General features: G+C 35.1%; 3 protein-coding genes across 4 annotated transcripts; 1 reads left to right on the plus strand and 2 right to left on the minus strand.

Annotated features, from left to right (window-relative positions):
* Positions 1-17288: 17288 nt before the first annotated feature.
* On the minus strand, positions 17289-20425 carry LOC136234747 (uncharacterized). The gene is made up of 5 exons (XM_066024220.1): positions 20190-20425; positions 19974-20103; positions 19683-19883; positions 19425-19592; positions 17289-17942 (listed from the first exon to the last, which is right to left on the minus strand). The coding sequence occupies exons 1-5, from the start codon at positions 20321-20323 to the stop codon at positions 17505-17507; spliced, it is 1071 nt and encodes a 356-aa protein (XP_065880292.1). The 5' UTR covers positions 20324-20425; the 3' UTR covers positions 17289-17504.
* A 122-nt stretch (positions 20426-20547) lies between these two features.
* On the plus strand, positions 20548-29369 carry LOC136234746 (small RNA degrading nuclease 5). Its single transcript, XM_066024219.1, has 14 exons — positions 20548-20730; positions 20939-20995; positions 21078-21143; positions 22104-22237; positions 22328-22440; positions 23283-23411; positions 23512-23582; positions 24775-24834; positions 27166-27221; positions 27853-27913; positions 28020-28287; positions 28375-28556; positions 28626-28921; positions 29041-29369. The coding sequence occupies exons 1-14, from the start codon at positions 20629-20631 to the stop codon at positions 29162-29164; spliced, it is 1719 nt and encodes a 572-aa protein (XP_065880291.1). The 5' UTR covers positions 20548-20628; the 3' UTR covers positions 29165-29369.
* A 784-nt stretch (positions 29370-30153) lies between these two features.
* LOC136235531 (scarecrow-like protein 1) lies at positions 30154-33126 on the minus strand. 2 transcript variants are annotated; one of them, XM_066025245.1, is made up of 2 exons: positions 32912-33126; positions 30154-32177 (listed from the first exon to the last, which is right to left on the minus strand). In XM_066025245.1, the coding sequence occupies exon 2, from the start codon at positions 32120-32122 to the stop codon at positions 30389-30391; it is 1734 nt and encodes a 577-aa protein (XP_065881317.1). In that variant the 5' UTR covers positions 32123-32177; positions 32912-33126; the 3' UTR covers positions 30154-30388. The 2 variants fall into 2 exon arrangements, with proteins under 2 accessions (XP_065881317.1, XP_065881318.1); XM_066025246.1 differs by having other exon boundaries at positions 32917-33125.
* Positions 33127-72089: the final 38963 nt, after the last annotated feature.

Below are 72089 nucleotides of genomic sequence, written 5' to 3' on the forward strand. Positions count from 1 at the left end.
ACTTATTTATTTCATCTAAAATTAAACAGTAAATCACGCTAAAAGATAGGGACGAAACGCCCCTATCATGACGACATATATATATAGTGTGGCCATCTTTTCCACAAAAGTCACAAAAAACTGCCCTTTGGGGGTATTTCCATTTTTGGTCAGCACGATGGTGCTGAGCATACCAACACACTTTTATAGTATGTCCTTTCTTTCTACAACAGTCACACTGACTGTTCTGCTGAGTGTACCGTCTTTGCTGACTAGTACCCGAATACTCAGTCTTTGAATAGAACCTTTTCTTAGCCGATGAACTCAGCTGGTTCTGTAAGAATGTGATGTCCTTTCTCAATTTCTTAGAATCTGATTGGACTTCAGAGACAACCCCATGCATGATTTTCAAGTTTTCATCTTGCCTGGTATTGTCCTGGAGAAGATGTCGGAGGTCACTGAGTTTGACCTATTCAATCTCATCACACCGCCTACTGAGTGCTCGTATTTTCTTGTTACACTTTTTGATTAGTGTATAGATATCACTCAGGGCATTAATCATTTCATTTCTAAGCTGTTGGAAATTAGGCTAAGGTATAGCAGCGAAAATACAAATTTTTTAACCTATTTCCATTTAACCACAAGATCCGTTAACCGTTATTTCATATAAAGAAAGATAAGAAGAAATACCTTTTAGAAGTTCTATCTACCGTTGCAAACGAAGTGCCCACAACTTCAAAAGAGATAGAAACTGTTTACCAATCTGCCCTTATCCGAAACAGACCTTCCAGACCTCCGAACGACAATCCCTTCGATGGAAACGTGGAAGAATATGTCTAGAAGGTCTTGTCCAAAAATCGCGACGATCCGACGGTTCAATCTCCGAGAATCCGCGAAATCGTGAACTGACCTGATGTAGGAGTAGTAAAACGAATTTCTTCCTTTTGTTTGTTTTTCTTCTTCGAGTTCCCAAACACGAAATAAAACACGGGAAGATTAATTTAGTATCAACCTTTGAATAGAAACCAAAATAGATTGCCTCTAACTAATCAACACAAGATCAAGGATAAAAGAAATAGATGAAAATCAATTGATCAAACGAAGCCGTAGAGAAATCTCGTCCTCGAACTAGGGGTGTCGAATTTTCTCTCTCTTGGACTAGGTGAATTTCGAAAATCACAAGTAGGGCATGGCTTGCTTGGATTTCGAAAATATCAAGGGAAGGGGTATTTATAATCTCTTGTATCTAATCCCTAGTTAGATAGAATTAGGTTACTGAATAGGAATTCCATTCGGAATAGAATTCCTAATTATTATCTCACTATATATCTAATATATTAAGGATAATAATAATAACCTTATTGGATAATAATAGGAGTATATTAATCTAATTAAAACTCCTAACTTAATTATCTCTTAATTAATTTAATTCATATTCCTAATCTAATTAGGATTAACAAAATCAAATTAATTATTCATGTATATCACTACATGAATTTCGACCCCCTTATGTCCATGGGCCTTATTGGGCTCAATTAGGCTTCTATCAATTAATTAACATCTATCTCTCTTTTAGGTTCCAAGTCTTATGTGTGATCCATTAGGTTCTTATTGCTTCTAGCCGTATGCAACGTTATTAAATTAATTTTCAAAGAATTATATTTAATCTTTGCATAACGGAATGATGTACAGAGTATGTGATTAGCAAGTCCGTAATCATTCCCCCAGAGCTATAAGAAGACAGGTTGATTCTGTCGTTAACCTTTCCGTATTAGTTACAGTATAATTCGATCCTTTATCAACTACATCCTTGAACTGAATCTTATGACTATGGGTGATGTCAAGTCACATATAGCGAGACGTTCGTTTTACTTGTACAGGCCGAGTCAACTCAAAAAGATAGGTTAAATGAAATCTGTATTTCTTACTCTTAAGCTATCACCTTGCAAGGATTTAGAGTCGAGTCTTCCACAAGCGATCCATGGATGTATCTCCCATTTATCGGGAGTGATAAATGCTCAATACAATATATAACGACTCCGCAATTACTTCCTGTGATACCCAACGTCTACTATTCACACCCCATAGTCATCTCTGTTAAGGATCGTGTTACACCAGAGTCAAAGCATCACATTCCGTAATCCAGAATACCAATTAATATTCCTTTGAGTCTGAGGATTAGTTATACCTATTAATACCAATGAGATGAACAGGTGACAAGGATGAATCTACCCATCCTGTTATCTCAAATCGGATCCCCAATCCTAATGAACAACGTTTCATCGGATCTATGTAACTGTCCAGATATCTGTATATATGAAGCTTGTGAGATCAGCTTTCTGTCGGACAGAAGACATTGTTACATACAAGTCTCAACAGTGATATGTCAATCCCAAACATATCACTTGACTTGGGGTGGTTTTAAGTTTATCAGTTTACTATAAAGTTTTGTCTCACTTCATGCTTGTATGAACACTTTATAATCACTTTAAATAAACTTACGGATTTCCTTTTATTAGACTTTATTTAGTGCTTAAAAGGGATTGCCTTTATATAGTTATAAAACATATATCTCATTAAACAAATGATATAAAGAACAATTCATTTACATTAAGTTTGTATCCTAGAACAATTGTCTATAGGACACTAAACCCCAACATACTCCCACTTGGACTAAAGCCAATTGTTTCTAAAACTTATCCTAGTAGAAATTAAATGACGATAATGTATTCTCTGGGTTAAAGGCTTTCTCAACGGATCTGCAACGTTGTCCTCTGTAGGTACTCTTTCTATTCTCACATCTCCTCTAGCCACAATCTCTCTAATGATGTGGTATCGCTTAAGGTAATGCTTGGATGCATTATGAGACCGTGGTTCCTTTGCTTGCGCAATAGCTCCATTGTTATCATAGTACAGTGTAATGGGATTGACAATGTCAGGCACCACACCTAGTTCTATATTGAACTTTCTAATCCAAACCGCTTCATTTGCTGCTTCCGCAGCTGCGATATACTCTGACTCGATCGTAGAGAAAGCTACGCTTCCCTGCTTGGAACTCTTCCAACTGACCGCGCCCCCATTCAAGATAAACAGGTATCCTGATTGGGATTTATAATCATTCTCATCTATGAGAGGACTTGCATCTGAAAATCCTTCTATTTTCAGATCACCTTCTCCGTACACTAGGAACATATCTTTAGTTCTTCTCAAGTACTTAAGAATGTTCTTGACGGCAATCCATTGCTCGTCTCCCGGATTCCCTTGGTAACGACTCGTTACAGATAACGGGAACGCTACGTCAGGTCTAGTGCATAGCATAGCATACATAATCGAACCGATTGCGCTGGCGTACGGGACTACAGCCATTCGTCGTTTATCATCATCGGTTTTAGGACATGGATGATTGTTTAACTTTACTCCATGCAACATGGGTAAGTTACCTCGTTTCGATTCAAGCATGCTAAACCGATTTAGCACCTTTTCAATGTATGTAGCCTGTGAAAGACCAAGCAGTCTTCTCGATCTATCTCTATAGATCTTTATACCAAGTATATAAGCTGCTTCACCAAGGTCTTTCATTGAGAAGTTACCAGATAACCATACTTTCACTGACTGTAAGAGAGCAACTTCATTTCCCATTAATAATATATCGTCCACATATAGTATGAGAAATGCTATAGAGCTCCCACTTGCTTTCTTGTAAATGCAAGCTTCTTCGCAATTTTGTTCAAAACCAAATTGCTTTATGGTTTCGTCAAAACGCTTATTCCAGCTTCTAGATGCTTGCTTGAGTCCATAAATGGATCTCTGAAGTTTGCAAACTTTATTTGCATCCTTCGATATGAAACCTTCAGGCTGCATCATATATACATCCTCAAGCAGGTTTCCATTTAGGAAAGTTGTTTTCACATCCATTTGCCAAATCTCATAATCGTAGTGAGCGGCAATTGCAAGCATGATTCTGATTGATTTGGACATAGCCACAGGAGAGAAAGTTTCGTCATAATCAATTCCTTGCTTCTGACGATATCCTTTCGCTACTAACCTAGCTTTGTAGGTGCTAACCTTTCCATCCATGTCTGTCTTCTTTTTGAAGATCCACCTGCACCCAATGGGTATTATCCCTTCGGGTGGATCAACCAAAGTCCACACTTGGTTAGTATACATGGAATCCATTTCAGAATCCATGGCCTCAAGCCATGCTTTAGAATCTGGACTAGTAAGAGCCGCTTCGTAGTTTTCGGGTTCGTCGTCTAACACGTGAACCTCATTATCATCTCCCACTAGAAAACCATATCTAACTGGGAGTTCACGAACTCTTGGTGATCTACGAATAGGTGGCACTGGAGTCTCATCTAATGGGACTCCTTCGGGTACCTCAACCGCCTCTGTTGTTTCAATCGGTGTTTCTTCTTCTTGAACTTCATTAAGTTCAATCATGCTTCCCTTTTGTGTTTCTTCGAGAAACTCTTTCTCTAAGAAGGTTGTGTGCTTGGATACGATTACTTTGTAATCATCTGGATGATAGAAGTAATATCCCATAGTTTCCTTAGGGTATCCAATGAAGAAACATTTATCAGATTTCGAATCTAGTTTGTCGGACGCAATGCGTTTGACAAAGGCTGAACAACCCCATACTCTCATAAATGAAAACACGGGTTTCCTACCAACGAACAATTCATATGGTGTGGAACTAGCGGATTTAGTTGGTACTTGATTTAGGGTGAAGAGGGCAGTTTCTAAGGCATAGCCCCAGAACGTCTTTGGAAGTAAGGCCATGCTCATCATGGATCATACCATATCTAATAGGGTAAGGTTTCTCCTCTCGGACACACCATTGTGTTGTGGTGTATAGGGAGGTGTCCATTGTGATCATATCCGACATTCAGTTAGATAATTCAGAAAATCATCTGAAAGATATTCGCCACCTCGACCAGATCGAAGCGTCTTTATTTTCTTTCCTAATTGATTTTCTACTTCATTCTTGAAGCATTTGAATTTCTCAAAAGCTTCTGACTTGTGCTTCATCAAGTAGATGTAACCATATCGGGTATGGTCATCTATGAAGCTTATGAAGAATCTGAATCCTCCTCTTGCTTGGACTGACATAGGACCACATACATCTGAATGAATGAGTCATAGAGTGTCTGATACACGCTCACCTTTATTGCTAAAGGGTGTCTTTGTCATTTTACCTTTTAAACATGATTCGCATGTTTCCAATGATTCGGGATCGATTGGATCTATAAGCCCATCTGAATGTAGCTTTAGCATGTGTCTCTTGTTTATATGGCCTAAACGACAATGCCACAAGTAAGTTGAATTATCTAGCTTATATCTTTTGGTATCAATTGCAAAAGCAGGAATTTTGTTATCTAACACATAAATCCCATTTTGTGAAATTCCTGAAAAATAAAAGATCGAATCTTTATAAAAATTGCAACTCTTGTCTTTTATTGAAATATGAAAACCGTCGTCAACAAGACGGCTAATAGAAATAATGTTGCGAGACATTTGAGGAACGTATAAACAATTCCTTAATTCTATTACAAGCCTAGAGGGCAAATTTAAAACATAATCTCCAATTGCGAGGGCGGCAACTCTTGCTCCATTTCCTACTCGCAAGTTTATGCTTTCTTTCTTTAGTTCCCTAGTCTGATTTAGCTCCTGCATATTTGTACAAATATGAGATCCACATCCGGTATCTAATACCCAAGATTCAGACAGTGAAACTGTATTTATTTCAATATAAAACATACCAGATGTTGAAGTACCGTCATTTTCCTTCTTGTGGAAGGTCAGGTACTCCACGCAGTTTCTCTTCCAATGCCCCAAGTCACCACAATAGTAGCACTTTCCTTTGGGCCTCTTTAATTCCTTTCCCTTCGTTTCGGTGAGCTCAGCCCCCTTGCCTTTATCAAGATGGTTTGGATTGGGAGAGATCCCTTTCCTTTTCTCGATCCTTCAATAGCAAGGGCCAGTATCTCCTCGTTTTCTTTTATAATGGGCTCGACTGACTCGAGCATATGTGCAAGCTCTACAAGAGAGGTTTGCAAGCCACTCATTTGTTAGTTCATGATGAACTGTGAGTAACTCTCGGGGAGGGACTGAAGAAGTAAGTTTTCACTTAGTTCATGGTCCATCGCATCTCCAATACTAGAAAACTTGGTGATAAGGCTGATCATCTTTGCACAATGTGCCATTACAGATGTGCCCACCTGCATCTTGCTTTTATATAACTCATTGGTTATTTCGAAGCGCTCGCACCGAGTTTCATTCACAAATAACTCTTTTAGGTGCTTGACCATGGAATAGGAATCCATATCTGAATGTAGTTGCCTTTTTTACTTCCGGTGTCAAAGATGCAAATATGATGTCTCCCGTTTGATCGTCATCAGATTTATGTTTCAAGTAAGCATAAAATTCTTGGTAGGGAGCATCATCCGTTGGGTAAGGGGGTATCGGTGTATCAAGTACATACCCTTTCCTCTCGAACTTCAAAACAATTTTGAGGTTGCGATACCAGTCGGTGAAGTTTGAACCATTCAATTTGTTATCGGTAATGTTTCGCAGATCGGTGTTAGTCATGATTATAAGAGTGGGTTTAATTTAAACCTGAGAGTGAGAAAGAGTAAACGTATGTCATTCATTTGCTTAAAGTATATCAATCTAAAATTATAGGCCTTTTAGTTTATTTTAGATTGCTCCCACTATTTTGCCAAATTAATAGCCCTCCATATTAATTCGAAGAATTTCACAAATCCTTTAGTGAGCTAGGATCCTAACTCCTGAGATTTCGCCTTGAGTTTACTCAACAAGCTAGTCTCATTCATTAGGTAGATTCATGTAATCAATCACATCTTTAATGTGATACCTAGGTTATTGGGTTACTAACCACATTAGTAACTAATATGCTATTCATATTAATCCCAACCGTCTTGCCCATTAGTTTATGACAACATGAGTTTACTCATCCAATTATCATAATCTAATTTAAGTATTACCCCATATTCATGAAAAATGATTTTCGATAATTTAGGTGTTACCGAAAGGACCCCGAGCTTGAGTTTACTCAACAACCCAAAGGCCCTCAACACTGCCGGCTGAATTATAATATTAGGGAGGGGCAACCGATTTTAATAACTTGTTTATTTACTTAACTTTTTAATGAGGGATTTTATTTTAGGTCTCATAATCTAACTTAGTCTTGATTTGCTTTAGCATACATCAGACACATACATTCACATACATTGGCGTTATGGACATATCATCTAAATTATTCCGTCGAGCCAGAGACGGAATAAAAGGGCAAACCTAAGGAAATACTAACTATTACATATTTCTCTTTAGGTCCTCCGTCTTCTCCATGACGCCTTGAAATTACATATTAATTTCTATACTACTAAAGAAAACTTCAATTGAATTGAAGGGAATCAGATGAGAGGAGAAATTACAATAGATAGTGGAAAGGCAGGACTCGCAGGCCCTATTTCAAAAATACCAAAAGACTAAAGATGGTCCAAATATGTCCATAACTCCAAACATGTATAGACTCAATTAAATAAATTTAATTGGTTGATTACATAACTATCTTATGTAATATTTATGTTAATCACATTAACATATAAAATTAACTTTCATCCAATTTTACTTCTAATAGTTTCGTATCTTTTATATTAATCTTTAGATTAATATAACTATACAAAACTTTAATTATGCACGTCCCAATTATTTTGATTTTAATTCATTTAACATTTTGATTTACAAATTGGTAAAACAAACTTTTAAACAAATTTTCATTCGATAATCAAAACAGAAAACTATCAATTTCTGAAACATATATATTTAAATATAAAAACGATTATATATATATATATATCAGTTCTAAAACGGTTTTAAAACGATTTTCAGAAAATAGGAAAAACTACTATGGATTTCCGTTTTATCTTTAGAATTAATAAAACTGATTTTATCAATCTAACTATGAAACTAATAGATTTCGTTATAATGATTATCAACCAAAATAATTAGGAACATACGCATAATCTATTTTAATTAACAATTAATTAAAACTTATTTATCCTTAGAATTAATTAATCAAAATAATTTGTTAATTAATCCTAACTATAAATATTTATTCAATCCTATTGAAAAACTTCTAAATTTTCATATATGAAATAACGGATTTAACGATGACTCTGATACCACTGTTGGAAATTAGGCTAAGGTATAGCAGCGAAAATATAAAAATTTTAACCTATTTCCATTTAACCACAAGATCCGTTAACCGTTATTTCATATAAAGAAGGATAAGAATAAATACCTTTTAGAAGTTCTATCTACCATTGCAAACGAAGTGCCCACAACTTCAAAAGAGATAGAAACTGTCTACCAATCTGCCCCTATCCGAAACAGATCTTCCAGACCTCCGAACGACAATCCCTTCGGTAGAAACATGGAAGAATATGTCTAGAAGCTCTTGTCCAAAAATCGCGACGATCCGACGGTTCAATCTCCGGGAATCCGCGAAATCGTGAACTGACCTGATGTAGGAGTAGTAAAACGAATTTCTCCCTTTTGTTTGTTTTTCTTCTTCGAGTTCCCAAACACGAAATAAAACACGGGAAGATTAATCTAGTATCAACCGTTGAATAGCAACCAAAATAGATTGCCTCTAACTAATCAACACAAGATCAAGGATAAAAGAAATAGATGAAAATCAATTGATCAAACGAAGCCGTAGAGAAATCTCGTCCTCGAACTAGGGGTGTCGAATTTTCTCTCTCTTGGACTAGGTGAATTTCGAAAATGGGTATGGCTTGCTTGGATTTCGAAAATCTCAAGGGAAGGGGTATTTATAATCTCTTGTACCTAATCCCTAGTTAGATAGAATTAGGTTACTGAATAGGAATTCCATTCGGAATAGAATTCCTAATTATTATCTCATTATATATCTAATATATTAAGGATAATAATAATAACCTTATTGGATAATAATAGGAGTATATTAATCTAATTAAAACTCCTAACTTAATTATCTCTTAATTAATTTAATTCATATTCCTAATCTAATTAGGATTAACAAAATCAAATTAATTATTCATGTATATCACTACATGAATTTCGACCCCCTTATGTCCATGGGCCTTATTGGGCTCAATTGGGCTTCTATCAATTAATTAACATCTATCTCTCTTTTATGTTCCAAGTCTTATGTGTGATCCATTAGGTTCTTATTGCTTCTAGCCGTATGTAACGTTATTAAATTAATTTTCAAAGAATTATATTTAATCTTTGCATAACGGAATGATGTACAGAGTATGTGATTAGCAAGTCCGTAATCATTCCCCCAGAGCTATAAGAAGACAGGTTGATTCTGTCGTTAACCTTTCCGTATTAGTTACAGTATAATTCGATCCTTTATCAACTACATCCTTGAACTGAATCTTATGACTATGGGTGATGTCAAGTCACATATAGCGAGACGTACGTTTTACTTGTACAGGCCGAGTCAACTCAAAAAGATAAGTTAAGTGAAATCTGTATTTCTTACTCTTAAGCTATCACCTTGCAAGGATTTAGAGTCGAGTCTTCCACAAGCGATCCATGGATGTATCTCCCATTTATCAGGAGTGATAAATGCTCAATCCAATATATAACGACTCCGCAATTACTTCCTGTGATACCCAACGTCTACTGTTCACACCCCAGAGTCATCTCTATCAAGGATCGTGTTACACCAGAGTTAAAGCATCACATTCCGTAATCCAGAATACCAATTAATATTCCTTTGAGTCTGAGGATTAGTTATACCTATTAATACCAATGAGATGAACAAGTGACAATGATGAATCTACCCATCCTGTTATCTCAAATCGGATCCCCAATCCTAATGAACAACGTTTCATCGGATCTATGTAACTGTCCAGATATCTGTATATATGAAGCTTGTGAGATCAGCTTTCTGTCGGACAGAAGACATTGTTACATACAAGTCTCAACAGTGGTATGTCAATCCCAAACATATCACTTGACTTGGGGTGGTTTTAAGTTTATCAGTTTACTATAAAGTTTTGTCTCACTTCATGCTTGTATGAACACTTTATAATCACTTTAAATAAACTTACGGATTTCCTTTTATTAGACTTTATTTAGTGCTTAAAAGGGATGGCCTTTATATAGTTATAAAACATATATCTCATTAAACAAATGATATAAAGAACAATTCATTTACATTAAGTTTGTATCCTAGAACAATTGTCTATAGGACACTAAACCCCAACATAAGCAAGGGCAGAGATGTTACCTCAGTTAGGTGTTCCTCATGGCCAGATCCATTAGAGAGGTCAGCTTGCTCAGATAGACATTGGTCAGCAGATTCGTCAGCCATGAAACAGATGTTTGCTGACTCGGTGGCATCAGCTTCTGACGAGGTTGACTCATCACTATCACTCCATGTGGCCACCATTGCTTTTCTGCTTCCCTTCTTGTCTTTCTTCAAGGTAGGACAACTTGATTTGATGTGCCCAGCTTGATGGCATTCAAAGCAAGTGACAGGCTTTGAGCTGTCCTTCTTGTGTCTGATGTCGCTAGACTCAGCTTTGTATTTATCGTTTCTTTTGAATGGCCTTTTGCTGTACTTGTCATTTTTCTTAAACAGCTTCTTCATCTTCCTGGTGAACATGGCCATCTCCTCATCATCTGATGAGTCAGCTTCGGTTGAGTCGGCTTTCATGACAAGAGATTTTTGCTTCTTGTCCTCAGTTTTTTCTTTAGCCTCAAAGTTTTTTATGGAGATTTCATAGGTCAGGAGAGATCCGATGAGCTCATCATATTTGTACGTGGTCAGGTCCTGAGCTTCTTCAACAGCTGTTTTCTTTGCCTGCCAGCTTTTGGGAAGACTTCTCAAGATTTTCTTCACATGTTCTTCTCCTGTGAAGTTCTTGCCGAGTCTCTTAAGCTCATTTATGATGTTAGTGAATCTTGCATTCATCTCAGAGATGTCTTCATTATCATTCATCTCGAACAACTTGTATAACCGCATATGCTGATTCACTTTGGACTCCTTGACCTTGCTAGTTCCTTCATAGGTCACCTCCAGCTTCTTCCAGATTTCTTGTGCTGACTCACAACCTGAAATCTTATTGTACTCTGCAGCATCTAATGCACAGTGAAGCATATTGATAGTCGAAGCATTGTTTTGTAATTTCTTAAGGTCATCTTCTGACCACTTAGCATCACTTTTGACAGTTTTTACACCATCAATGGTTTCACATCACTTTTGACAGTTTTTACACCATCAATGGTTTCATAGGGAACAAACAGGCATTGGACTATAACTAGCCATGCACTCATATTTGTTGCCTGAATGAAGTTTTTCATTATGTTCTTCCAAAATGTATAATTAGATCCAAAGAACAGAGGAGGCCGACTAATAGATAATCCTTCAGGGAGTATCTGGGTTGTCTGATTTCCTGGAAGGAAACGAGTGATGTTCTCAGCCATTACAGGGATCAGCTCAAGATAGTTTTATCTTGAATAGTGAGCTACTGTGCTCTGATACCACTTGTTGGTCCCGTGTAACGTAATAGGATTAGTTCCAAGGGGAGGGGGGTTAGGAACTAATATAAAATTTTCGCTTAATAATGCTCACTTAATTGGATGTTTGATCATTTAACTCAGTTTTAGGTCAGCAAGGCTGAGTGTGATGTGAGACAGCTTTAATCAGATGCTGACTAGAGCTGTTTCAGTTGTGAGTTGGGAAATAACACTTAGGTCAGTTTCCAACTCAGCACTCAGATTACTCAGCTTCAACTTGTATAGATTATTTCCTAAGTAATTTTAAGCAAGCAACACATACATATACATCAAGAGAAAGGGTTAGAGTTTACTCAGTAGACTTATCCTGGTTCGGCCTCTCTGCCTACGTCCAGTCCCCGGAATCCCTCCGAGCTTTTTCAATCCTCTACTGAGCTCTTTAAAGGTAGAGCACAAACCATTTAAAATAGCAACTGAGTATGCAAGAGTACCGTCCTCTATTCGTCCACTCAATCCTATCTACCACTGAACACTATAACCGAGTATTCAGATTTTCTCTACCACTGAGTACTATAACCGAGTACTCAGCTTCACTCTTCTAACCTTTTACAAATGATACAAGAATTTTTTCTTACTAAATGAAGAACACTTTAGATGAATAAATTCACTCTAGACTTTTACACAATGATTGGAATTTGGTGTAAGAGCTTGCTTTTTCAGACAGCTTCTATTTTGTATTTTCACTCAATGAAGATTTTGCTTTTTCTGTCTGTATCTTGTTGTATGTGTCTATTATGATCCAAGTGATGATTTGGCCTATTTATAGCAATCTTTGTGGCTTCAATCATTTGAAATCCGACATAGCCATTGTGGGAAGAACGGTCTTCTTCGTCATCACGTGGTCAGCTTCCAGAGCTGCAGGCCAATCATGTCTTCTGTTTTCACCAGACGCCAGGTTTGCCAGTTTCGTCTTCTTACGCCAGGTTTGTCTTATTGCCAAAAGTCAGATGGTCCATGCGTCTCGAAAAGGTCCTTAATACAGATTTCCAAGACTTCTGATTTGTGTCAGACCTTGTCTGCCAAGTTGACAGATCATCGACGCTGACTTGATTATTACTCAGCTTGACTCAGCAGCTTCGACTTCAAGCTTTTCTGAAGAAGACATTTGTTTCGTAAAGCTGAGTTGCATTCCACTCAGCTTCTGCTGTGTGACTTCTTATGCTGACTTTGTTCTGTCTTTCTTTTATAGACTTTCGGTTCCTGTTCTCATTAGTTAATTTACTCAACATTGAACAAACACATTAGTACAATTAACTCAAAGCACTTAAATTTAATTGTTTTAATCATGGGAATAATTTTGTCAAATCAAGATTAAACCCAAATTTCTGAGCCTTAGAGCTAGTTTCGGCCTTACAAGGGAATCCCGCACTAGGAACCATAGAAGGATAAGTAGGGTTAATTGCCTTAGGCACAAGTGACTCAAATTAGGTTAACAATTGATTGATTAAATAGGTTGAATTCGATATTATCGTATCACCACGCTCCCCCTCAAGTCAATTGCACGATTTAAGGATCATTTATGAGTAGAATAACTTAATTAGGAGTAGATTAATTATTCTTAAAAAAAAAGGAGTAGATTAATTTAGACAAACTCAATCTCAAACCCCCCATAGCCTAGATAACATTAGAAGCTTAGTAGCTTGATACTTGCAGGTGTAAATCCTGTGGATTCGATACCTGTACTTGTCTCGATTATTACTTGATAACGATGGGGTACACTTATCCTTTAGTGAGTCTCATTGAGCGTTAGCTCCGAGGCGCATTAATGGTGCTCCCCTAAAAGGTCTCACATCCCCTATTGGTGAATTCCCCATTATCATAGCTTTCACCCCACTAGTGCTTCCCATTTGCTTTTTGTCTACCGGCTTCGACACTTCTCTTCCCATATATAAACTATCTCCCTCGGAACAACGATAGTTATCCCGACTCCTCACATTCAATTGAGCTTCCGCCTTAAGTGTCAAATTCCGTATGTCTTATACTCGAATCACCATTTGTGTCCTAATCCTATCTTGGATGTTGTACCGTAATCCTTCAACATACCTCGAAGTATTTTGACTTTCAGTTTCCAACAAGTTTGCGCTGGTCGAAAGTCGTAAGAATTCCGAAGTGTACTCGTGGATGCTCCTAGTGCCTTGATAATGTCCCCGATATAAGCTGTAATTATATTGTTCATAATCCAGTTGTAAAAACCGCTCATGAAGCATCGCCTTCATCAGAACCCAAGAACAAATCAACTCCATTCCCACTATTCTTCTTTCCTCTCTTAATTGGTCCTACCATACCAAAGCACCCCCTTTCAAACAGTAAGCTACTAACCGAACCTTCCATTCATCCGAAATACCGATATATTCGAAGAACCTCTCCACTTTCGATAGCCAATCTAAGAACTCTTTGATATCCAATTAACCCTCAAATGAAGGCAAATCAATTTTTAACTTGAAAGCATCATCCCTATCAAAATTTCTGGCATAACCTCCCCTAACATGATCATCATCAATATATGGATTTCTCCTAACAATATCCTCATGTCTATCATCAACAAAACCCACATGTCCAATATTTCTAGCATTTATAACATTTTAAACACCATCACGAAGGATTAGGTTAAAAATATTCCCCCAAGGGAAGGACCAAAAAGGAGAAATGACAAGATGAGATCCGCCTCCTTAGTATATATGGCGTACAACTGGAAATATGGTGGCGCACCGTGGGTCATCCCAAGATCCGCCAAGAAGAAGGATACGAGATCCGCCCCACGTAACGACCCGCCAGGATAAGGAACTAAGCTGATATACGGCGAGCTCACCATCATTAAATAATCATTAATGATACCTTAAAGACTTTAAAAGCTCAAAGGTTAGAGTCAGAGTTAAAATACATTAAAAAGGTATTACCTTTCAATAAAAGCATCAAAAGTGGGCTATTACGGTTATCACTCGAACCTATATAAATACCCCCGTAGTACGATGTCAAAAGGTACACACTTTCCAAAAAACCTACTTGTGATAACAGTTTGTACTTTCAAGGGCATTACTGATTTTAGCATCGGAGTGCCTCTGGCCGAACACAACGACACCTCTCAGGGACGCTATACGGTGTTGATAAATCTACGTAATATCAATACCCTTCGTTATCCCTATCTTCATTATGTATGATAACAAAGTTTGGCCTTCTTACATAATGAGTCCTTGGGCCCCCTTGATATGAGTTTTGTGGTTCCAAGTTGCTTCTTCGTGGAGGTGAACATGGTGACGTTGGTTGTCTTTGTGGTCGAGGCATCAAAATCTCTTCATTCCTCCGTTGATGACATTTGGCGGGTTGTGGGATCATCCTTCCTAATTTTCACATCAAAATCTCTTCATCTGCTCTTCCATTTCTCTACATTATTCTATTAGCGCTCGAGTTTTCTCCCTTAGTAACTCTCTTATATCGTCTTATAAATCCTCTATCTTATTGTCTACAACTTCCATTACTTCTTGTGGTAACGTCAGTTAAACCATTGCTAAACGAATGACTTTGATACCAACTGATATGGATACATGATGATAATTATGGTTTTGATCTAAAACCAACAAAGAACAATCTAAACTAGTAGGAAATATTCCCAAAGGTTGAATAACCTTCTTCTAAAGAGGAAAATTGTATTTGATTTATGAAAACTTCTTCATCCTTACAAAAAGAGAGGCCTAAATACCTTCATAAACTAGGTAAGAAAAGACTAAAAACCCTTTCTATAAACTTCTAGTTTAGTGTAAGATTTGCTTCAATCACATCGATGAATGTGAAATATAAACTAGAGGATAAAGTATTAAATTTTTTATATATCCTTAAAAATTAACAAATATCTATAAGACATTGGAAAAATAATGAATTATTCATAACAAACTTTGTTCCTCTTGGTAGGACTAGTTTGGCTCTACCGAAACTTTCAACTATGTTACCAAATATTATAGTAATGACTATTTCTCCCATATCCAAATGAGAAATATTATGGTCCATTTGTAGTCTCTATAATTCGAAGCTACACAAAACAGATTCTCTTTGGATTATTTACACACAAATAATACTGTGCACATGTACTTGAATGATGTAGCAGTTTTAAATGTTTACTAGGTATTATTCAAAACTCCGAAGGTTATGCATTTCACTGGCAGGGACATTAAAGGGAAATATACTAGTTGATCCTAAAGGTGAAATCAAGCTAGCTGCCAAACATGTTAGCAAGATATTATCTTACACCTTAAAATACAGATAGAATTAGGTTCTTCAATCCTTTCTTTCAAAGGAAGTCCTTACTGTATGGCATCAGAGTTATTGATTAAAATCAGAAATCAGAAAATGGTAGTTTGGCAGTATCTGACTTGCCTAGGTTATATTGAACACAAGCAGCTACAGTCTTACTGTTGACCCATGGAGTTCACGGTGTACAGTTGTGAAGATGGCAACATCAAAACCACCATGGAAGCAGATTGAAAGGCTATAATGGTTAATGATTACAAATTCATACTTTCATTAAGGAAGGAGAGAATTTGGTTTTATATCTCACATCATTCATTCTATTTTGAAGCAGGTAGCTGCAATATTTAAGATAGCACATAGTAAGGAATATCCTGGTTTAATACCTCCGCCATCCTGAACTTTGTCTCATTTTGTGTCTCATTTTGTTGCTTACCCCCCTCTATTTAGTATAGCCTCATCAACTTAAAAATTGTCATACATTTAGGCTCATTTGTGCCTAAATGACATTAAGTATACCTCCTAAGATACATTCTACATCCATTCCAATACATATTCTGCATCCTGATGTGGATCCTTCCTCCATTACTTTGAAATGGACATAAAACCCTAAAAGGCACGAATAAGTTGAGGGAGCTAATGAATATCATGCAGACATATAAAGAGGAACGGAGTATTACATTTATTGAATTGATGGGCTGATAGGATGACCACTAAGTAGAGAGGGCTAGTGACAAAATGGAACAATTTCATGAGGCGGCAGAGGCATTAAGCTAATATCCTGAAATTCCTAATTACCTATCAGAAGAAGCAGAAAATTTTGTAAAACTTTGCCTGCAAAGAAATCCATCAGCTCGCCCCACAACAGCGCAACTGCTGCATCATCCTTCCGTCCAAAATAAAGATATAAGAGAAGTTGCAATTCTTAACAAGAATCTTGAAACCAAAATAGCGAAAGAACGTGTTAGTCCAGTGGATTATTGAGATATCAAGAGTAAGACCAGCATGTGAAACTTGCCCATGATCCTTGAGGCAAGGACTTCACCTGCTCATTCCATGTTGTTGTGCTGCACTGCATATGGTGCTATGGCGGAGACATTACAGAACTAGCATTCAAAAGACACCGTGAGTCTTCAATATTAATTCCAGCTTCCCCCCCTACTCAAGGTTCAACATTATTTTTGAGCAACTATTTGCAATAATTGTGTACCTGAAAGTGAAGGTTATGTTTTATTTGTACAAAGTGGCATCAGTACAGTACCCTGCATTTTCTTGACAATTTGAGTTACTGTTGAAACATAAATTTCTATATAACGACCTAAGGAAAAGCATATTTGCAACAATTCAGAATAAAAATCCTCCAGAAATGTTAAGAAGGAAGCTGGAGTAACTGCAGTCTGGCTTCAACTGTTCATTTAAGTACTCTACTCAGAGAGAGAAAGGATATGAGTAGGAAATTTGAAGCCCATTGCTTGACATAATGTGGCATGATAATTTTTGAATTGATAGAAAGACTCTGACCAACACTCACTGAAGTAATAAACCCCAATACATATTCTGCAAACTCAATTATAACGTAAAGTCTGCTAAAATAACTTGTCGAAGCTATCTGAAGTATAGCTACATTACAAACCTGGCCCAAAAATCTACAAAATAAGCCAATGCAGCACAAAATGATCCAATTGCGCTCAAAATGAGTAATCTTTCAAATCTGCACTCGAGTCGTCCAGGTCCATATCAGCTAAGCACTCTTCTGCTGTGAGGGGTGGAAGTTGCCTTGTCTTGCGTTTTAAATTATGTTTGTGCCATTCACTCTTAAAGTGGTCCCTGTACTGCTTGGCATCTCCAACAAATGCATTGCAAGTGTTGCATTTCTGTTGCTTTGCCTCTCCCTCATTACTTCTTTCCACAGAGATGGTCTGCTTTTGCATTTTCTCACTCAGTTGGACCACAGAATCATTAGACTCTTTGGGTAGGCTTGGTGTGTCCTCTTCATATTCATCATAGTCATTTACATGAGTTTCGCCCTCAAAATGCACAGACATTGAAAGAATTTCTAGCCTGCCCTGCAGATTCCTCACCATGACATCACACTCCCGAAAGAATCCTGGATCTAATTCACAAATCTGCAAAAAATCCACCAAATGTGAGCTAGACTTTCAGAAGGTAAATGCATGATAAAAGTTCAGCTGTAAGTGCCACCATGAGACTATGATTGAGAAAGGTGAGAGAGAGAGAGAGAGCAAGTGTTAGTCAAAATGTGGAAATTGAATTAAACGAATCAGGAAGATAAAAGAAAACATAAACAAATATCACAATGATAGCAAAACGTTTCAAGTTTGAACATTAATAGAGCATAACAATCACATAGCTGATTATGTGTAGAGTCCAACTACCATAGAAAACAATACTTTGGCACACTCCATTATACTTTTATCATATTTCATCCCTTAAATATAGTCCATGCCAGCATATGAGGTGCTCAGCCACAAGTTCCTTAATCTGGGCATGACTAATAGTAAGGTAAGTAGGAGTATACAATTCATATACAAAGAGAAGAATTGTAAGCAACTAATACTTGAGCTAAAGTTTTTGATTTACTTGTGCATTAGTCCTTCAAAATATCAATGGTATTTTTTTACATTTCTTCTCAGTTCTGTCATGCCTCATGCCATACCCAGAATTAGTTGAGCAGATATGATATCAAATTAAAGCACGAATGCACATGCTGCTGTTTATAAATTGACAGAATTCTATGTAAACTATAGATATTCAATCTATGAATGCATAGGATCACATCTCAACCACCATATAATACAAAGGATAATATTTTCAGCCAACTTTGGTATGCTTAAGTCCAATAGTTAACTAGTACTCTACAACAAAACCCTATTAGTCTGCTAGAAACCATTTAAAGCTCATCAATCCACATAAGTCTAGCAGTCCACTAGGAATGCAGTTACAAAACCAAGCTAATGTCGTTAGTTCTAACTTAAGCAATAAGTTCCCATTTCTATTCTACTAGTATGATACCGTCATAGGCCTGGGATGGGATCTGGTTATGAAACGGGTAACATTATGTGTTTATTTGATGTGATTGCTAAGTTAAGGGCTCTACAGAAAGAACCCTGAATATCTTGAGAATTATTTTGATGAAAACACTTGCCACACTTGTAATCAATACAGAATATACATGCATGGATAGTTACAGTTACAGGAGAGCAACTGTCAAACAGATCTGTCCCTTGAAAGGCTGATTTACATCAACACACCAAACTAAACCGTACAAACGAAACAACACAAACCAATGAACAATTGACATAGGAAACCAATCACATAACAACAAACACATTAAAGCAAAACACATAAATATCACATCAGTTCATAACAGATACATGAATACTTAAAAGGAGGAGGGTAAATTAGAAGAAGTTGCATAGAGTAGTCCTTGTTCGTTAGGAGAACCATGAAATCTTTCTTTGTCATGTGAACAGGCAAGTTGAAGTAAACTACATCAGGGGATAAATATAAACAAGATAGAATATATAAAATGCATAATGTGAAAAATAAAACTTTTATAGAGAATAACAAGGCAGACTTTAACTTACAAAAGATATCTGACTGCCAGATTCATCCTTGGAAACAATAGTTGCACTCCAGTTATTTAATTTCTCCAAAAGAGCTGCGAAATTCGATTCTGCAATAAAAAGTCGCAGTCTCATTGGAGACCTTTTTACTGGGAAATGCTTTTGAAGCTCACGAATAACTTCTAGAGCCTGCAAAGTTACACTAGAGTTCAAAAAGGAGATTCATCTGGCATAATAACTTACATAAATCAGTTAATCAGTTAATATGAGGATTTAAACCTGCTTCTTCGAACTGCTATGTGGATCAACAGCAAAGTGAATTTCATGCATAAGACGCTCAATCATACTAATAGTATAAGGGCGTTGAGTTTCTGAATTGATGGTTTTCTGCATAACAATGGTTGCTATATCTCGAAACTGACTGGATAACTGAGACTCTCGCTCCTTCCCTGCAACTTGAAGCTCCCCTTTATCCAATATCTACCCACCAGAACAATGAAAAGAAAAAAGTTCAATCACAACACACACACACACATATATATATATAAATTGAGGACAAAAATGAATTACCTCAAGGCATATTGTAGTCTGATCATCAGTGCCAAAGGCTTTGATTAAATCCTTAGACTTGGCTAGAATTCCTTTGGAAACATTTGAATAAACAATTTGCGACTGCAACACTTCATCCAAATCTTTCTCTCTGTTCCAGAACAAAACTGGTAAGAATAAATGCACTTCTGAAGATTTTCTGAGTCTATCATTAAATATAATAGGTTATACACTTACACGCCTGAGCGCCATGAGAGGACCTTATTCTTGTAGCAAGCAATCTCAAAGCGCATACCGTGTTTCTTTAACCGAACCACCGCCACGTTCGTTAATCTCTTTTGCCCTACTGGTTGCTGTAGCACTTTAGACATCTCTTAATTCGCCGTCTACCTTCTCTTTTTTGCCTGGTAAATTCAGCACCCGGGCGTCACCTTAACGGGAAAGACTGCTTTTTCTGGAACCGTCGTCTGGAGTCATAGCTTTATTTATGCTTCCCCTAATTTTAAATAATCTAGGGCTGAACCATGTACTAATAGGCCCAGCCCATTTCCAAGCCCAGCCTAATTTAGTGACATAAATTTCGAGGGTTTCTTTTCTGCAACTGCAAGTCTACAAGGCTTCGTCTTGTACCATTTATTTCTCCTCTCTGGGCTGAAACAGAGGAAGAGAAAGGAGAATGCCGTCTCCAGAACTTGAAACTGAAGCTCTAGCTTCAAAGGAGGAGAAATCTAATGGTGATAGCAGCATCCGCAATTACTATGATATCTATGGACCACAAGTACTTTTTTCTCTCTTAAAATATGCATTTTCCAATTATCGTTATTTTTGATTGGAGTAAAGGAAGCTGAATTAAAACATGGATTCTGGATGGTTGGCTTTTTATGTTAAACCCTGAAAGGAGCTGAAAACCCTACACGATGTTTCATTTTTTAATTCAATGGTTGCTTTTCTTTTTTCGAACTTTTGTCCTATATATTTCCTTGCAGGCAAAAGCTGAAGTTGTTTTTAAGACGCCAGAAGCTAACATAACGTTAAATTTAGAAGTAAGTTTCACCTTTATGTCTATTTCTTATTAATAGAAAACTACAAAAGCAATATGAAAGTAATTTTTTTTATTTGAAACAGGACGTGCAAGGGCTTGTAACCTGGGTTCTTGCTGAAGGTTTGATGCCATCATGGGTTTTTATTAAGGTATAGAGCACTTTCCTTTTGTATCTTATTTTTAGTTATCAGTTAGATTTATGAGTTAGACCATGTCTTATATTATCTGAATTTCTTTAATATGGTAAAAGATCTTTAAACTAAGGCTTAATGCTCCTCCAGCTCCTTAACTTGTCCAAATTGGTCATTTTACCCCCAACTCATCGAATATCCTATTTACCCCTTAACTGCATAAAAGTGGTATTTCTTATTGTGGTGAAACGACTGATCTGAAGGTATGCTATTGACCGAATTTGACACGTTGCATTTGAGAAGTCAGACTTCAAGCGCGTCCCTTACACCGGTCAATTCTAACCTTCGAGAATGAAAATGGAGGGGTGAGAAATGCCACTTTTATGGAGTTAAGGGGGTAAATAGGACATTCGATGAGTTGGGGGGTAATTGGACCAGTTGAAGGGGTGAGAAATACCACTTTTATGGAGTTAAGGGGGGTAAATAAGACATTCGATGAGTTGAGGGGGTAAAAAGACCAATTTGGACAAGTTAAAGGGGCTGGAGGAGCATTAGGCCTTAAACTAAATTGCTGAACCAAAAACAGGTAAAACATTTTTTAGCTTAATTAGCACATTGGGAACTTTATTCTGGTTGAGGAAATTAGAAGAGATGAAACAAAGAGGGATTTAAGTTCTTTTGTCATTCTTTTAGCCATATGGCCAATCCTCTTTCTGAGCAATGTCCAACTTTGGCAACGAACTAATGTTTGAAAGATAGATTTGAAATACAATATTACTTTGGTTTATCATGTGTTTATTAATATATGGAGTTCTTTCCGGCTGCCATCTACATATTTTTGTATAGAAATATACCAAAAGATATGTGTCTGCTGCATATGGTTCCCTTCCTACCTTCATATCCATTCAGAATTGACTTCCAGTCCTATTGTTCAAATTTATAATCTGAATAAACGTCACAAATTCTGCTTTTTTGTAGAACAAGCCTCTCATTCCAAAGGTGGTTATGCTATTTATCCCTGGCCTGGATGCAGCATTATACTTGTCCAGACCCAAGTTGCTTGCTAGTCTTAAAGAATGTTGTGGAAATCCAAGGGCACTTTTAGCTCTTAGGTTGGTGATGCTTTTGCTTTCTTGTCCGTTATTTTGTTTTCTGTGCTTTACTATACATCCATATGGATTATGGTTTTCGTTTTTGGCTAGCTGTGTATCAGATGGAATGCAAACCATTGATGCACTTCTAACATGCAAGACAAAAAGGAAAAGAGATGGACTTGATTCTGGTTCTAGGAAATCTATCCAGACATGTGAACAAGGTTTCATCTATTTCCAAAAAATTAGTTTTCTTATATCAATCGTTACTACAAATTTTTATAGGGTGATTTCTAGCATAACTTGTGTAAGTAGAAAAGCAAGCCCGAAGCATTCAAAGATGAGAATTTGTACCTTTACAAGTGTTTCTGTAATCTTCCTGACACAAAAGTAAGGTGTATGAATGTTTGCATGCTAATTCAAAGAGTTGTTGCTCTGCTTATTAATAACCTTGACATGGCTAGATTCCTCTGTTTGGGTTTGGTTATTTGATTTGATTTTTGAGAATATACGCCAAATCATCAGGCCAATGTAGACATTTGATGTTCAATGATAGTGGGAATTACTAAGTTGGTGATCAACTTCCTCCCTTCAAAGGCAAGTATACATATTGGTGAAACCTCTTGCAGGAGGATTGATTTAACGTCTGGAGCTCTATTGTTTAGAAAATCACCAATGAGATAGGACTACATCTGTATTATAATGAAATTTTTAAAATTTGGTTGGTCCTTTTCTTTTCACATGAAAATCTTTTTGGTATAGATATTCCCCTTCTATTGCTGGATTTTACAGTTGCAAGGTGTTAATTGAAGTGGTGTGGTTTGTTTAGATGCAAATTATGAAATAGCAATTCTTTATAGACATTGTTGGTCATGGTATTAATATGCTTTTTAGTTTGTGGCTTTTTTTCTAACTTTTATGTCTATATGTCTCAGCTTTTATCGACATTCTATATAAACTTTTAATCAGTTCTTATTTAAAGGATGATTTCATGGGTGGTGTATGTGACACAAAATTGACCTCTTGTTGGATTCAAAAGGTAACATAAACTTATTTCACTGTTCAGGGGAAAAAAATTCTAACACTGCAGATTTATCAGCAGTTCAACACATGAAAGATTTACCTTTCCCACCTACATATTACACACTGACAGCTAAACAACTGGAAGAAAATGTTTATCGTATCAATCAACCAGGTGATATGAGTAACTGATGTTTTGAGTTCCCTTATTTTGTAATGTTTATTAATTACTGAAACAGTCAACAGTTCCATGATTTGTTATTGATTTCATGTAGGTTTTCTTTCCACTCTTCCTGCACCGTCAGGTTCTTCATCCTATGATATGCTGGCACTTGATTGTGAAATGGTATGCTGTCATTATGACTTGGATATAATAGGCATGTGGACTCTGCATTAAGTTTAAACTTGCATAACTTTTGTAGTTGAATAGACATTTCAAAGATGTCATGGTAGTTGCATTTTTCTCTGATCCATCAGTTGGGTCATTCACTTCAATTTCAGATGAGCTTTGAACCGCTGCTTACCCAAGTTGTAATTTAACCCCAACTTGAGGGCCATTAGTATGCAATGTTTTATCTTTGAGTTTCACTTCGAAACTAGAAAATTTGCAATGATAGATGATAGTATAAGTTGGGAGTTTCTCTAGGACATTAATTGAAACTGTTCAACTATTACACTATTTTATTTGCCATTGAATTATTCATTATTCAATATTCCTTAGGAGATATCTATGGAATCAACTGAACAACATAATCTGTCATATTCTAACGACTCGAGCATTCTTGCAATCTCTGTAGTCTGTGCTTTTTGGATGGCAAATGATGACTGATAACTGTTTTCTCTGTTCCTAGTTCTGTCATGGTGTTTACTTGGCTGTTCTTGCTTCCCCAAGTTTTTTTTTTAAGACATTTTAGATTTCACTTTTTTGAATTTTAATTATGCATGAAAACAAAGGATATGTCAACGGAAAGTTACCTTCCCCAGCTGCAACAGATGCTTGAACTTATTATGTATCTGCTACCTCTAATTATTTAGCGGCTGTCACTTTCGACTTTTGTGATCTTTTCTCGGAATTAAATTATGATGGGCATGTTTCCTTTTCCATCAAATGAATGCTGCATAAAGAAACCTCTTTTACGGTGTCACATCCAAGCATGTACTAGATCACACATTATTTCCCGATGATTAAGAACCTTGCTTTGAAGTAGTCCGGTATGATGTTGATAAACTAAAATTATGTTAGGTATAATTTGATTATTATTTGGAAGACTTTAGCTCTTGAAACGGATTTCAAAAGCAAAGTTGTTTCTTTCATGCACACACCTCTACTCGAGAATCAGTCAGAAAGAATACGTTATTCATATCCCTCAAATAATGATGTCAAGGAGGAATGTCTGTCAATCAGTGGATGAAACCGTTTGAAGATCTTTTGTTTGTTTCTTTTCTAGGTTATTAGTTCAGTTTTTGTTGTTCATGATGCTTATAGATTGTGGTGCATAGCTGGTTTTTGATGCTCTGCTTTTTGTTTATTTTGATAGTGTATCACAAATGAGGGATTTGAGTTGACAAGAGCAACATTAGTGGATATTGATGGAAAGGTATGTTGAATAAATATTTATTCTTGTTATGTTGAAATAGGAATTTGAATTCTTTTAGATTTCTTGTGCACAGGCCTCTTGCAACAGGCCTACACTTGAAGGACCCTATATGTGCCAATTTCTATATCTGGCCTTGCAGAGGCAAGCAACGTGATGTGAACAAATTTCGTTATACAATTTATCCTTGAATTGGGAAATAAAATGAATTGAATTCTAATAAGGAAATTCAATTCTTTTCTTGTAAAGAATTGGTTCCAAACATACTATTAGGCCCTGTCATAGTTGTTAAAGGCGCTCCTCGGCTAAGGCTCCAGCCTTAGCGCCTCTGGAGCCCAAAGGCGGGCGCGGTCAGTCAGGCGCGCGCCTTAGTGCGCCTTAAGCCAGGCGCAAGGCGCGCGCTACCTTAGGGTATTTTAGGGTATTTTAGGGTTGAGGGTAGGTACTTAGGGTTTTGAGGGTATTTTAAGGTTAAGGTATTTTAGGGTCTTTTAAGTTCAGAAAATAAAAGAAAAGCATGGATAGACAAAGATCGACAGTTTTTACTTCACATATCGCAACAGTTAACTCATTCATGCCTTAGTAGTTAACTAGAACTTAACTCATGCATTTTATGGTTTTATTGTTGTTATTTGACTATTTGTGATTATTTGTGACTAGTATTATGAATTTATGATATTTTTTTTGTGTGCGCCTCGGGTCGCTCGGGCGCGCGCCTTAAGTTGCACCTTGCGCCTTGCGCCAAGGCTCGAGGACCCCCCTTGCGCCTTAGTGCGCCTTGCGCCTTTAATAACACTGGGCCTGTTTGGTATGCCGTAATGAACGTCGTAATGGAATGGAATGCCCATTACAATGGAAGCTCATTACTATGTTTGGATTAAGCATATTGTCTTTGTTGTAACAGAATCACAAGTACATCACTCAATTTTTCTTTACAAATTTATGTAATGAGCATTACATAAAGAATAAGCATGAATCCTTATTACGAAAACACGAAAAATGAAAAAACACAAAAAATATGGATCTTGCAATAGACTAAGACCCTGTTCTTTTTTATTGAAATTAAGTAAACCGAACTGAATGCTACTAAACTGAAATTATATTATTAGACTTTAAAAATAGCAATAATTAAAATTAAAATCTTATAATAATAATAATGATTCTAATAATAATAATAATAAATAATTATAATTATAATAAATAATGATAAATTACTGAACTGAAGAATGCTACTGAACTGAAATTACTGATACTGAAATTAAGTGACAAAAACAGGGCCTAAGATGCAATCCAATCAATGAAAACATAAACAAAAATTAAATTAATAACTAACATTCTTTACATCCACAAACAAACATTATGCATGCATCTATATTCTTTGAATTATTATCGTTTGACCATTTTTATAGTAGCTGCGAAAGTAAACAAAAATCAAATTAATAACCACATTCGTAAACAAAAATGAAATTAATAACCGCATTCTTTACATTTAACTAAACAAACATAAACATTGTAATAGTCTATTGAATTCTAAACATTGTTCTAAAATTTATGTGAAATGATAAAAGTTTACATCTGAAATTCGACAAAATACATAGGATAGTAATGAAATTGATATTCAAACAAATATTTACATCTACCATGAGGAGAACTATTATCAACAACCTGAAAAAGTATTTCGTACGGTTGGAAAGAAATTCGTAATTCCTATTCTCATCTTTCAATCTAACATTTTTCACAGTTCTTTTTTTGTGATTTTTTTTTGTTTATTGCATTTTTTTCACATTTTTCGCGTTTTCCGTTTTTCACGTTTTTCTCATTTTTCATGTTTTCATTTTTCCATTGATTTTAATTGTGCAAATAAAATTTTATGATTACATTTAACTAAACAATTATAACTTATAAGTATTGTAATGGTAATTACATTTCTATCAGTTTTTTTAATTTGTCAATCAAACATGGTAACATCGTTACATTACAAGTTTAATTGCATTACAACTTTTATTACATTGCATTTAGTAGAAGATTTATTTTTGCATACTAAAGTTTGCAATATTGTGATGAAAGAGAAGGATTATGGTGTTTTTTCTTATTTTTATTCTGTATTCTTTTCCAAATTGTTTCAATTATGTTTGCCATTCATTTTTACAGAATTTTGTTTTAACAAATGAGATATAATTGGAATTTGGTTATTTGGAAATATTTATGACATGTTTGAAGGTCCAAATTTTACTACAAGTTACAGCTTTTTCTAAGTTCCTGGTTAACTCTTGGCATCCCGAATTATTTTTGTTTAGTTCCAAAATTTGTACAAGTTGTGCTGATCTTTTGCAGGTGGTACTGGATAAATTGGTTAAACCAGTAAATGCTATTACTGACTACAATACCAGGTAATTCAATGAATAAACGCAACTAAAACTTTGTTTTCCTTGATCTATGTAGAGTGCTGAAGACATTTATTATGATATTTATAATAAAATGGATTACTGTTTCACCTTTCATTTTGTCGGGGGGAACAAAAACTAAGTGCTTGCTTGGATGGAGGTTTTGGAAGGGTTAATAAGGGAATGGCTAATGCTATCCCTCATTTGGGAGGAAGATTATTAGAAGCGTAAGTTTTTGTAAGGGTCTACAACCCTCCAATTTCCTTCAATTTTCAACACTTCATATTAGAGTGTTTAGAAGGGAATGCACCATTCCCTTGAACATCATTCCATTCCTTTCCTTCAATGAACCTTCCCTCACTCCGTCCAAGCAGGCTCTAAGCAGTAAACTTAGTAAAATTGACCATGATTACAATGTGGTTGTTGAATTGTTATGGTAATACTTCAGGTTCTATGTTTTGAATATGGGATATTTTTCTTTTGTATTTTGTTTCATAATTTCAGTATGGATCGAGACACTTTCTTGATGTCCAAACCATATTGACCAATCTCTCCAGTTTTCGTCCGCTTTCTTTTTGTGCAAATTTAAATGGAATTTGTTATTTATTTATTTATTAGTACTAAATTGATCATGTAGATTTAGTGGAATCACATTTGAGATGTTGGACGGGGTTACTACAAGCATCAAAGATGTTCAGGTTTGCTAGAAATCCCTTTAGTTTTATGTACCATTTTTCTTAAATACTGCTTCACTAATTAGTTTTTTTGTTTAGTTATTTACTTACAGTTGCTTATCTTATTCAGGAAGATTTTTTGAAGCTGGTTCACAAAGAGACCATCCTGGTTGGCCACTCCTTGGAAAATGATTTATTAGCCCTAAAGATCTCTCATGAATTGGTAATTGATACTGCAGTATTGTACAAGCACCCAAGAGGTGGATCTTATAAAACTGCTCTTAGAGTTCTTTCCAAGAAATTTCTTTCTAGAGAGATACAGCAGTCAGGGGCTGGGCATGATAGTATTGAAGACGCAAGGGCAGCTATGGAACTGGCCCTCTTAAAGATAAAAAATGGTAATTGAGTCTTTAATTAATACCATTTTCTTTATGGGAATATAGTTAATGTTTATCAGTGCCTGGATACGCCTGTCTCTTCTGCAGGACCTGATTTTGGCTCTCCTCCATCAATGATACGAAGAAAGCTCCTTACCATTTTGAATGAGTCTGGTAAAACATCCTCTGTTATTGATGATGTTTCCATAGTGAAGCGTTATAGTTGTGAGTCATCGCATGCATTTCCTGTGTCTTCTGATGCTGAAGCTCTGTCGAAAGCCATTAAAGAGGTAGAAATTGTGTTCAAGTCATAAAAATGTAAATATACAATATACTTATTTACATACTGGTGGTTGTAGGTGAAGAATGATAGGGTACACTTCTTATGGACCCAGCTATCGGAGTTGAGTTCATATTTGAAGAAGCAAGCAGATGATGAGGGGATATTTAATGCAAAACTTGCAGAGATGATATCATTGCTTACATGTGAAAAGAAGTCTGCTAACAGAAAAGGCATCAGATGTAGGATGACATCAGAACTAAAGGAAATCCTAACTAGGATGGATGCTAGGGTCGGTAGTCTATACTCTGCATTGCCCACAAACACAATGCTCATAATTTGCACTGGACATGGAGATACAGCAATTGTCCGAAGGTTTGCATTTGTTGTAGATTGGAATATCTGTTCCATTAATGTTGAATGTTTTAAAATTCTTTCATGTTACTGAAATCTCAATTTGATGTTTTTTTGGCATTTCTTTCAATGGGATGAAGATTGAGAAAGATGCTTGCAGAGAATCGAGAGGACATGATATGCCGGGAGAAGATTGTAAAGGTCTTGGAAGAGCTTCAGGCTCAAGCTGAAGTAGCTTTGTGTTTTGTAGGTGTGAAGAAGTAACATGTGCCCGATATATATAGATATTCTGCATGACCTTGTGATGCCAATTTTTGTATAATTTCTTGCAATTTTGGTGTAAAATAGTGTTCTTAGGCAAAGAAAGAAATGTTGTAAATTTAAGAACGCAAGTATTAGAAGAGCTACTCTATTCTCATGTTAGTGAAGGTTACTCTGTGATGGCATGATAGTCTCATCCAGTTTCTAATTACCAAAAGGTATCTCATTTTTCAAAGGAATAAGGTATCAAAATACTGTCAAGGTTTTTGGGTTTGGGTTGGGAAAGTGATAGTGCTAATTTCATCCCATGTCCAAAACTATACAATTTCAGTTTCAATGTTTATCAAATGGTCAAATTAAAGCTCTCAGTAACAGAAATTTACACATCAAATGTTGGTACAGCTAACCTATCTACACTTAGAATCCAACATCTGATGTTGGTGGAAGTATGATGCGGTGACTAGGTAGAGGGGTTGGCGGGTACCAACATTTTACGTGTCAACTTTTGTTAATTAGACCTTTAGTTGTCCATGAATGTAGATGTTCAATTAGTTGTTACCCATTTGGTACCATATTCGGTTAGAAAACGGAATAAATTCTCAAATTTAGACTGTTTCTTGATAGATCAAAATATAGAATAGAGCGGAAATTGAAAATGTCTCAAAATCTTAAATCTAGATTGTTTCTTGATAGAACAATATAAAATAAACCGGAAAAGGTGAACTTCACCTTTTGAGTAAATGCTCTAATAGGTTTTTCAGATGGTAATTATCCATCAAAAAACGTAACAGCAGTAGGTTTCTCCATTTCCACGATTTTGGTACCTCAAGTTGTAAATTGTGCAAAAAGTTCAAGTTTTCCAGTGGCATGCCAAGTTAGTTTAGTGTTCTTGGACACCACAAAAACATATGGAGCTGGCACAATACTCTGTTTCTTGCAAAATTCTAGTTTTCTTCACATCTTTCCACAAGGAAAAATGACAATCCACAGAATTTGAGAGAAAACACGAGAGCAATTCAGACATTTAAATTGACAATGTTGGATAATTAGCCACTCTCCTACATTAATCTGCTTTGCGTACTCATTTCCAAGTACTTATTTTAAGCTAATAAAGATCATACATACATACACATAAGCATGCATCTTAATTCCACACAAACATAAATACAACAAAGCAAAAGTTGAATTTATGCAGGATGCTGCTTCTGAATGATACTCTTTAAGTGGTCACCTCCAGGCCGAAGCCACAATCAAATTTTTGTCTTCCCATCCGAATAGGAGCGCATCCATATCCTCCTTCAACTTGTATCTATCACAGTACTGTTTTATGGTTTTCCGAATCATATCCAAGACATTAGGACCCATCGAACAAGAAGTGAACCCAGCCATCATCATTCTAGCTCTCCATTTACCTGCAACCTCATATCTTTCAATCCTTGCATCTCCCTCGCATGCTACTATGTTTACTATGTCTCGTGCCAGGCATTGCCTTTCAACATTCATCCTGTCCTGACTTTCCCTAGGGAGAGTTGCATCCAGAGACTCAAACACAGCAGAGTAATAATTGTATGCTTCGACAAACCTAGTCAAGAAGGGGGCAGTATTAGTGTTCACATCTTGTTCAACAACAGTTACGAGTTTTGGGTTAAGGCTCTTAATCATTCGGAGAAGCTGGTCTCGCTCATTTACTGTTGATACACTCTCATCAGGCATGTGGTGGAGTTGGAAAGCAAAATTTACAACAAGTGCTTCCCCGGGTTTGCAGCCAAGCATTGATGGACTAACAAGTGAAGTCTTGGAGGCCACTGCATGAAACTTAAATGGCACCTTAAGCATTTCTGCTAGCTTCTCAAGCCTTTGCCCGATGATCTGCAGCCCGTCTCTAGGCCGTTGAACTGACTCGGGATCATCAACGCCAGTTAATCTCAAGTATGGTAGCTTACCCGGAAGATTTGCAAGTGCTTGTATCAGTGTTATGTATTGATTCCCTTGGTTTATGTCAAAATCAATTAAATGAACTCTCTTTTCGCCTTTAAACGCCTCAATCATTGCCCCATTTGCTGCCATGAATCCGAATTTAAAACATGGGCAAATCTCGAAAAGAATTTGCATAGCTGCAAGCCTATCAGAAGAAGGGGGCTCCTTGCACTTCAGAGATCTGTACAGATATTTTCCAGAGGAAGCCATGCGAGCCACAAGACCTTCAACCATGTAGGCTGCAATCCTCTGCAGAGGTTCTCCTTGAATTGAAACCATCTGGCGAAGTTCATTGATCAAAGCTTCGGCCACCTCAAAATTAGCTTGTGCAATAGCATTAGCACAATCAAAAAGCAACCTTTTTGGAGTCCGAGGAGATAATTTTGATACTTCTTTATCACTACCAATGCTACTTAGGTTAGAATCCGAAGATGTTGACTCCTTTGGCGAGTTCTGAAGCATTGCGCTCTGGATCGGTTCAGACCACTCTCCATCCATTTCCATACTTTGACTATGGATAATCATGTCATCCTCATCGATATCCTCACTATCTTCAAATAGCGCTCTCTCAAGTTCTTGAAGCTTCTTTGTCATATCATCTGCATCATAGTCCACCAAATCCGGGCTTTGAACTTCAGAATAATCTAATTCAGAACTGAGCTGGTACATAGCCTGGTGTCTCATTGAAGCAAAAGTGTTGTGCGGATCTTGGACCACAGAAGATCCAGACACATCTTGCCCATGAAATGAATGACCAGAAACACTTGAGCTAGATGGCTGTACTAATTCTTCTGTCGGAGAATCAATGAAGTACTTCTCATAACTCTCGTTCAAGTAAGCATCAGTGGTATACATGGTCATCCGCTTATCAGGCCCGAACACCTGAGCAGACAAGCCAGAATCTTTGTGGCCGCCATTCAGTGAGTACAGCTTATGATTTCGGTGTGGCGTAGCAGAAAGCTCCACAGGTCTAATCAATGACATGATTTATGTAGTTCAATTGAGCTCGAGAGTGATGCTTGTTTCAAATGAGTCCAACCTGCAACAGTCACATTTTAGTTGGCAAGGGAAGTTGTCAAACATAGAAACCACCAATTAACATATGCAGATCTATATATGAAGAACAAAAGAGAACATATCAAGAACTAGTCTTTGATTTCGGAAGGGAATAATTCATATTTATCTTATAAAGCCAAAATTCGAGTGCTCTACTCCAAGGATGCCAAAGAGTAGAAATTTCTTCAGTCCTCTTTCAATCAACTTAGAACACAACAGTACCACTGTAATCAAGGTCTATTATCTTGATCATATAGCCCTAAATCTTTGGACTGTTTATGATCAGGCATTAAAATATCAGCAATAAATTGTAATTTCTGGTAAATTCCAAATAGGTATGAACAAATTCTCCTACACATATTACAAAAAAAAAGCATAAATCATAACTTTTACCCATCTTCAGAGAATCGTCTAATTTGATACCGTTACATAGAAACTTCAATTACAGAAACAGTAGTGTGACAAGTAGAAAGTTCTGTAATCAGATTAAAAAACCATAACTTGAATTGATAACAGAAAACAATAATAAAACTCTAGGAAAGGAGAACTTTTTATGGTCAATCAGCCCTAAAATCGGAAATAGAAGAGTCAGAAAAAACGTAGCAAATATCTCAAGAAAGAAAGGCATATATGAAAAGGAGAAATTCAAACAGAAAACAATCAAGCAAAGTTTTCAACAATAAGAAGACATGGAAAGAAAAGAAGATATGCACGCACCGCACCTGAAGGAGAAAGAACTCAAAGGAAAGAGCTAATCAAGCAATTCAATAGATAAGCAGATGCTCATAAGATTGGGTTTGAAGAAAAGGAAGAAGAAAGAAAGAGAGATTTCAGCTTTGACTATAAACAGCAGTAATCAAAAGAAAAGAGAAGAAGAAAGTAAACAACCCCCCTTTATTCCATTTTACCAATTAAAATAACCTCTGGATATTGTAAGGTTAGGTTGGTTGAAAGACAAGAATATCTAAATAATCAAAACAAATAGGGACAAGGTACTGTTAGACCACCCACAATGGGTGATACAAAATAATTGTATCATATAAAAAAAAACCCACTTTTTTTCAAAAAAAAAAAAAAAAAAATCTAATACACTCAACTACCTCTTCATTAAATCAATTTGTATCACTTTTTACATAGGACCCATTTGTCATAAAACTCTTACACATTCCAAATAAATTATTATTTCTTTCCACCAAACAATTAATCTAATTATTTCATCACTCAATCTAAATAATTCCATTAATATATATATATATATATTAGTTAAAAAAATAAATATCAATTATATCTATAATTATTTTGAACCGAAATAGTTAATTAAAAAATATAATTAATTACAAAAATAAAAAATATCACAAAAGATAATATTTTATTCAAATAAAACACGAGAATACGAAACGGAATAAAATACAAGATTTAAAAACAATAAAAAAAGGGACGATAAAAAAATACAATTAAAACAATACAATTCAAACTAACACGATTAAGGGAATAAATCTGGGTATTTCTTCATGATGTAAGAGCACATAATATCATATCTTTTTTTCTGCTCTTCATTCATTCCGTCTGAACCCGATTTGATAAAATCAAAATCTCGTTGCATCGCGACAACGTCATTTTGCCGTGACACTTCCTTCGCCGCAAGCATTTTTTCTTCATGCATTTTTTCAACACGAGCTAAATCATCACTGATGCCGGACGATGTTGCCTTTTGTTTGCCTTTGTCTTTAGCCGCCGCCTTCGCCGCCTTAATTCCCAGTGGTCATTCACGTTTCTCTTCTGTTTCGGCGACCTCTTCACCTCCAACGGTTCCCCCATTCGCCATAATATAGTCCCGCCATTTAGGTTCAGTGCATAAAACCCGCCAACAATGCATATAGGTGAATGCCGTGTTCCACTTCGCTCGGTATAGAGACCGAGCATGTTCAACAGGTTCATTATCCCCTTTTCCACTTAATTGTAAATTCTGCACTTTCATAAATGAACCAACAAATCTATTGGTTTCTCTACTGATTCGTAAAAATTTATTCTTACCCTTACCGCTTGCGAGTGCTTCCGAATTTCTGGGCCTCCTTTCGTTGAACACAGTGCTTATTCGAGTCCAGAACGTTCTTTCCTTCTGAGCCGAGCCAACAACATTGTCTGTAGAAATTGATAAAAAACATTTACATAATAGGTCTTCTAGTTCATGTGTCCATTTATACTGTTTTCGCTTCTTTGTTGGCTCGGCAACAGGTTCACCGAGAAGTGATTCGTCAATCTCTTCTTCTTCATCGTCTTCATCGTCAAGATCGACAGAATCCCGATATGGCGAGTCAAGATTTAGCGACTGTGATTCGGATAATGAACTTCTTGAACTGTTGAATGAGAGATACGGATCAGTATAATCCGAATTTTGGAGGTGATGGTTAATCGGTTGACTATCGTTATATTGGGTCATATTGGCGTAATGAACATCGGGATGGTAGAAGTTTTGAGGGTTTGGCACAAAATTACCGTAATTTTGAGGAAATCCGGGTTGTGGAGATCTCCTCATGGGAGATATTTGCATATTCGAAGTATTTCGGTTTGGCATTTGGAAAGGATTAGGGTGTTGCGAATCAGAATAACGATTTTTCTCCGAGGATTTTTTCTTGCCTTGACGTTTCTCCATACTTCTAAAAATGCAAGGTATAGTATTTAGGTGTTTTTTTTTGTGTAAATATTTGGGATGATATGCAAAATAAAATGGATTGGGTATTTATATTGAAATTTTCAAAAAAATTCCAACGGATATAAAACGGCTAGTATACATAGGAAAGAAAAAAAAGCAATATATGTTTTTACTTTTTCTTCAACGAATACCCACCGCCATTTACAATTAAAAAAAAGAAAAAAAAAATTTAAGGGACACAGTCCGCCTCTGCGGCTGGACGCGCCTCAAGCGCGCGTGTAATACACGCGCCAGCAGAGGCGCGATCTCAGCCGCTCGATTGCAAGTGGACTACAACCTCCACTTTTCCCTTTTTCACTCCACACCGTATCACAATTGTGATACAACATTTCTCTCTCATCAAGTGATGTTGTCCCTCACAATGCAATAATTCAAATTAATTGTATCTCTTCCACTAAGTGATTCAAGCATTGCAGTTGCTCTTAGCATCACATCTACTTGGGTAATTTCAAACTTAATTGGTAAAAAATAAGATTTTACAAACACACTTCAACACCCAACAAACTGTTTGATAAATATTAGATTTAAAATTATATAGTTTGCTTTGCTATATTAGATCTAAGGGGGCGTTTGGTTCACATAAGGTAAGAGAAAAGGAATGAAGAAAGGGAAACCAAAGGAAAGGAAAGGAATAGACATTGATTCCCCTATGTGTTTGGTTATGTTTAGGAAAGGAAATGCATTTTCAAACCTTTGGAATTTTTGAACTTTCAGATTTCTAGAATTTCAAAAAATTCTTAAACTTCAAAAATTATTAAATTCTGAAAATTTTGGAACTTGAATTTAAAAATTTTGAAATTTTGAACTTTTTAAAATTCCAGAATCCGAAAATTCTGGAATTTCAAAAATTTTGAAATTCCAGAATCTGAAAATTCTAGAATTTTGGAAATTCTGAAATTCCAGAATCTAGAATTTCTGGAATTTTAAAAATTATGGAATTTTAGAAATGCTGAAATTCCAGATATTCTGAAATTCTAGAAATTTTGGAAGTTCAGAAATTCTGGAATTTTGAAAATTTTAGAATCCAGAAATTCTGAAATTTCAAAAATTCTGAAATTTTTAAAATTCTGAAATTCTAGAAATTCTGAAATTTTAGAAATTCCAGAAATTTTGGACTTTTTGAAAATTCTGGAATTTCAAAAATTTCAGAAATTCTGGAATTTCATAAATTTCAGAGATTTGTGGTTCGATAAAATAAAAAGAACAAAAAAATTGGGAAAGGGAATCCAATTCCCTACAAGATTTGGGGTAATGAGTTAACCTAAAGTGGGGTAATCCTATAATCTAAAATGGGTAAAGGGAATGAATTTTTTTTGTTAAACAAACAAGAACAAAAAGGAATGAAACCCTCCCATTCCCATTCCCATTCCTAAAAACTCCGAACCAAACGCCCTCTAAATTTGCTCTCTCAAAAGAAAAAAACTGTTTAAATTTATATCTTTTGCCAAGCAAATAACTAAAATAAACAACCTAGAGCCGATCAGATTTATAAAAAAAATGAAAGAAGGAAATTTACCAATTGGTTTTGTAAATTATTTATAGCTACCTAAAGTGCAAGAATCAGAATAAATGAAAATTCCAAGAGGCAAGAAAATCTAATCTTTCTGGAAAGACAATATGGGAAAAGAAAGTGAAAACTGACCAAACCCAACAATTCTTTCTTTTCTTTTCTTTAATAAAGAAACTTCCTATAAAACACTACTACTTTTCTGACATTTCAAACACTAATGCTTCTTTTGTGGGACATGGCAGTAATAAAAATTATTGTTAGAGTTCAATTTAGTTATAAAAAATAAATATTCACTTTTTTTTTTACAATAGAATCAAAAATTAATATTTTTAAATTCGATAAAATATTTGGATATTTTATAAATTTTTTTTTAGTAATAGAGGATAAAATGAGGAACATATAAAATTTAGATTATAAGATTCATAATTCATGATTGTGACGACAGTTTTATTTCTCAAATTGATCAAACTTGTTTATATTAAAGATAAATTAATTCCAATATTACATCAATTTTTTTTCTAATTTTTTTAATGTTAAGTGTATTTTTATACTTCATACCTAATAAAAAAGTTACTCTTAAAATTAAACTTTATAGTTAAGTTTATACTCAAATTTATGAATGTCAAAAATAAATTTGCTTTTTATGTTAATGTTAGGAACACAATTTACTTTCCTAAGGCTCTTAACTTTATCTTTGGGTAGGAAGTGAGGTGACTTTGTTTTGTTTTCCTACTGTTTATAGCAAGCGTGTGTGACTCATAATCTTGAGTCATATATTCAACTTTCATTTTTGTCTCCTCAAACATCACCCTTCATTTTAAGGGCCATACATACATACAGCCCTTATTTATTTACCCAATATTGAAATCTTGATTAGCTTATTTGATCAAATAACTGATGATTAACTTGGTTGATCATTTCAGTTTTTACACATTGAAACATGGATGGGTAAATGCATTCAGCCCAAGTTTATTATTGCGGATGAGGCCTCCAAGGAGGGTCTGTGGTATTAATTCCAACTAATAAGAAGCTCATCCTTAATAAGCTTATGGTTGTTGTGAAGAGAAGACTAGACTGTTGGAAAATGAAAGTATGTTATTGTTTTCAAAGAGACCAGCAGATTACTTCAAATGTCATTCTTGTGGTTAATAAAACTCGTCAAATTTGAGTGAGAAAGAAAATGGAGCCACTCTGAAGAGAGAGGCTGCCAATGCCATTGTTGTTTATGACAAGCCATGCTCATGTTTTGATCCAATCTCTCCATGCAAAGGATAAAAATCTAGGGAGATAAGAGGTCTCCCCTAGCCAAGTCTTCAATGAAATCCAATATTATCAGAACCGGACAGGACATCAATCCGGATTTGTAACTGATCATGTATCACTTGGCCAGACTGGATGGCTCAGATTGATCGGACCGGATGACGTCATAAATAAATAAATAATATTTATATATATTAAATATATATAATTATTTTAAAATTATTTTTATAAATTATATATATCCAAAACAAATTATAAACAACTTTTGGTGAGGATAGGGTTGGGGTTAGCTTTCCTAGGCTAATCCCGGTGTAATTGCTTGTTTTGCTTTGCTTTGCTTTCATTTTCTACAAAAAAAAAAAAAAAAATAAACAACTTTTGGTTTGTTATTTTTGTCAACTTGAGACTTAAATAGATAACGAATAAATGAAGTTTAGAATAACTTGAAATATGTCAACGTATAAAATACCGAGACCTTTTTAACGATATATTATAAACTCAAAACAGACAATTGTGTGCAAATTTTATGTTTGTTAATTTATTTACAATTTGTAAATTTAAATTATTTTAAAACGAAATGTTAATATCAATATACGCATATAAAATTTAAAAAATATTAAAATGTTAAATTTATGTATAAAAAATTTATCCACTCGCGTAACGCGCGTGCACAATACTAGTATATATAATTAACATAAATACTTATAGAACAAATATTTACCTTTCCAAAGCATTTATAATGGTCGGAGGTAAAACGTCAGTAAAAATGTATCGTTTTGGACTAGGGTATTATCTCTTTCACCTATTTTCTATACGACAGCCACCATGGCTACTAGGTTCGACGATTCCACACTAATAACATTGGCTACCGAAATTGAAGTCGGTTTCGTTTTGCACTCCAATGATTTTCTAGACTAACAGGCGCCACCGACTTGAGTTTGATGGGAAGACTCTTAACTGATCGCACAATCCGTATTCCAGTGATGAAGAATACGTTCGCTTATCTCTGGCGACCGTCTAAGGGCCTGTGTATTACCGTTTTTGGGCCAAACCTATTTCGTTTCGATTTCTTTCATCCGGTGGAATGTGAGCGCGTTGTGAGGGGCATACCATGGACATTCAGACATAACCTTCTCCTTTCCAGGAAACTGGAAGACGGGCGGCAGCAGCACGGTGATGAGGTTATTTCCCTAGCAGATTTCTGGGTTCAGGTTTACGAACTTTTGTTGGGGTTCATCTCAGAACGGGTGGCTATTAGCATTGGAAATTTCCTGGGTACCTTTATTGATTCTGATCCTAACAATTTCACGGGTGCTAGTCGAACATATATGCGAATACAGATTTCTATGAATGTGTTGCATCCCCTGAAGCGTAAGATGAAACTAGCCAAAGCTGGGGGCGAATTTTTGTGGTTTTTTTTTTTTATAAATATGAGCGTGTACCTATGTTTTTTTTTTTTTTTATTATTATGGATTGATCGGCCATGCCAATAAATATTGCTCTACACTCATTGACCACCCCAATCTCGACCAAGTTGAACGACCATATAGGCCAGTTCTCCGAGCTTTGATGAGACATATGACGTCTAAGTCGCAATCGAGATGGCTCCATGACGAGCCGTTGCTTAATGTTATTCCTGTTCTGCTTTGAGTATGAAGGAAAATGTGCCTCCTACTGCTGCGGCCCCTTTTCCATCGATGGGAGCTACACCTTTACTACCGAAAGCACCCGAGTTACCAAGGTCTGGAGTTTCCCTATGTATCAAATATGCGTCGATGTCTGAAAAAGTACAGGTCCTGTAATAGGGTACAAGGTGCAGTGGAATTTCCACACTAAATGATAAGGGAGTATTCATTAATGATGCCAAAAGACGACGACAAGATCAATAAGATAAACCACTGAATGCAGAGATCAGCCTGAACTCGAAGGGACCAATGTATTATGGTGCAGGAATCAGTGGTTCAAATAATGGGAAGTCGTAGAGTTATGTTACTCAAAACCGCCAAAGCTTATGAATACACTAAGTTAGAACTGTTGGGGGATGGGCAATGGCCGTATAGTTCGTATGTTATTTGCCCTTGCTAGCAAATTCCAGCCTGAGTTTATTTTTCTTATGGAAGTCAAATGTAGCCGAGCCAAAATTGAAATAATAAAACATAATCTTTCATATGCTGGTTTATTTTTTGTGGATCCTATCAATATTGGAGGGGGTTTAGTACTATTTTGGAAGCATAGTGGAGTGGCCAATTTACTAGGTTTCTTTATGAACTTCATCGACATTAAAGTCTCGTTACAAAGTTTATCGGAGTATCGATTAAATAGGTTTCCTGAGTTTCTTTACACATTTTGCTGTTGGCTTTGTATATTCTTGCATGCATTTGTAAATATTGTTATACACTTTGACAATAATTCAAACAATCATATAAACTGATATCATTTACCTTAACAGATTACATAACACATATTTTTGGGCCATGCTAGAATTTACCCCACTAATTCCTTAACCAGATCCATTTCATCTTTAACAAGGCATATAAAGATATAACTTCAACTGTATTGCTTTCTTTGCCCAAAGGTCATCCATGGATTGTCTGCTGCTCCAATTCAAGGTCTAATTCCACTAATCTTCCATACATCACAATGTTATCAATTGAATCCACTGCCAATTATATGTCAATCTATAATGGTTTTTTCTTCTTTCGCAAATATACCAATGTATCAAAAAAATAAGAAATTTGTCAAACTATAAGCTGCAATATTGAAAATACAAATTATAAATTGTAACCATTTACCTTTTCATCAATCCATGCATGCTCAACTGATTTGGCACTGCTAGGAATACTTTGAGTTGCATTATCACTTGTAGCTTCTTCATCCTCTATCTTGTCATCTTTAAGTTCAGATCTTTACAATGTAGTATCAACTTTTTGTTGATAGCTTCATAATTTCCTAATATCTCCCATCTTCTCCTTATCGATTATAACTCTCTTCTCCTCATTTGGAAGCAAGGATTGGGGCTGCATTTGTTGGCGACTTCTCAACTGACATCATTTTTAATCCATTTTTGCATCAATCATTTGCGTCAAATTTTCTGCAAGCTTCTTCTCAGATCTTTTTAAATCCTCTTCATACTTCTTTTGCATCTTCCTCATCTCTTCCTCATATTTCATGTTCATCTCTTCCTCCCATTTTGCCCTTTCTTTGGCTACTAATTCCTACAACTCCTCAGATTTCTTCTTTCTTCCCCTCTTTCCAATTGGAAGCTTGAAAAATAGCACCGACTTTACTGCACGTACTCCTCTTACTCTACCACTGTGCTTTAGATTACCCAATGCTTCAATCAACACATTATTACTGCCTTCTGTTTTAAAAGCACCTTCAGCCTGCTGCTTTTCCAGATTTAACTACACAAACAACAAACATAAAGTTAATTAACTAAAATTTATGCTTGTTATTGTTAATCAAATACATACGTATATTCCTCCACTGCCAAGTCTTTATATTTCCCTTCATGATCCTGCCTTGCTCTTATCCAGAATGTATATCTACTATTTTTCTCGACTTCATCAGTTGACATATTTGAAGTCTAAAACATAGTAAACGTAAATATAAGTCCTAGCAGGAGCCAATATTATAATCAAAGATACAATATAATCAAAGATACAACATATGTGTCAAATGAAGGAAAATAGGCAAACGTTTGGCAGCGGAAATATACAAATTTTAACCTATTTCCTTTAACTAAGATCTGTTAATCGTTATTTCATATAAAGAGGGATAGAAGGAAATACCTTTCTGAAGAACTATCTGCTAGCGAAGTGCCCTCAACTCTAGATCCGAGTTCACGAGCACAAGACAAAACACAAAATCAAATTAATTAGAATTCAACCAAAGTATAGCAACCAAAATAGATTGCCTCTAATTAATCAACACAAGATCAAGGATAAAGAGAAAGAGATAAAATCAATTGAACGGAAGCAAGCGGTGGAAATCTCATCCTCAACAGTGGGGGTCGAAATTTCTCTCTCTTCGGAAGGACTAGGGTTCGCCGAAATTCCGTAGCAGGGGTATTTATAGCCTCTCGTATCTAAACCCTAGTTAGATAGAATTAGGTTATTGAATAAGAGTTATATTTGGAATAATACTCTTGTTATTATTATCTACAATTATATCTAAATATAAAGATAATAATAACTTATTGATATGATAATAATTAGGAGCAATTTAATCTCAATAAACCTCCCAACTTATTTATCCTATAATTAATTTAAGGATAAACTTCAAATAAAACCCCTGCGGTTTCACTAATTTTCAGATAAAGGACTGTGGTACTTCTTGTCAAAACGAGGATTGAGGTTTTCAACTTTAGTAAAATAATGACTTTTTCGATTGATATTCTTAAAATCACCATTGACGACTTCAAAAATGACATATTTTAATAACTACTAATATTCTAATCAACTTTAATTCTTCAACTTTTTTATTTTGAGATTGTTTAGATGATGTTTGGTAAAGAGAGAGAAAGTTAATGTTTAGAGAGAGAAAGTTCTAAAAAAGATAATTTTCGAAAATAAAAAATGTAGTTCCATAAAAAATATGACATTGAACAACTTTAATTCTTGAAAATTTTTATTTTCAGGTCGTTAAAGATGGTTTTAATATCTGTTTCTCTTTTGGGTTCCAAGTCTTATGTGTGACCCATTAGGTTCTTATTGCTTCTAGCCGTATACAACTATTAAATTAATTTCTCAAAATTACATTCAATCTTTGTATAACGGAATGAGTACGTGACCTGTGATTGGCAGATCCGAAACATTCCCCCAGAGCTATAAGAAGACAGGTTGATTCCGCCGTTGACCTTTCCGTATTAGTTACAGTATAATTCGATCCTTTATCAACTACATCCTTGAACAGAATCTTATGACAATGGATTATGTCAAGTCACATATAGCGAGACGTTCGTTTTACTTGTACAGGCCGAGTTAACTCCAATTAGATAGGTTAAGTGAAATCTTCATTTCAAGTCTTAAGCTATCACCTTGCAAGGATTTAGAGTCAAGTCTTCCACAAGCGATCCTTGGACGTATCTCCCATTTATTAGGAGTGACAGATGCTCAATCCAATGTTAACTATCCTGCAATTACTTCCTATGATACCCAACGTCTGCCGTACACACCCCAGAGTCATCCCTGTTATGGATCGTGTTACAACAAGATCAAAGCATCACATTCCATAATCCAGAATCACTAATTAACATTCATTTGAGTCTTAGGATTACTTATACCTATTAATACCAATGAGATACATGTAACAAGGATAAATCTACCCATCCTGTTATCTCAAGTCGGGCCCCCAATCCTAATGAACCCTTTCATTAGATCCATGTAACTGTCCAGATATCTACATATATGAAGCTTGTGAGATCAGCTCTCTGTCTCGACAGAAAGCATTGTTACATGCAAGTCTTAACAGTGTTATGTCAATCCCTATTCAAAACATATCACTTGACTTGGGGTGGTTTTAAGTTTATTAGTTTATTATAATGTTTTGTCTCACTTCATACTTGTATGAACACTTTATAATCACTTTAAATAAATTTAGGGATTTCCTTTTATTTAGACTTATTTAGTTCTTTAAAAGTGATTGCCTTTATACATTTATGAAACCATATCTTATTAAAACAAATGACATAAAGAACAATTCATTTACAGTAGGTTTATATCCTGGAACAATTGCCTATAGGACACTAAACCCCAACATCAAATGGAATAGACCATAACATTTCAACCCTTATTCCTTGGTAACCTTTACGGGACAGTCGATGTTTGTACTTATTCGTTCTCCATTTTGAATTTGCTTTTGTCGACTTCCTGAAAAATAAATTTAATTGTAAGAATAAGAAAAGAAAAACATTATAAATCCATTAAACCATATAAGTAAAACAAATGCCAAACAAAATGCGCGTTAGTAAGGCCATCAACTACAAAGTGCTGCAAATCATCATAGTTCAGAAACTGTAATCATCATGGATATTTTATAAAGCATCAAGTCATCCTTATTAGGAATGATGTACTTGGATGTCAACAAACACTTGAAGTTTCTCCATTTGGCTCCGAAGCAATTACTTCATTCTTTTTACCCTTGGGAAGCACAAATATTTTCTACATAGCGACATATTGTTAATAACAATATAATTCATTTGACAGACAACAAATAAAGTATCATACCATAATTAAAAGTCTGTAAATTTACCATTACACGTTCCCAGATTTTGTCTTTATCATGTCTTGGCACCTGTCTCTAATTCTTATATGAGATCGAGATCCTTGTGCGTGCCAATACTCCTATATAGGATTGCAACCATCCAAACTCTTTATCAATCAGGTCACTATTTTTTTTTGTGCTTCATGTATAAATTTCTTCTCATAGAATATTGCATTAGTTAACCATCCCATTATCACATTCTCATGCTTAAGCAACTTCAGTTCACCAATTAAGTTGCCAACTTCAAGTTCCTCAATGGTTGGTTTTGAGTTCTCCTTTTTCGAGGGTCGCTTACTAATGGTGTAAGGTGACGAACTGCGTGTATCATATCCCTTTCGCTTTCTTCCACGGGTCTCAATTTTACTCTTAACATCTGGTTCCGGTGCAGATCTCGTATTAGATCCGTAAATCTTTATTTTTGCAGCCTTAACGCGTTTAGCCACAAGTTGTGCATGTTTTCTTCCATTTGCATATTTTATTCCAGATCCTGGTGCCATATTATTCCTAAAATCCATAAAACAGTAAAGATGGTTAGTATATACTTCATATTTATTCCAAGGAATTATATAAACAATTGATATAGCTAAGCAATAAACAAACACGCAACTAATAATGAAGTCCGATTATAATTCCATAAATACACAATAACTCAAACAAATTAGATAAATTCCAAAGGAGTCAAGCATCGTTCAAAATGAAGGCCGCCTAGGCGCTCGAAATCGAGAATCCGTCATGATTTTCTCCGATTAGCCCCTCTAGGCATTTTTTGGCTCCTAGCCGATTTTTAGCCGTTTGGGCTCCGCATCGATGCCGTCTAGGCACCGTCTAAGTGACGATGAATAAAAATATTTTTTTTATTATGAATTTAATTTTTTCTCTATTATAATTCACTTTTGAGTTGTTTCAATAATATTGTTGTTGAAATATTGATGTTTGCATATTTTTAAAGATATATGTTCTAAGTATACATTTTTTTCTATGTTAAATAATTTTATACTATTGTTTTTTAGATAATATAATACATATTAATTGAATTTATATAATAATTTATTGATTAACAAAAAAATGCAAAAATACAAATCCAAATTAATCCTCGACTAATCTCCACTTAATCCTTGAGGGCCATGTCCGCCCGATTAGCCGTCCAATGTTTTTTACAACCTTGAAGTCAAGTAAACAATGTACCAAATTATTATAACAAAGATAAAAATTGTTTAAGAATAAATAATCAATAATAGTTCAATTATTCATTATATAAACCTTAACATCACTTATTTATCCATATTGCTTCGTCTCCTAGTCTGGCATATGAACTTGGACCATCATCATCAAAGCTAGCCACATGTGGTAATGTAGGACTAGATGGTTGTTGATACAAAAATCTGGTGTTTTCATCATAATAATAATCATCATCAACCTCATCAGCTTCATCTTCATCACCACATTTGAAATATTTATCTAGGCACATCACAACCACGAATCACTTAGAATCTAGGGGTCCTCAATGTAAAAAAAATTGCTTTGCATGGGTAGCTAATACAAATGGATCATTTAAATGACCTATTATATCAAGTTTCACTAAAGTAAATCCAAGTTCATCTACTTTCACCCCTTACCTGACTCCACCCAATCACGCATGTCTTTTATCCTTTGCACTTGCAAGTTGCATTGCATCGGCAACCAGAAACACCCCCTTGTTTTGAATTGATCTGTTAATGTCCCTTTATCCTATAACTTATGTATACATTTTAAATTTCGTTTTAAAATAAGTTTATATAAAATATTTTAAGAAGTCATTGATATATGACGTGTATCATTACATAATGCAGAAATTGAATTGCGCAGGTCTGTTGAAAATTGAAATTAGTATTTTTTTAAAGGAAATTAGTATATTTTATTTCTTATATACTTGTAAATTCTTGCATAAGGGTGGATTCAACAATAAAAAGTTACTTTTAGTGCCTCTTTGGTTCCATTTTTTGGAACTGCTTTTTACCTTTTAATTCAAAATAGGAGATAAAGAATGTTTGGTAAAATTTCGAAACAACTTATTTTAATAGAAAAATCAACTAATATCTACTACCTATCATAACATCTACTACATATCAGCAACAGTAAACAACTAACAACAACATCAAGCAACAAACATGAACAAATGAACCAAATGGGCCTTTAATTAAGAGTCATTTTCTTGTGTTGAATTCCAGGGTTGTGAGTCTTTTAAGCCTGCTTTATTAAGGTCGGTGAAATCCACATAGAGACACCATTTTCCACTAGAGCATTGTCATACCATTCATCTGGTTTATTTTTTAAATTGCCGAAGTAGAAATCAGACCTCATCTCTTTTGTTTTTCCCAGGCTGGAAACTTCAACCCAGTTACTTTCAGGCAATGATCCTCCTACTACGACTTTTATAACCCCATTGGTGGTGTGACCTTTAGTCTTTTTCTCTTTTGTTGATTATTTTGTGTATCTTTTAAGGAAATAGTTTAATTTACCGCTTTCAATTCTCTGATTAATTGTCTGCAATCTTCTGTTTCATGACCTTCACTTTTATGAAAGTGGCAATATTTACAATTGTTTCGGCTCTTCTTAGTTTGGGTGGATATTGAATTCGGAAATTGTTTTCTTTAACATAGAAAAACATTCTTTCTTAGGAGTGTTAAAGATGATTGGAGCCTTGTACTTTGCACCCGAGGGTTTTGTTGATTTTTCTCTTTTCCTTCCATTTGTCTTGACTACTTACTATCGTTGTTTGGGTTTTGCTGCTTTTTTAGTAGAGGCTTTAGCTTGTGTTCATCCCGTTGAGTGTAACTCCTTGCTCTTTTCATCAACTCTTGATAATCCCTAGGTCTAGCTGTGATGATGCTTTAATAAAAAGCACAATTGCGATAGTTCCTAGCCATGTTATCTTTATCTACCCCTACATTGAATTCTTTTATCCAGATAGGCAAAGCTTGAAAGTGCTCAATGAAGTAGGCCAAAGTTTCCCCTTTGGTTCGGACCATTCAGTTTAAGTCTTGCATTATTTTTCCTTCAGGAATGGAGGTTACGAAATGATCCACAAAAGATGTTGCCATTTGATTGAAATTGTGAATAGAACTTGGGCGGAGCTTCTCATACCAGAAAGCTACCGAATCTTTTGAGAGTTATGGGGAAAAGACTACAGAGGATTGCATCAATAGCCATTGTTGCTTACATGATCCTTTTGAAGTTTTGACATGATTTATTAGATCCCTAGAACCCTTGTACTCAGTGACATTGGGTATCAAAAAACCTCTGGGCATTGGTTGTGTTGGATTTCTAAGGACAAATGAGTGCATGTATTTATCAAGGCTGGAGTCCTGGTGTATGCACTATAGGTGTCCTTGTTTTCCCAACCTTCCTTTTAGATGATTTCATACATCTCCTTTTTATTAATGGGTATGTCCTCATCCTCGTCCTCTTCGTTCGGTCTGTTTTCCTCCCCGTCTTATATAGCCTACCCGATGTTTAGGGGGGGGGGGGGGGGATCTACCACCATTGCCTCTTTCCTTTGAGTGATGTTTGGGCCTTTATCTAGAAACCTCTGAATCATCCCTTCCTCTCGATGGACTACGCGATCTGGAATATTTTCTTTTTATGGATGGGAAGTATCACTTTCGTCTTTTTTAATTTTTCTTTTAACTCGACCATCTCTATCGTATGTGCTGCCATGATGTTATCCATTTCTTTCTGGATTTCCCCCAAATTTTGGTAGAATTGACTAGTGATCTCATATACTAACCTTTGGTACTACGAGTTTAGTTGCTCTTGGTGTCCAGATTCTAGGTCAGATTCCTCTTTATCCTCTCCATAGATTTCAGATAGGATGGGCCTCTTCCTAGAGTGATTTCCTTCTGACATCGTTACTTTTTTGAAAGTTTTACGTCTTTTCTTTGATTCTATGTTCACCACCACAAATGTTATCCCTTGTTTCCGAAGCTCTCTTCGAGTTCTTCCTTGAGATACCTACAAGAAAGAATAGACAGTCAGAGAGGGGCTAGTTTCCGGCAAACCTATTGTGATGCCTGAGTAAGAAAGCATTAGAAGGGTTAAAGGTGATGAACTACTTGTGAAGTAGTGATGTTAACGTACCTCTAGGGTTTGCCATACCTAACTATTTATAATGTTTTTGCTGAATCGTCTTTTTTCTAGGAATTGCCCCTTTATCAGGAATCCTTCTCCAATTAGGAGAGGTCTTCTATTAGGAGTCTTTAACTAGGGGATGTTTTCTGGACAACTTTTATTAGTTGGCATGAGGATTTTTCCAATGAAACGTAGTCCCTGGAAGTACGTTGAATCTGAAAGCTTGTGATGTTCCACGTAGTCAACGAATTCAAGGCCTCTCCCTACTCCACGTGTTATTGTTTTATTTCCTACGATATCAACTAGTAAAGTTAGAGAAAAGTTTTGGTATTATTATTGAAATTTACAACATGGTAGAAAGATATTTTTGTACAATCAATTTTTCTTTTGTATAATTTACTTTAAAAAAAATTATCACAGGACAAGAAATTTTAAAATAATAGTCAATATAAAATCTATTGTCTTCCTTCCATCAACATAATTTTTCAATGAAAATCGCAATTTGAAATTGTCTAACGAAATAGAATATTTAAACAAATATATTATAGAAGTGATTGGAAAATATTATCCTTCATATTAGCACTGTTACTAAAAAAATATATATTTCTTTAGCTAATATGAAAACCACGGTCACTATTTTTTTTTTTAATTTGTACAAATGAGCTTATATATTAAATAAGAAAAACAATCTTCACCATGCTATATGTGCTTCAAACTTCAAACTCATAACCTTCCGAGTCCACTATTTTATTAAAAATTCCCATCTAGATTAGAGATACTTATCTTGTGTATAGATTTTATTTATATAAAAAATATATTTATAAATTATGGTCGCAAGACACTAGTGGTAATTAATTAATCAATTAAGCCCTTTGGAATTCATGATTAAATAATGTCTACATCCTATTTTTTTATGAAATCAGTTTTAGTGATATTGTATTAAGATCGGGCAATTCAGTTACTTGTACACTAATTGATAATATATATCCAAGAAAATGATGGACAAAAATCAATACTATTGTATTGTATTGTATATAGAAAACTGAAATCTAATGTTTTATCCTCCAATTTACTCTAATCCCTGTTGAAACGTTTGCCTTGTCTTGTTTTGAAAAATACATAAGGTTATTACGATTTTTAATTTTCAAAGAGAAGTTAATTTGTCGGTACATATAAACAAACATGGATTAGGTACAAAAACAATTGTTTGTGGATTTTTAAAATGGATAAAATTAATTAATTAATAGTTTACAAGTGTGAAATGAAAATAGAAACGGCATCAGATATGTAATGTAACATAAATAATTGCTGAAAAATATTACACCACCCAAAGGACAAAATTTATATAATCCACTGATGTTTTTTTTTTTTTTATGGAAAACGAACAACTTTATTTAAGAATCGGAACGAATATCGTTTTATAATAAATGAAGAATAAAAGAAGGTGCGTGCTGCCAATTAGCAGACGAACCCGATGATAAAGCAAAACTAGCTAATTCATGAGCAACCTTATTTGCATTTCGATTGACATGTGTTAACGAGACGTTGTGGTAGCGCTTGAGGAGACGAATACATTGTTGAATCACGCTTACATAGTCCGAGAGGTCCGCAAGTGCTGCACTAATGTCTGCCACCACTCCAACAACGTCCATTTCGATCACCAAGGGGGACCAGCCTCTAGCCTCGGCGTAAGTCAGTGCTTGAAGAAGTCCCAGGGCCTCAGCAAGCTTCGGCTGGAAATTTCCTGTTCTTTTGATCGCTTATGCTTCTATGAAGTGACCAGTATCCCCACGAACAACACCACCCAAACCATAGGCGATTCCGTGCGAGATACACCCCACGTCAATGTTCAGTTTCTTAGCTCCACAAAGGGGCGCGGCCCAAAGTGCAGGAGGCCTCTGCCTTGGTTGAGACTGCCTAGTTGCTGATATGGAGAGGAATTGGTCAAGAAAACTAGTGCAAAGCGAGGTAGCAATGTGACATGGGAGAGGTTGTTCATTCCACAGACGGGCATTCCGTTGACGCCATAGCTCCCATAAGCCCACATAGAGTAACGAGGAGTCCCGCGAGGGGAGAGAGCTAATGAGGCCCTCAAACCACTTAGTAAAATGATCAGCAGTAGAGGCTATAGGGGAGATCGCCATTTGGGCCTAGAAATTCCCGGCGTAGTCGCAGTCGATAAAAACATGCATTGAGTGCTCAATTTCCTCGGGGCAGAGACTACAAGAGCTATCATTGGTGACGTCTTTGGCTTGGAGGGTAATATAATCCACTGATGTTATGAAACGGAGGGAGTATTATTTTTTATAGAAACTGTAGTATTTTGGAGCTTTTCACGTGAAGTTTTTCATTAACAATTGTTGGTATTTATTTGATGTTAACAAAATTATCATTCTTACTTCTACAAAATATATTTATTCTTTAATGTTATTCCTGTCTCTATAATATTATTGTCGAAAGAACAAAATTTTACTCTGTTTAATAAATTATTATTTTTAATTATTATTTAGTTATTTAAATTATTTTTTATTAAATTGTGCATTATATATTTTTTAATTATATATATATTTTGAAAAGAAAAGAAGAAATTTATTAATCACTTCTCGAAATTGAAACATGACAAGGAAAAAGTAAAGCACTGCAATTTCCATAATCTGACATAGAATCGGTCGCCCTAACTAAAGTATGAGCTACTAGATTTGCAGATCTCTTGACAAATCGAACACAATTATGAATTTCTTTATAAGGGATGTCAAATCATAAATAATAAGGCTTAACATAGAATTCACATTCTCTTGGTCGTTGATAGTATTGGCAAAAAATTGAGAATCTGATTCCATCATGACATTTTGAAAGCTAATATCCTTCAACTAGTTCAAAGCTTCCTGAATATTGATGCCTTCAACAATAAGCACATTAGACGTAAAAGGCAGACAACCATTTCAAGCGTGAATAAAACCAGCAGAGTCTCTTACACGCACAACCCTTTAGACGAACAACAAAGATCCACCATCTTTTTCTTCATCATTGGAATTTTAATACCCCTATTGGTGAGAAATATGTCGATGAGACTCCATCTTGGAGCTTTTGGTGTTGCTTGGACCTCATAATCGTCATAGGAAGGTATTCTCTACCATGATCAGATTATAGTATTTTAATACTCTTACCATTTTGTTTCTCTACCTCATTTCTATATTTTTCGAACTTTTCAAATGCTTCAGAATTATGTTTCATTAAGTATACATAACCGTTTATTGAATAATCATCAATGAAGCTTATGAAGTAGTTATATCCACCGCTTTGTAGTTATGGGTCCACATACATCACTATGTATTAGCCATAAGACTTTTGTGTTGCGCTCTTGTGAGCCGCTAGAACCTCACACCCCGATTATCACTTTTTTGTTCTTACTTTCGAGGGACAGTAAACGGGGCATCATGTAAAGCTTCCTTAGTTTTGGGGGGAGCCCAATAACCACACAAGTTTGGTGATAGGTCTGTGAGGAAGAGTATTGCGTAGTTTGATACAAATGAATACTTTGAAACACTTTATTTTTAAAAGATAGAGTTGTCATCTAATTTCATCCAATCGGGAAAAATTGGTAAAACTGGTCGCACGGGACCACCCTACATTTGAGTGACTATGTTCATGGATAATGAACTACTCACTACTTGTTAAACAGATTTAAAAATTAGTGAGTGACTTTTCCTATAATGTCTATGTCAATTGATATACATCTATATGCTAACAAAATATGCATATATACTTGTGAGATTTTGTAAGATACAAGTTATTCTTCTGTTGATAAGAAATTTATTCTAAACAATTTAAAAACCTTAGTCGAAAATGATTTAGAACTTTATTCAAAGAGATTTTATACAAGTATCACAAATAAATAAAGCATGAAAGGGAGAGAGTGAAGGATTTTATGTCTCTCAGTATGTTACCCTTGGAGCGTGCCTCGAGTATCTGGTGTGGGTTGTGCATCAAGAGTCCTCTTGAGTACTTCCGATCTCCATAGGTTTTGCAGATCTGTGATGTTTGGTGCCTCAAGTTGGAATGAATTGGTTTTTGGTGGTTTTCTCTCAGTAGCAGTTTTTGGACTCTTTCTGTCTTTTTTATAAATCTTAGTAGAATTCCGTTCAATCAAAAAATTATATACCCCCAAATCTAATGGACTGACAAGAGCCTTTTAATAGGTTTCAAGTTTGTCGTCTAGTACGGGAACCTCTTCATCATTTCCTACTAGAAATCGAAATTTCTCTAGGAGTTGACGAACTCTTTGAGACATGCGAACATGTAATGGGACTTGAGTCTCAACTCATGAGACTGATTCGGGTTCCACCACTGCTTCCTCTATTTTAGTCGCTGCTTTTTCTTGAACTTCTTCAAGTTCAATCACGCTTTCTTCTCATGTTTCTTCTAGAAACTCTTTCTCTAGAAACACATCGTGCTTGGATACTATTACTTTCTAATCATCTGGATGATAGAAGTAATATCCTACTATTTCCCTAAGATATCCAATAAAGAAGCATTTATCAGACTTAGGATCTAACTTATCTAATGTTATGCATTTAACATATGAACGAACATCCCAAAATTCTGAGTTTCTAAGGCGTAGCCCCCAAAATGTCTATGGAAAAGAGAATGTGCTCATCATGGATCGTACCATGTCTAATAGAGTATGATTTCTCATTTCAGATACACTGTTGTGCTGTGGTGTATAAGGAGGAGTCCATTATGAGCGAATCCCGTTTTGTTTAGATAATTCAGGAAATCATCAAAAAGATATTCTCCGCCTCAATCTGATCGAAGTACTTTATGTTTGGAAATTTTGAATAAAATTATATATTAATTTAAATACCAACAAACACATCGTTTCATGAACAGTCGTGTCCTTCGTGAACAGTCTTGTTCGTATGTGAACAATCATGTTTGTCCGTGTACAGTCGTGTTCGTTCATGAAAAGACATATCCTTTCAAGTTTTATTTATATATAATGGATTGTCAAATTCATAAGTAGTTGATAAAGTTGTTGAAAAAACTCTTTGTCTGTTCATAATGTTATTGTTTTCCTACTCTGATGATAATGAATCTACACACAGTTTGAGTTCGCTTGCGTAATTTGTTGTATCCAGTGAGACGATCGTCAATAGCGACGACATCTGTCTTAAGGAAACTGCTAATACAAGCACTCGTTTCTTTCAATTTCTAGTTTTATTGTTCATATGTTTTTCTGTGTTTGATTTGTTTTTTGGTTAATCACATCTAACATTCTTAAGACAGACGTAATTGTTTGTCTAACATTCTTAAAACAGAATAAATTGTTTACTGATTTTCCAAAGAAAACATACAAAAGTATTGATTGGAACAAATCTTAATTCCTTCCGAAGTGTTGACAGAAATACATAGTTCGAATGATTAAAAGCTAGTATTATTATTGTTCTCAGTGTTAATTCAAACCAAATTATATAACTTGGTTTGAGTTATTTGTATTTGATGATTATGAGCGGATATTTCTTAAGTAAAATCCTAGTAGAAAATCTATTAGGAGTTTTTGAAAATGGACTTCAAATGGCATATTTGTTTTATCGGAATGCTTGGCATTTGGTTTTATAACTCAAGTGAATGTGAGGAAGTTGCTACTCTTAGGTACAATGTATTCCATGTCTAATTTATTTTGATTGTTTTTATACATGTTGTAAGTGCATAATGTATATCTTAAATTGAGATGAGGAAAAATGACAAACATAAGATTATAATATTATAAGCAATTCTTTTTTATCTCAATGGCGGATACTACTGCAAAAGGCATTAGTTAAACTAATCCAATTTCTTTTGCCTTCTTCACATCATCATTATGATGCTCTTGTTTTTTTTTTTTATGTTCTACTGTCCAAATGGGTACATAATGCATATTATAAGATGATCGTTTTTCATTTTTCATTTTTAAGTTGGAATATATATATATATATATGTTTATCCAACAGGGTTATCACTTTGATGTTGTCAGTTCATGTGATTTTTAGTTAGTCACAGATTGATAACCTTACATGAATTATACAGTAGCTGATCTGATGGCATAAACAGTTTTTAATTATACAGTAGCTAATATGATCTGAATTCGGTTCTAAGAACACGGTTACTTCATAGACTTTAGACCCACTTTTACGAGTGGCAATGTTTAAGACATAACGAAAGTCTAGAAAAATTCATTGGTGTGAATTTTAAGACTTTGTAAAAGAAAATATGTTTTTTTAGAGATGATGATGATATGCGAAAATCCATATCTTGACATTCTCACGTGTAAGGGTTGATTTACATTAGAAATGTGAAATGTCATAAATTGAAAAATCGGAGCAGTGATGTTATCTAGCCGAGCTAGACCCTGGTAGATGAATATTAGTTGACTAGATTTAATTTGTGAAAGTCACTGAAAATGTAGAAATCGAATTGCCTTAAAATGAGTACGTCACAATGATGGAAGCGAAGCAAAAATATCATATCAATTGGTGAATATGCGATATAAAAAGCTTCCGAATGATAAACTTGGGTAGAAAAGCTTCCGTGTGATTACACCGTTAGTCAATTGAGCTTAACGAGTGTTATCCTTGTTGATTTTGTAGTATCAAAGGATAACACAGCGGATCCGCTAACCTCGAGGTTAAACCGAGATCAAATTGAAAAGACATCGAAAGGAATGAGACTAAAGCCCATTAGGAAAGGCGTTATATGAAGGAAAACCCTACCTTTTTGACTGGAGATCCCAAGATCTAGGTTCAAAGGGACAACCTAATTGTATAAACCTTATGTGTTCACTGTGGGGGTTAAACCCAAATCCATTCCTAGATGCAAACAGTGACACAAACGGGAAAAAGGTTAAGCTATATGCTTTTAATGATACGTTGTGCGTCATTATTCTGAGCAAATAAATCACCTATGTTAGAGTGAAGTGGGGTCGCTTCAAATGAGACTAGTGAGGCCTAGTTCTCTAAAACTCTCGCAGAACCAGGCAATGTTCATGACCATAACAAACATAACCATGAGAACCTATACCGTGTTATGTTGGTATTTGTGTGAGGTATATCATCATTTACACAAACGACAGAATAGTTCAAAGACATCCTTCTACTAGTCAGCCAGCAAAGTAAATATACTTTCACAAGGAAAAATTCAAGGCACATTAGCTACCTATCATATGCAGATTTCAACTGTAGAAAGTTATCACCATGTCGTAATCGTCTCGTTTCCAATTTTATTCATGTGGGGGATTGTTGGAAATTTTTGATTAAAATTATATATTAATTTAAATACCAACAAACACCTCCTTTCGTGAACAGTCGTGTCCTTCGTGAACAATCATGTCTGTCCATGTACAGTCATGTTCGTTCGTGGAAAGACATATCCTTTCGAGTTCTATTTATATAGAATGGATTGTCAAATTCATAAGTAGTTGATAAAGTTGTTGAAAAAACTCTTTGACTGTTCATAATGTTCTTGTTTTCCTACTCCGGTGATAATGAATCTACACACGGTTTGAGTTCGCTTGCATAATCTGTTGTATTCTGGGAGACGATCGTCAATAGCAACAACATCTGTCTTAAGCAAACTGCTAATATAGGTCAGAATGGGTAGATAAAATCAGAGAAGAAGTAAAAAAACAGCTTGAGACAGGTTTCATCGAAGTGATTGAATACCCTCTGTGGGTAGCAAATGTAGTGCCGATCGCAAAGAAAGACGACAAGGTGCGAATGTGCATCGATTACAGAGATCTCAACAAGGCTTGCCCAAAAGATGAGTTTACGCTACCTTACATTGAAGTGTTGATCGACAGTGCAACATCAAACGTCTTGCACACCAATGTGGATGGCTTTGTGGGTTACAATAAGGTTCAGATGGCTGAAAAACACAAAGTAAAGACCTCATTCACCACCGAATGGGGGACGTACTGTTATAGAGTTATGCCGTTTGGTTTGAAGAACACGGGGGAAGCCTATGAGCGAATGGACACCACACTATTCCACGACATGATGCACAAGGAGGTGGAGGTCTATATGGACGATATGATGATCAAGTCAGATACGAGGGAGGGGTATTTCGCGGTATTAGAGACATTTTTTGCCCGAATTAAAGAGTTCAAGCTAAGGTTGAAACCGAAGCAGTGCTTCTTTGGCATTTCATCGGGGAAAATCTTGGGCTATATGATCGGTAACAAGAGGATTGAAGTTGATCCAGACAAAGTAAAAGACATACAAGAAATGCAGGCACCTAAAAACGAAAAAGAAGTGAGGGGGTTCCTAGGACAAGTTCAGTATATTAGCCGGTTCATAGCGCGACTGTAGGCACTGGAGTCGTAGCCCTATGATGAAAACCTTCAAAGATGATTGGAAAAATACGATGAAAAATGGATCACAGAAAAATCCTTGGTAGGAAGTCCAGATCAACCCTTTCCAGCCAAAACCAAAAATTTCAAGAGAGCTAAAATGAGTTTTAGGATATCTTAGTGGGTCATTCCCTCCGAGAGTGCCGTAACGCACTTTTTCGGGCTCAATTCGGAGGTCTAACGAATAAGTTATGACCAGATGAAGTTTCAGATGAAACCCGGGATGAAGATGGGTAATAACCTTAATTTGGGTAATTTTTATTCTCATGTTGTTGGATATTAAAATGTCCGTCTCGTCAAAACGAATCCAACGCAACAAAAATCGTCAAAATCGGAGGTCGAGAAGCACGTTTAATCCACAAAAACGTATTTAGGAGTCGGGACACGCGCCAGGCACGCGCCGGACGCGTGTCAGCAGGCTGCTGGTGCGTGTACAGCACGCGCCAGCGCGTCAGACGCAGTCTGACGCACAGCAGCCTGCTGTCCCTTATCTTAAAAAAAAAAGAAATAGATAAATCCAAATTCAAATCAAAATAAAACTGTTGATGAGGGATATCATCAGTAGGTTTCCGGGAAACCTTTACCCAAAAGGTGAAAAATCCCATTAAACCTCTGCTCCATTTAATTAATCCCAAATACAACTCTCAACCGTAATTAAACTCTATAAATAGCAGCTTTTAGACACAGTTAAAGGGGACGAAAATTACATCGAAAGTTAGCGAAGCTCTGTCAAAATACTCCGAATAATATACGGTTTTAGAAAAACCAAAATCCGTGTTCCATTATTACTCCATATTTCTTGATTTTCCAATCATCCCACTACCTAGGTAAAGGTTTCTGAGGGACAAATCCTGTCTATTGGCTTTATTTTTACAATGTAAAATCTTGTTTGTTCATCCATTTTTCTCTTTTATTTTTCAATACTGATTTTTATTATCTATAGGGTATCAAATATATTTTCCATATATATTTGATGCCTAAATAGGTTTAAATCAACACTAAAACAATGATTTACGAGTTAAGTTACTTGTTTTGACCATTTTTATTTGTTCTAATTAACTTGTTCCATTTTCTTGTACAAATCTGACATTAATAATATTACCCGTTAATATTATTGATTCAATTGTTTTATCTTTTTTTGTTCATAACTATGATTTGGGGGTAAACGAACCAATCCGAGATATATCTTATCTCACGGTCATTTTTACTACCAATAGTTATAAAAAAATTCTTTTTTCATCCCTTTCAATCCCTAATGTAAATAACTTTCTGATTTATTCACTTTAGTCCCTGATTAGGATTTTTCTGATGTATTCACTTTAGTCCCTGATTAGGATTTTTCTGATTTATTCACTTTAGTCCCTGATTAGGATCTTTCTGATTTATTCAATTTAGTCCCTGATTTAACACCTTTTGTTTTATTCATTCTAATCACAAAAATAAACAACCTTCATTCTATTTATTTTGATCCTTGATTTAATACTTTGTATTTTATTCACTTTGATCACTGTAAGTATATTCTCTATTATTAACATGTTTAAATCAATTAATCTTATGTTAATTATCTTTTAGCATTATTTTCACAAGTTAGTATTTTATTTAATTATTAGAAGTTACTAATGTGTGTTTTGTGGAGATTCGAGGCAAACGGAGTTGAAAAAGAATGAGAAATAAATCAAGTAAAGTAGCAGGTCCTTCTGACAGACATTCTGTCTGCGAATTCCGTCAGAAAACGGGAATATGCCTTTCCAAGCCTTCTGTTACGAACCTGTGACAAAACCTTTCTGTCGGAAATGCTGAAACTCTCTTTTTCTCATTATTCTCTTAATTATTTGCTTCTAACTCGGATTTTGCAGGTTTTATTGAATAATTAAATATGGTTGAAGACCCGGGGATGCCCGGATGTATTTGTAATTTAATTAATTAATTTGTACCCATTTTGTATAATTGTTTGACTTGATTTGAGGGTTTTCATTTATTCGTGCTATTTTTCATACAAAACAAAACAAGCTTTTCTTAAAAGAAGTTTAAACCTTAAGGAATAGTGTGATTAGCCTGGTAAGACTCGAAATGTTAAGTAGGAGGCCGGTGGGTTCACCGGGCGTTTTGGGGGTGCCTAATATCTTCTTCCGAGAGGATATTAGCCTTCCCCAAAGTGTACCAAATTTCCCAAACCCGCTTGCTTCCCGCAAGGAATCTCGATAACATTTTCCCAAACCTTGTTTGGGTGGTGACTCTCATTCTCCGGTGTCGACCCTGTCGAAAATGCATTGTGATCTCAATTGGGCCTCGAGCCCAAAACAGTCGTGTCGTCAACGGTTCTCCCCGTCGCTTGCGATGAGGCGCTGAATCTACATCGACTCACCACGATCTGCGAACCAATCTTCAAATTGTTCCGAAAGGATCAACCAACAGTCGGGGGTAGAGCACACCGTGTATTATCTGAGTAAGAAGTTTCTGGAATATGTGCTCAAGTATAACATGATTGAAAAGACATGCGTAGCCATGGTGTGGCTAACAATGAAGCTGCGACACTATTTTCAATCTTACATAGTGATCATTATTTCCCAAATGGACCCCGTGAAGTATTTGTACCAGACTCCATCCTTAACGGGAAAGCTTGCTCGTTGGTTGTTGCTTCTGTCTGAGTTCGACATTGAATATGTAATGAAGAAGGTTATTAAGGGAAGAGCCGTAGCAGAGTTTCTGGCTAATCAACCTCTAAGCGCGGAAGAAGCGGAGATAAACTACGACTTCCCCGATGAACATCTGAATGCAATAGAGGTCATACCGTGGAAAATGTACTTCGATGGAGCGGTCAATTCAAATGGAGCGGTTGTAGGAATGTTACTTATCACCCCAGAGGGAGAAAGGATCCCGATGGCAAAGAAGTTGTCATTCCCTCTCACCAACAATATGGCTGAGCATGAAGCATGCATATACGGGTTGGAATCATTAGCTGCACTCGGAGCATCGTATGTTGAGATTTGGGGTGACTCGAAGTTGATCATCGAACAAGCTCAGGGCAATTGGGAAGTGAGAGAAGAAAGGTTGCACCCGTACCTAGACCAGCTGGGAGGATTAGCACAGAGGTTCAGAGAATGTCGTTTCTATCATGTGCCACGAGCTTAGAACCAAGCGGCTGATGCTTTGGCTACTCTGGTGCCAGTTTGGGATAATCTGCGGAATTTGGCTTCAAAGCCCCTAGTGATGCGAAGGTCTCACAGGCCGTGCTACGAATACATAATGTTGTTGGGGGTGGATGAGAAGCCTTGGTATGTCGATATCGTGAACTGCATGAAAGATGGAACTTATCTAGCAGAATCGGAACCCAGGGATCAAGCTATGATCTGAAGGTTAGCCCAGCAATTCATCATCCACAATGATTTGATTTACAAAAGGCATATCGATGGGTTGCAACTAAGATGCTTAGATGAAGGAGAAGCCCACGAAGCGATGGAGTCGGTGCACTCAGGAATTTGTGGAGCCCACATGGGAGGAGCAGTGTTGGCAAAGAAAATCTTAAGACAAGGCTTTTACTGGCTTACCATGGAAAGAGATTGCCACGAATATGCGAAGAAATGTCATGATTGTCAGATCCACGAAGATTATAGCCACTTGCCGGCTATGGAACTGCATGTGTTGGCACCTATTTGGCCGTTTGCAGCTTGGGGCATCGACATCATTGGTGAGGTGAGGCCTAATACGTCAAATGGACACAAGTTCATCGTGGTGGCCATTGATTACTTCACCAAGTGGGTAGAAGCATAATCGTTTAACAAGCTGGGATCGAAGCAAATGAAGAAGTTTATCGAGAAGCATCTGATCACTAGATTCGGGGTGCCTCATCACATGATCACAGGCAATGGGGCCAGTTTCAGGGAGAGGTGAAAAGTCCTTTTCAGGAATATGGAATTGAGCATGTAGATCTTCTACATATCGTCTGCAAGCTAATGAGGCAGTGGAAACGGCGAATAAGAATCTTAATAGGATCTTGGTGAAGATAGTGGAGTCACACCGGAACTGGCACGAACAGCTTCCGTTTGCTTTGTGGGCCTACCGCACAACGATAAGAACGTCAATTGGGGCACGCCGTTTTCCTTAGTGTATGGGGCAAAAGCAGTTCTGCCAATTGAAATAGAGAAGCGGTCGTTGAGAATTGCGGTAGAAGCTGAGAATCCTGAAGTGGAATGTGTGAAGAAGCGGTATGAACAGTTAGCATTGGTGGACGAGAAGAGGATGGAGGCATTTTACCACGTACAGTTATACCAAAGAAGGATAGCCCGAGCCTTTAACAAAAAAGTAAAGGTTAGTCTCATTAAAGAAGGTGACATAGTGCTGAAGCAGATCCGAATGACGTACATGGACTAATTTTGTTATTTTCACCTTTTGCTTTTTTCCTTCTTTTTCTTTTATTTCATATTATAACTCATGTATATATGTATGTATATTAACTATATGCTAAAGTATTTAAATTGTTTTACTACATAATAATTATATCTTATTTATTAAAAATATATCTATCTTCTATTTAAATGCTACTTATATTTAATGTTTTGAAGTTATCCACATGTATATATAGATATATTATTCTATTATATAATATTTTTCCATCTTTTTGGGCTTGGGACAATCTATTTTATTATAAATTATATATAAGTTTTTAGATCTTTTTGAAATATATTAGTTATTATTTTGTAAATTATTTACTTGGGTTATTTTGGGTTAAATGTTATCTTTTTACTTATTAATCATATTCATTATTTCTACATGTTTTTATTTAGATTAAAAGTATAATATATCTAGTATTATTTTCATCATTATTAGTACATATAAATATAAACAACTATAGTATATGCCATTTTTTTACTCGAATTTTTTATAACCATTGTTATTTTTACCATATATATATATATATATATATATATATATATATATATATATATATATATATATATATATATATATATATATAGTGCGACAAGTCTTATTGTGTGACAAGGATCAATTTTATAATTAACCAAAAAGAGGTGGCAAATTTGTAAATAAAAGGAAAGAGAAAATTGTTTTATTTTTTTTCTTTAAAATGTATTTTCCCAACTTTTCCAACCTCGTTTTTCAAAAACTTTTATACCGTTGGACTCGTCTTAATTAAACGGTCATTTTAAGATCCATGAAGCTCAAGTAAAAAAAATTCCGGTGAACGGAATCCGGATGGGCGTTTTCCGGCAAGACAAAAAGTGTTCAGAAAATTCTCAAAAAATTCCAGAAAATGTAAACCATTATTCTAAGAAACTTTAATTCTTGGGTGGAAGCGAGATTTCTTACAGTTTAGTCTGAATAAAACGTTTTCCTTAATTTTATCCATTTTACATGATTCAACAATTTGTTGGGTAAAAACTGTAAGGAATCTCGCTTTGAGCTAAGAATTAAAGTTTCTTAAAATAATGTTTTACATGTTTTGGAATTTTTTGATAATTTTCTGGACACGTTTTTTGTCCTACTTACGTTGTTCCAAATCAATGTACCATTTGTTCCAACATAATAGTTATATTGTTCCAACAGAAAATTGTTTTAATTTTTTTCTTTAAAATACATTTTTCTGACATTTCTGACGTCGTTTTTCGAAATTTTTTATACTATTAGACTCGTCTAAATTAGACAGTCATTTTAAGATCCCTGAAGCTCAAGTAAAAAAAATTACGGTGAACGGAATCCGAGTGGGCGTTTTCTTTCAAGAAAAAACGTGCCCAAACAATTCTAAAAAAATTCCAAAAAATGTAAAACATTATTCTAAGAAACTTTAATTCTTGGGTCGAAGCGGGATTTCTTACGGTTTAGTCCCAATAAAACTTGTTCCTTAATTTTATCCATTTTATATGCTTCAACAATTTATTGGTCAAAACTGTAAGGAATTTCGCTTTGAGCCAAGAATTAAAGTTTCTTAAAATGATGTTTTACATGTTTTCGAATTTTTTGATAATTTTCTGGGCACGTTTTTTGTCCTACTTACATTGTTCCAAATCAGTGTACCATTTGTTCCAAATCAGTGTACTATTTGTTCCAACATAATACTTGTATTGTTCCAACAGAAAAATGTTTTATTTCTTTTCTTTAAAATACATTTTCCCGACATTTCTAACTTTGTTTTTTAAAATTTTTTATACTATTAGACTCGTCTAAATTAGACGGTCATTTTAAGATCCCTGAAGCTCAAGTAAAAAAAATTCCGGTGAACGGAATCCGGGTGGGCGTTTTCTGGCGAGAAACAAAGTGCCCAGAAAATTCTCAAAAAATTGCAGAAAATGTAAAACATTATTCTAAGAAACTTTAATTCTTGGGTTGAAGCGGGATTTCTTACGGTATAGTCCCAACAAATTGTTGAAGCATGTAAAATGGATAAAATTAAGGAAAAAGTTTTATTGGGACTAAACCGTAAGAAATCCTGTTACGACCCAAGAATTAAAGTTTCTTAGAATAATGTTTTACATTTTCTGGAATGTTTTGAGAATTTTCTGGGCACTTTTTCTCTCGTCGGAAAACGTCCACCCGGATTCCGTTCACCGGAATTTTTTTTACTTGAGCTTCAGGGATCTTAAAATGACCGTATAATTTAGACGAGCCTAATAGTATAAAAATTTTCGAAAAACGATGTTAGAAATATCGGGAAAATGTATTTTAAAGAAAAGAAATAAAACAATTTTCTCTATCATCTCTTTCATTTTATTTACCAATTTGCCACCTTGCCCTTTTTAATTATCATCAAAACTACGTAGTTTTGTTATGTCACACAATAAGCTCATTATCACAACTTAAACCATTGTCACACTGGATCTCACCCCATATATATATATATATATATATATATATATATATATAGGAGAGGACTCTTGTGAGAACCCTTTCCTTGGTGAAAACTACCCAAAACTACGTCGTTTTGGGTGGAAAATTTAATAAAAAATCGCTGAAAAACGCTGCTGCTTAGGGGGGTCGAACCCTAACCTCCTCCCTTACACTCCACATTACTTACGGTTGAGCCATTTGCTTTTTTTGTGTATTATGTTGTGCAGTGCTTAATAAACCAATGCCCTTTTAGCTTCTATTATTTAATATTTGATGCATTCACTTATTAATAATGATTAAATGTGCATAATAATAAATTATTAATAGAAAAAAAAAGAAATTTGCATAATAATGAATTATTAATAGAAAGAAAATGTCCATAATAATGAATTATTAATAGAAAAAAAATCCAAAAACATGCTCCAATTTCTTATTTATTTAATTCCTTTATATTTTTGTAATTTATGTTATATAAGAAAATATATTTTTTAAAACATACGTTAGAACATATATTTTAAACTTTTAAAACACGAACTATGAAGTTTAGAACGTACAACATATTTTTTAGAACATACGTTATGTTTTTTAGAACATGTGTTATGTTTTTTCGAACATGAGTTATAAATTATATTATAGAACAAATGAAAAAACGATCCAGATATCTACTGATTTTTTAGAACATTATACTTAATTTTTACAACACAAACTATATATTTTTTAAAACATACGTTATAACATATATTTTAACTTTTAAAACACGAACTATGAAGTTAGAACGTACGACATATTTTTTAGAACATACGTTATGTTTTTTTAGAACACGTGTTATGTTTTTTCGAATATGAGTTATAAATTATAGGGTAATTAATTTATTAGTCCCTATATTTTGACAAAACACATTGTTTAGTCCATGTGTTTTCAAAAACACATGGTAAGGTCCCTAACCTTTTTCTTAGTGAATTGTTTAGTCCTTCCGTCTGTTTGTTAGATTTTTTTACCATTTATGACTTCAGAAATGACTAAATTACCCTTTACTATTTACCTTCAAACTTTAGAAGAGGAAATCCAATTTAGAAGAAGAAGCTATTTGTATGGAGAACAAGAAAAAGAAAAGATCCAATGCTTACGAATTTGAACGATTAAGAAGAAAATCAAGAAGAAGAACACTCAAAGTTGATTTCAGATGCATTAGAGTTTAAAGGAAAGGAAAAGAAGAACGCAAATCCAAATTGACTAACAAAATCTTCGTGAGAGTCTAATGGTAGGGACTAAACAGTTCACTGAGAAAAATGTTAGGGACTAAACAGTTCATTTAGAAAAAGGTTAGGGACTTTATCATGTGTTTTTTAAAATACAGGGACTAAACAGTGTGTTTTGTCAAAATATAGGGACTAATAAATTAATTACCCTAAATTATATTATAGAACAAGTGAAAAAACGATCCAGATATCTACTACTTTTTTTAGAAAATTATACTTAATTTTTGGAACACAAACTATAAACTTTAGAACATATGTTATGTTTTTTAGAACATACGTTATGTTATTTAGAATGTGAGTTTTTTTTTTTGAACAAAAAAATGGCCCATATAATTACTATTTTTTTAAGACATTATCTTAATTTTTAGAACACAAATTATAAAGTTTAGAACATATGTAACAATATTTAGAACATCGTCTTTAACAATTTAAAACATAAATTATAAAAATATAGAGAAATTAAATAAATAAGAAATTAGAGCATGTTGTTGGTTTTTTTCTTTTAATAATTAATTATTATGCACATTTGTTTTTTTCTATTAATAATTATTATGCGAATTTAATCAATATTAATAAGTGCATGCATCAAATATTAAACAATAGAAGCTACAAGGGCATTGGTATATTAATTAGTGTGCGGCAAAATACACAAGGAAAGTAAATGGCTTAGTGATAAGTAGTGTGGAGTGGAAATCAAGAGGTCAGGGTTCGACCCCCCCAATAGCGTAGTTTTGGGTGTAAAATTTAATAAAAAATCGCTGCTTTCAAAACCTCGTTGATTTACATGCTTTTGCTTAAGCACGTCATTGGAGCGACTTAAGCATTTTAAAACGTGAAGTAAAAATCTCTTGAATAAAACGTGGTTAGACATACAAGTCCATTATTTTATGCAAAATCGTTTTTAATAGAAAAGAGGTGAGAACTCATTCTTCTTTTGCTATTTGTATGTATGTTAGAGATAGTGGTTTCGAGGTTGATGTTTGGTTATTTACCATATTCAATTGTTGTAATTATATGGGGATTAAATTGAGAGAAAATGGGAGGATTAAGTTACAAAAGAGAGTTTTCCAATTTGGCTATTTAAATTAAAGACATGCAAATGCCTTCAAAATGTAATTAAAGGGTTTTCGACTATTGTTACCTTAAAATGTCTTCCTAAAATGTCACATTTTGAAACCTTAATCTGTTCCAACGGCGGGTTAAGCGAACATTGTAATTAAAAACGCTTTTGGTGAATAATGGGTTTTTTAAAATTGACTTTTCTATTAAAAACGATTTTGCATAAAATAATGGACTTGTATGTCTAACCACGTTTTATTCAAGAGATTTTTACTTCACGTTTTAAAATGCTTAAGTCGCTCCAATGACGTGCTTAAGCAAAACCATGTAAATCAACGAGGTTTTGAAAGCAGCGATTTTTTTTTAAATTTTACACCCAAAACTACGTAGTTTTGGGTGGTTCTCACCTAAGGTGAGTTCTCACCTAGGGGAGGGTTCTCACTTGATCCCTCCCCTATATATATATATATATTCTTCTTCTTTTGCTATTTGTATGTATGTTAGAGATAGTGGTTTCGAGGTTGATGTTTGGTTATTTACCATATTCAATTATTGTAATTATATGGGGATTAAATTGAGAGAAAATGGGAGGATTAAGTTACAAAAGAGAGCTTTCCAATTTGGCTATTTAAATTAAAGACATGCAAATGCCTTCAAAATGTAATTAAAGGGTTTTCGACTATTGTTACCTTAAAACGTCTTCCTAAAATGTCACATTTTGAAACCTTAATCTGTTCCAACGGCGGGTTAAGCGAACATTGTAATTAAAAACGCTTTTGGTGAATAATGGGTTTTTTAAAATTGACTTTTCTATTAAAAACGATTTTGCATAAAATAATGGACTTGTATGTCTAACCACGTTTTATTCAAGAGATTTTTACTTCACGTTTTAAAATGCTTAAGTCGCTCCAATGACGTGCTTAAGCAAAACCATGTAAATCAACGAGGTTTTGAAAGCAGCGATTTTTTTTTAAATTTTACACCCAAAACTACGTAGTTTTGGGTGGTTCTCACCTAAGGTGAGTTCTCACCTAGGGGAGGGTTCTCACTTGATCCCTCCCCTGTGTATATATATATATATATATATATATATTCTTCTTCTTTTGCTATTTGTATGTATGTTAGAGATAGTGGTTTCGAGGTTGATGTTTGGTTATTTACCATATTCAATTATTGTAATTATATGGGGATTAAATTGAGAGAAAATGGGAGGATTAAGTTACAAAAGAGAGCTTTCCAATTTGGCTATTTAAATTAAAGACATGCAAATGCCTTCAAAATGTAATTAAAGGGTTTTCGACTATTGTTACCTTAAAACGTCTTCCTAAAATGTCACATTTTGAAACCTTAATCTGTTCCAACGGCGGGTTAAGCGAACATTGTAATTAAAAACACTTTTGGTGAATAATGGGTTTTTTAAAATTGACTTTTCTATTAAAAACGATTTTGCATAAAATAATGGACTTGTATGTCTAACCACGTTTTATTCAAGAGATTTTTACTTCACGTTTTAAAATGCTTAAGTCGCTCCAATGACGTGCTTAAGCAAAATCATGTAAATCAACGAGGTTTTGAAACGTGCCTAAATCGTTCCAACGGCGATTGAGGCACGAACCATGTAAATAAAATGGATTTTGGGAGAGAGATTAGCATAGACTTGATGTGTATAGCTTAGGAAAATATTCATTTGTTGTAATCCTCAGATTTATTCGTCTTCTTCTCTTCTCCTTCTAACGTATATTAATTCATAAAATGAGTGATTCTTTAATAAAATGGCTTTCAATAATATATGCTCAAAACAATTTTCAAAACGAGAAAGAAAAGGTTTCAAATGAATTTTAAACTTAAAGAAATATGCGATTAGTCCGTTAGCGCCTAAGGTGTTAAGTAGGAGGCCGATGGTTCAGAACCGGGCGATGTCGAGGTGTCTAGTAGCCTTTCTCCAGAAAGGAGCTAGCCTTCTCGGCTCGTACCCAATTTCCGGAACCCACACCGGTCTCCCGTAAGGAATCGGTGTTCATTTCCCATTTGTGGGTGGCGACTCTTCCATACTCCGAGCTCTGGCCCTGCCGAGTAGCTTGATTCCTAGATTAGTTGCTTTCGGCGCCAATCACATCATTATCGTCAACAGTGTCTATCCCCCAAGCTCACCGGGCGAGGCCTGGCATCTACAACTGAAAAAAGATAATGCAACATAAAAAGGCAATTGTATAAAAAAACACATTCCACTATGAAACTGCTGATGGGAAACTTGAACACAAGACAACACATTCATTCTTATAATATGTTCTAAAAAAACCCTTTATGCCTCTGGCACACGGATAACATATAGGCCTTATTTGTACTATTCTTAATTTTATATTAATAAAGTAACTAAAAAATATTTAATTAATTACATAAATTTATATATTTTATTGATCATATGTATCACCTTTCATAAAATTATTAGCCAAATGCACAAATGACATGGTAAGCCGAAGTGTAGAGTAAAGGGTAAATGTGTGTATAACTTATTATCAAAGCTAGGGTGAGGTGCAATTGTTACCTATCGCTTTGCCTCTTCACTCCATCTAGAGATGCCCACTACGAACTCATCAAAACTGACATCATGAGACATATCATCACCTACTAAACGTGTTGGTTATTGGGGCCAGAATAATCCCCCAAATAATTTCTTATACATTCTAAGAATGTGTAGGTTAATGTGTAGATGAATTCTGATCCATAATTTTTTTTATCAGTGTTCCGTCAGTGATTCTTACATAAAAATTTCGGCCGGTCGATTGTGTCAATAATAGCATTTTTTCTTATAGTGTTATTTTCCTCATCATTACAACATATCTCAAAAATTATAAGATAATATAATATCATTGGTATATGGTGATAGGTTACAGAAAGTGGAATTTGTTGGCACAAACAAAACTATGTATCCATATATATATATATATATATATATAATTTAATAAAACATTGAAGAACTCAATGCATACCTTAATATTCACTTTTGGTGCAACTAATAATAAAACCTCATTAATGAAGGCACATATTCTTTCATGGAAGAAGGATGAGCAATGAATTTAGAAAGAAAAACACAAGCATGAAAAGTAATATAAGATTTCAGAGTTACTTCCTCTTAGTAGTCATGTATATATATATAGGAAAGGTTGGATTAAAAATAAATAACCGCCACTCTTTATATGTTGTTTAAGAAAATATACATAATATAATATAAAATTATGATTATTATTATTATTGCTCATTCCTCGATTTGGTCTTCCTGTAAGTTTGTTTATTCATCCATTTGTGACCAGACCTTTTGGTGGATTGGCCAGTCTTCAACGCTCAATTTCTGGACTGATAGGTGGATCATTCCATCGTTGGCGGACAGATTGGGTCTTGATCTTCAGGATAATCGTTCACGGTTTAATTCTGTTGATGATTTTTTGGTCAATTCGGAATGGCTTGGCTTAGGCACCCTGCCTTCGGTTGTTCAAGACAGTATTCAATCTATTCACAGGGGTAGAGATGATTTTGATTTATGCGTTTGGCAGCCCTCTACGAAGGGTATTTTCTCTGCCAAAGAGTACTATTCGATTATCAGTCCTCGTTCCTACTCGGTGGACTGGTATAAATTTGTTTGGAATGCTTACATTCCCCCTTCTCATTCCTTCACATCCTGGAGAGTTTTGCATGGAAGGGTTCCGACTCACGACTTCCTGCAGCGTCTAGGCTTGTCTTTTGCCTCTCGTTGCGTTCTTTGTGGTAGGGATGCTGAGTCCATTAACCACTTATTCATTAGTTGTTCTTTTGCAGATTCTCTGTGGAGGGCCCTCGAGATTCATTTTGACTGCGCTTTACCTCGTCATTCCCAATTCATCCACTTCTTCAGCACTCTTCGTAGCATTTATTTTGGCTCACAGGTGTCGATGATCTAGCGAGTTGTCACTGTCTCTTGCATCTGGTTAATCTGGCATTGCAGGAATGAAGCAACTTTTAAAGAGATTTCTCCTTCTATTCAACACTCGAAGATCGTCCTATTTCGAATTATTCGAGAGTCCTTTACCTCTTCTAAAGGGTTTTGCTCTTCGAGGAGAGATGCTGATATCTTATCCCATCTTCTGACTTCTCCAAGACCGCCTCCGACTCTCAACATTATTCCGGTCCATTGGCTTAAACCTCCTCCGAGTTGAGTTAAAGTCAATCTGGACGGCTCTGCTTTTGGTACTCCTGGCGAGGCGGGAGAGGGCAGTATCTTTCGTAACTATCGCGACTTTTCCAAAGGTTGTTTTGCTTTTTCTATCCCTCCTTCTTTTGCTTATATGGCTGAATTGAGAGCCGCTATTTTCGCAATTGAACTTGCTTGGGAGAAAAATTGGCATCATCTTTGGGTTGAGTCAGACTCCATGTACGTAGTTAATTTGCTTCAACTTCGTTCCATGGATGTTCCTTGGAGTATTCGACAAGTGTGGTTGCATTGTCTCAACATTTGCTCTAGGATGAACATTATTTTTACACACATCTTTAGGGAAGGGAATCACGTTGCTGATGCTTTGGCAAAGTTTGAAGTCTCTTCCTCTGTGATCAATTGGTGGCCTTCAGCTCCTGCTTTTTGTCACAGGTTTATCAATGATGACATCTGTAATATTTTTCATTTGCGTTTTTCTTGATCTTTCCTAAAACTTTTCTCATCCTCCATTCTTCTTGTTTGTTCTCCTCCCTCTTCTCTTGTTCAAACACTCATTTTTCTTTTTTAATATATGGCGGGTTTGACAGTTCTTGGGATGTCCGTTGCTGTCCTTGGTAACCAGCCTTGAATCAAAAAAATATGACAGGTTTGACAGTTCTTGAGCCATGGGTACTTTCCCTGCTCAAAGTTTGTCTCGTCCCAATTTCTATTAAAAAAAAAAACAACAACGACGTGAACCTAATAAAATGCATTTTTTACTAGCATTACAATTTATATGTGACATCAATCGGTAACCCTGAATATGACGAATAAATTGCCAATTATTGCTAATTGTTTTTTTTTTTTTACAAAATACTGAAGTAATGTTTATTTTGGAAATGTAATAAAAATATATTGTATTGTATATTTTTCTATTGTTGTTATTGTTTGAAATCACAATGTATTAGTTTTGGAAGTCATGTGAATCTTGTTTCATTTTTAATTTTATTTCTTTCCATTTCACTAAATTTTAAATTTCATACGGTACGATATTGGTTGAGATTGCATTTTTAACGTTTTAAAACTTATACCAATTTTTTTTTTTTTTTATGAAACATTTCCTTTAATGTTTCTTTATATTTTTCAATAAGTTTGACTTGAATATCAATTGGTTTTGTTGAATTTCACTCAAAGCAATTTCACATGATTTTAGAAGCTGTAAAATTATACAATTTGGCATTCTATTATTTTGAAACTTAAGCTAAACTTTTCCAAACATTGTTTGTAATTTCTCTTTATTTTTTTAATCTTTTTGATTAATAGTTTATTTCTTCTAATTTCAATCACTTTCATACAATTTTAGTTAATCTTTAAGGTTGTTAAATTGAGTTAATTAACGATATTAATATTTATATGCAACATTTTCAAATATCCATTTTAACTTTTATTTAACTTTTTCATTAGTTTGATATTTCTTTTAGTGGATTTTATTGGATATAATCAATTTCATCCACATTTGTTGGATTTCATGATAGGCAAAATTGGATGAAAATGATGTGAAATTACAATGTTACCTTTTCAAATTCATTTAGAACTTTATTAAACATTTACTAAGCATTTCAATATTTTTGAAATGAGTTATAGTATATTTCGTGAAATTTAATCGAATTTATAAACATTTTAAAATTAGTTTAGATTCTTTTATATGTGTTTGAACTGATTTGTAATGGAAGTAATCTTAGTCTTAACCATTTCAAAGTATTTGACATGATTTTTTTTAATGTGAGTTCGCTGGTATCCGATTGTGAAGATTTTGTAGTTGATGGATTTATTTTCTTTTGTCGGAGTACCTCTATGATGGATAAGGATTACGATTTCTTCCCATGTCTTTATGTTTGCTAGTTTTTTGGATTGTATTTTCGTTTGAAATTGTCTTGAGTATCGATATTCGAAATCGGATAGGCTTAAGATGGTAGATTGTTATCGGATTACAAAGCTGAGAGTTGGAATGGAAGGATGAGAGTTGAAAATCCTTTTCCTATGCAGACTTTTATCATTAGTTTGTATGAAGCTTGAATTATGTTATGGAAGAAATATGAGATTGATTGGATTAGTATATTCTTATATGGTGTTTAGTTTTTCAGGCAATGTTGGAAAAAAAATTGAGAATGTTGTTTTTGCATTTATGATATATTTAGAATATAGTGAGCGTGTTTGGTATTTTTCTAATAAAAGGCAGTTTTCTCGTGTTTAGGTGAAATCTTTTTTTTTTTACAACCCTTTGTAATTGAAACATAAATGAAATATATCAAGGCTCCCTGCATTTGGCCTA

This window comes from Euphorbia lathyris, chromosome 7 (genome assembly GCF_963576675.1).
Source record: "Euphorbia lathyris chromosome 7, ddEupLath1.1, whole genome shotgun sequence".
Taxonomy (NCBI): domain Eukaryota; kingdom Viridiplantae; phylum Streptophyta; class Magnoliopsida; order Malpighiales; family Euphorbiaceae; genus Euphorbia; species Euphorbia lathyris.

Excerpts from the sequence above, each read along its gene's own strand:
- LOC136234747 (XM_066024220.1), bottom strand. The coding sequence starts at position 20,323 with ATGTCTAAAGTGCTACAGCAACCAGTAGGGCAAAAGAGATTAACGAAC. Across the intron at positions 20,104-20,189 it reads CTCTCATGGCGCTCAGGCGT|AGAGAAAGATTTGGATGAAG; the intron begins GTAAGTGTATAA and ends GTTCTGGAACAG. Across the intron at positions 19,593-19,682 it reads ATAGCAGTTCGAAGAAGCAG|GCTCTAGAAGTTATTCGTGA; the intron begins GTTTAAATCCTC and ends GTAACTTTGCAG.
- LOC136234746 (XM_066024219.1), top strand. The coding sequence starts at position 20,629 with ATGCCGTCTCCAGAACTTGAAACTGAAGCTCTAGCTTCAAAGGAGGAG. Across the intron at positions 23,412-23,511 it reads TTATCGTATCAATCAACCAG|GTTTTCTTTCCACTCTTCCT; the intron begins GTGATATGAGTA and ends GATTTCATGTAG. Across the intron at positions 28,922-29,040 it reads GATACAGCAATTGTCCGAAG|ATTGAGAAAGATGCTTGCAG; the intron begins GTTTGCATTTGT and ends AATGGGATGAAG.
- LOC136235531 (XM_066025245.1), bottom strand. The coding sequence starts at position 32,122 with ATGTCATTGATTAGACCTGTGGAGCTTTCTGCTACGCCACACCGAAAT.